General features: G+C 33.3%; 3 protein-coding genes across 4 annotated transcripts; all 3 read left to right on the top strand.

Moving 5' to 3' along the window:
• Positions 1–282: 282 nt before the first annotated feature.
• On the top strand, positions 283–11,934 carry LOC133699463 (cullin-4-like). Of its 2 annotated transcripts, XM_062122699.1 has the most exons (17): positions 287–734; positions 1,499–1,614; positions 1,740–2,086; positions 2,613–2,793; positions 2,939–3,061; positions 3,154–3,441; positions 7,112–7,237; positions 7,375–7,476; positions 7,565–7,618; positions 9,796–9,902; positions 10,006–10,066; positions 10,145–10,276; positions 10,403–10,540; positions 10,666–10,746; positions 10,905–10,985; positions 11,100–11,180; positions 11,621–11,934. In XM_062122699.1, exons 1-17 carry the CDS (start codon positions 425–427, stop codon positions 11,732–11,734), a joined length of 2,442 nt encoding a protein of 813 aa, XP_061978683.1. In that variant the 5' UTR covers positions 287–424; the 3' UTR covers positions 11,735–11,934. The 2 variants fall into 2 exon arrangements, 1 of the variants encoding a protein (XP_061978683.1); XR_009843278.1 differs by lacking the exons at positions 10,905–10,985; positions 11,100–11,180; positions 11,621–11,934 and having other exon boundaries at positions 283–734; positions 10,145–10,244; positions 10,358–10,540.
• A 26,710-nt stretch (positions 11,935–38,644) lies between these two features.
• On the top strand, positions 38,645–39,475 carry LOC133698494 (uncharacterized). Its single transcript, XM_062121439.1, has 3 exons — positions 38,645–38,819; positions 38,925–39,037; positions 39,133–39,475. Exons 1-3 carry the CDS (start codon positions 38,702–38,704, stop codon positions 39,220–39,222), a joined length of 321 nt encoding a protein of 106 aa, XP_061977423.1. The 5' UTR covers positions 38,645–38,701; the 3' UTR covers positions 39,223–39,475.
• A 10,137-nt stretch (positions 39,476–49,612) lies between these two features.
• Positions 49,613–56,489, top strand: LOC133699464 (probable inositol transporter 2). Its single transcript, XM_062122700.1, is given in 7 exon segments — positions 49,613–49,789; positions 53,021–53,135; positions 53,206–53,279; positions 54,345–54,680; positions 54,864–54,971; positions 55,062–55,661; positions 56,007–56,489. Coding segments are annotated over 7 exon segments (1,893 nt in total).
• The last annotated feature ends 570 nt before the right edge of the window (positions 56,490–57,059 follow it).

Genomic DNA, 57,059 nt, shown 5'->3' with positions numbered 1-57,059 from the left:
TTTTCAAATAAAAATATGATTTATTCAAGTTACTATTAAAAACTTTTCTTGATACTAATGAATTCATCTCAAGATATTTCCTGTTTAATAAAGATGATTTTGTAATGTAGCTTTAACATGCCTTTAAAATTTATTTATTTCTTTTTTCTGTCTTCTTTGCCCATTGTAATTTGCGCAAGTCCCATTTAACAATTTCTTTGAAAAATATTGCGTTTCTCATCAACAGTTACTTTATTTTCCAATCATGATATATTTCAAACTTTACTTGTCGCTGCGTTATTTGGCCATTTTCTATTTTCTTCTAAAATCTTTATTTACCTTTTCTATCTTCCCTTCTCTTTTCTATCTTCCCTTCTTTCTTTCTAGGTGATAGTATACAAAACGATGCCCTCTTGATAAACACAGAGATCACTTTATTTTGTTAATGTCTCTCCCCACCAAACGCTCAGCCACAGCCAGCGCCAGCACTAGTACAGCGAGCACTTCCGCCTCAAATAATTTCCTTCCAATGAAGAAGGCCAAGTCCCAGGCCGCCTCCGCCTGTTCTCCTCTCGACCACAACAAAAACGGCCTCTATCACTCTGACGATGTCGTCTTCGATCCTTCTTCCATGTCTCTCGACGACGATCTCAAGCTCGTCGACTACCGCACTCCTCCCGCCGCTGCTAATTTATCTCGCAAAAAAGCCACCCCTCCACAACCCGCTAAAAAGCTCGTAATTAAGCTCGTCAAGGGTAACAACTGCTCAATTCGCTTGCATGATTTAAGGGTTTTGCTTATATAAACCACTAAATTAATGTGGATAACATGTTGGTTGTGGAGAGTAGAATTTGTTTGGATATTGGGATCTCGGTACTGCATAGCTTAATTTGGTTGTTTGATTTCATTTTAGGAGTGAGCTAAGCAATTGTAAATAGAAAACCCTATGTTTTCTTTCTATTTTGGATCTGGGTAATTAATTGCAGTTCAATTAGCTTCTTTCGGAATTTGTTATTTGTACAAATTGCTGCTGCTAAGGATTTGCACCTTGGTTACATGAATTCTTTGTAACTTGGAATGATTCTATATTCTTTAAGGTTGGTTTTCTACATGTATACATGTTACGTCAAAAGCTTGGAAATATCTAGTATTGATTTTTTCATTCGATTATATGTCGGGGTAGCATCATTTCTTGTTCTCATTAACTAAGCTCTCCCTCTCAACACTTTTTCTTGAGCCCCCACTCATCTAGCTCAATTGTACGAGCTCATTATGAAAATAATTGTAGATTGAATGAATTTTAAGGAAATAATTTGTACACATTAATGCAATTCATGAATTGGCGTGTCATTCTTCTTTAATGAGCTATTTTCTTTTACTTCTGGTTTTTCTGTGATTATGAATGAATGGGGTTGGATTTAGTAGCAGTATTGAAATCTAGATTCTGGAATTACAAATCGTAATAAAATTTTGTGCCAGGTATGTTTCACCTTTAACTGATTTTATTTTTTTCGTGAAGCTAAACCAACTCTGCCTACAAATTTTGAGGAGGACACATGGGCAAAGTTGCAGTCAGCTATTAAGGCTATATTCTTGAAACAACCAGCTCCTTGTGACTTGGAGAAGCTTTATCAAGTATGTACTCCTATGTTTCTTTCTCCTTGTGTGATCCCTACCCTTGTTTCAACTCAATGTAGCAATTTGTCAATGCGAATGTGGTTTTTATTGGTTTTGGTATTAATCATCCTGTTTTTTTTTAGGCTGTCAATGATCTTTGTCTGCATAAGATGGGGGGAAATCTCTATCTGCGTATTGAAAAAGAGTGTGAAACACATATATCTGCAGCATTACAATCCTTAGTTGGTCAAAGCCCGGATTTGGTGGTCTTCTTAAAGCTTGTTGAGGAGTGCTGGCATGATCTCTGTGACCAGATGTTGATGATTCGTAGTATAGCCTTGTATCTGGACAGAACATATGTGAAACAAACTCCAAATGCACGTTCATTGTGGGACATGGGTTTGCAGCTTTTCCGAAAACATCTTTCTTTGTCTCCTGAAGTTGAGCACAAAACTGTCACCGGCCTCTTGCAAATGATTGAGAGGGAAAGGTACTTCTAAAAACTAAGATATTAGTCTTAACATATGTTTCTGGTTTCTAGTTTTCTGTCAATGGGTTCCACATGTCTGGGGAACTTTAATGTCCTGTATGTGTATGGGGTGCTTTAAATTTCTTTCAAAGCTAATTCTACAATTAACTGAGCTACTATTAAGAGTCAAGTTTGATGAACCATTGTCAACACATGTCTGGAATGCAGACTCCTTGCAATCTGTAAACTAAAGATATGCTTTCATTCTCCAATTGGATTATTAAATATGGAGTGACAAAAAATGAATTGTCAAAATAAGTGAAAACTAATCTGTAAATCAAATTGAAAGTAAAACATCCACTCTCTTTCCCATAGATTGGAATAAGGAAATTTTTTTTCTATTACGATATTGGAGGTCAATCATTGGAGTGGTCACAAATCTTGCAAATGAGAACTTTGTGACATTAGATTATTGGAGTGTTTTGAAGTATCATAATTTTTTTTCCTTCTTGGACACTTCATAGAGATCCTTTTCTTGTGATTGCAGATTAGGTGAAACAGTTAATAGGAAACCCCTTGGCCATCTTTTGAAGATGTTCACTTCACTAGGAATTTATGCAGAAAGTTTTGAAAGACCATTCCTTGAGTGCACATCTGAATTTTATGCTGCCGAAGGCATGACATACATGCAGCAATCAGATGTTCCGGATTACTTGAAGCATGTGGAGGTGCCTTTTGTTTCTCCTCTGATATTATTTGGGATTAAAGTAGTTATGAAAATCAATTTTAGTTTTAGCTACAGCTTTTATGTCATTTCTGTTACTTGATATTTGTTTACTGCTGGAAAATTTGATTTGTCACATATTCCTGCAGTCGAGATTGAATGAAGAACAAGATCGATGCAAGATTTACCTTGATTCAAGCACTAAAAAGCCACTAATAGCAACTGCAGAAAGGCAGCTACTTGAACGCCATATATCTGCTATTCTTGATAAGGTGCAAATGCCCTTTAGTTATAGATAGCCTCCTTCTAAAGAGCAATCTATTTGTGTTGCTTGAATAATTATTTGTCTCCCTGATCTGTCCAGGGGTTCATGATGCTTATGAATGGCCATCGGATTGAGGACCTTAAGAGGATCTACTCACTGTTCTTAAGGGTCAATGGCCTTGAATCATTAAGGCAGGCCCTTAGCATGTACATCCGAAGAACCGGGCAGGGCATTGTCATGGATGAAGAGAAAGACAAAGATATGGTTTCCTCCTTGTTAGAGTTTAAGGCTTGTCTTGATGCAATATGGGAAGAAAGCTTCTCCAAGAATGAAGGATTTTGCATCACCATAAAGGATGCATATGAGTATTTAATTAATCTTCGTCAGGTTAGTCTATCGCTCTGTTGGTTTGATCTTAATTGGTTGCAGTACTAGATCCTACTATTAACATGTAAAAGTAAGCTTATCACCTGTGTGCTGCATGGGATTACTTGAAAATCTTATTAAAAATTAAAAATATCCTTAAAAAAAGTAATTGAAATTTTCTAAAAGAAGAAAAAAATGAACTTCTTTTTTGCATCCAATTTACAGTAGATTTCAGATAATCAAACCCCACAAAAAGTTGGGTTCAAATCTATTCTAAGCTTTCACCATTGTCATGTTGGAAGAAAATGAAAGGACAAATAAAATAAAAGGTCAATGATGATGAATTAGGAAAGTAAGCAATAAACAAGTGAATGACAATGCATACCTTTTAGAAAGACCAAGTGGAGAAAAAAATATGAATGAAACTAGCCAGAAAATGGTAGGCTTGTTCATCTTTTTGTTACATGCATCCACTGATTATGCACTGAACTTTTTTGTTAAAAGCAATTATTAGATCTTAAAAGTTATGCAGGTAAGAGAGGTAAAATGAGAGCCATTGAACTTTTCCATGAATGTCCTAACTCTTTTGCTTAAAACACATGAAATGTAATAAAGGCAGGCTTAAACATATTTGTTAAGAAATGTCACCAAGTTTCTTATCTCTTAGTTTGCAGATTTTCTGAAACTAAGACAAAGCTTCTCTGGGCTTCAGACATATCTGAAGTATTTGAATGGTGGAATTTTCAATATTTACATACCTATCTGTAGTTAATGGTAGAATTTGCAATAAAAATGGAAATATTAAATTGATCAGAGTTGGATTAAGTTTTCTTTAAATTTAATTGTGCAGTTATTTGCACTTGCAGTGTCATTCACCAAAATGACACATCATGAATTGTCAGAATCAGACTAGTGTTCAATCAAAATTGATATTGGGATAATATGCTAGTCTTCTATCAAAGTGATGCATTAATAATATGCCTCTCCTTTCTGAAAATGTCCCCTGATATGATTTACCCTGTAATATCTTTCTTGAGATATCATAGGGTGAGATTCTCCTAGTATTTTGATGTAGCAGGGGGAGTAGTCTGTTCGATATTGCTCTCAGCTTCATTTAGCTGCTTTTGGTTCTTAACACAGTGTTTGGTTAGGGTGCTTGTCTTGGAAAAAAGAAAAGCACTAGCCTCTTTGTAAGGGCACCACTTTGTTTTTGGATCAAAGCAAGGTACCCCTTTGTTCAACCAAAAGCAAGGCAACCCACTGTTGGGTCTGTTGAGTAAAAATATAATATTTTTAATACATAGCAGTTACCAAAAATTGCCTTTTTTGGTGTCACTTTCATTTCACACCTCAGCACACTAGCCACACAGCACAACTCATCAATACCAAACAGGCCCTGCAAATGCTTATTTATTGGTTGAGAAATGTTGCACTAGCTTATTTATTGGTTGGCAAATGTTATTGATAGCACTAGGTAAGTTAACTGCTAAGGGCTCTTGGAGCGTTGTATACTTGAACAAAGCAAGGCACATGCCTACAATACCTAATGTATGATAATTTATCTTTTCCTTTTTTCTTCTCGGTTTCTTGGGAAAAAAAACATCACGAATCATTATATCCTTTGCTTACAAAATATACCAAGTAACTGTACTATTTATAAGAAAGTCGTTAAAAGTGTCATCTTTTTTTTGTCAAACCACTGTAGATCATAAATTAAATCACGTAAATTTTTAAATAACAATCACATGCCCTTGTAAAACTTTATATGAAAAAGAAACAGGTGGCATCTTCACCTAGCCATGTGTTTTGTTTTTCAATCTTTTTCTGTGCTTCTTGAGCGACCTTTGGAATCCTAGTTGAAGGCGCCTCACCTAGGGTTTGAGAAGTGTTTTGGCCTCCTAGCTTTGTGTCTAGCGAGCACCAAAGTTGCACTTTTAACAACACTAGGGCTAGGTTTTGGGAAAATAGAGAATTTCTAGGTTTTTATCTTTATGAAGGGCTTCGGAATGTAGTGATCAGGTTGTGGAAAAGCTATGGCATAGAGACTAAATTGGCTCTTGCATGAAGTAAATATCTACCAGTGTCAGAAATTCCTTTGAAGATGGTATGTATAATTAGGCAGTAATTTTATCAGTTTAGAGCAAGTTATAGTTGGCCACTTTGCCAAGTCTGGTAACTCATCGTATTGTTGTGCAAGTAGCAAGTCAAATTGTGCATGAGTCTTCGTACATGTATAATAGAAAATGTCCTTGTCTATTATGTGTTTCTACTGAGTGGGTTTCCCTGTACTCATTGTTCCTTATGGAAAAGTACGATGCATTGCTCTTCAACTGGAAGTCCTTTCAGCATTTCTCATTATGCATGAAAGAGCCAAAATTTTCTAGAAACTTTTCATGTACATTTTTTTTATCCTTTGGAAAGGCCTCCCCTGATGCATTGCTTCCTTATAGATGTTAGAGGATATGCATGGAGTATTATCTATCATTGAATTTGGATACACACTGAATATTTGGGTAGAAAAAAGAAAAAGAAAGAAAGAAAAACTAAATCATTTGGAGTGCTTGGTCCTTGTTATTGCTATCCTCTTCCTGTTACTATTAATGGAATTATTCTTTTCTTCTTGGAAGAAAGGGAGGTGGAGAGGAGGTTGAACTATCCATGTTCTTTACCGTGGGAAAGGTGGTATTCAATAATTGAAATTTGTTTTGAGTTCTACAATATACTTGTCCAATGATCAGCCAAGAAAATTGTATTGGAAGGATATTTGGTGGTTTTTCTGTCTAATAGTCACACAATAGCCATGGGGAAAAACATTCCCCAACTTTTTTTTTTTTAACTCAGCTTTTAGTTGTTTTTTTGTGAGAAAATATAAAGAATCATGACAAGGGCTGGGCTATTTTGACACCTATGTTGGCTGCAACCACATAACAAGGCTAAGCAGCTGCTAAGTTAATGACCAACTGAAAAAATCCCCCCTAGTATTAGATTGTAATGTTAAAACAATTTCACTGAATTTATGGAAAGAGATATTTAGGCAATAATAGTAGATCAGTTGTGGGAAAAGAGATATTTAGGCAATAATAGTAGATCAGTTGTGGGATGGTCATTTGTACTCGTGATCCTCACTGCTCTTTTCCTTTCTTGTTTTTCTTCTTCTTTGTTCCGTTTCCGTTCCTGGGATTTATATCTGGCATATTATTAGATGATTTGCATGTATGCATAAACACAAGCAATGGAATTTCATGCAACTTCTATTCTTTCTGTGCAAGGAGGTTGTACACTTTCATTATGCTCTTATGATGATTCATCATCTGAGATTGACATGATGCAATGTGGTGATTTCTTGTTGAAGATATAAATAACATAACCTCACACTCCACACCAAAAGAAATGTATATTATTCTTGATAGTGCTGTCTATATTGTTCTTTTTTTTTAAAACTGTGTTTATGCTTACAGTTGATTTCATCATGGGAATGTGTATCCTTGAGGGTTCCTCTATTTATTGGCAAAACTTTTTTGGCACATGCTTATTTATCTAATTGTTAATGTCAATCTCAGATGATGAAATTCCATAAATCGTTGTTTTTCAGAGTGCCATGAGTTTTTGATTACTCAGTTGTCAAAATTGATTCTATAGTGTTTTTTTCAACTTCTTGCCTAAATATCCAATTTCGTTCTCCATTTGATAGAACCATCCTGCTGAGCTGATAGCAAAATTTTTGGATGAGAAGCTTCGTGCTGGGAACAAGGGTACTTCTGAGGAGGAGTTGGAGGGTACACTTGAAAAAGTTTTGGTTTTATTCAGGTTTATTCAGGTAGTCTTGGTGTTAAAGAAAGTATTTTTTCTGCTAGCTCAACAGATTTTCCGTTTCTATCATATTTCTGGTCTTTTGGGAAACAAAATGATGTTAGACACGTCTATCTTTTTTTTTCTTTCTTTTTGTTTATGAAGGGTAAGGATGTGTTTGAAGCATTTTATAAGAAGGATCTTGCAAAAAGACTGCTGTTGGGAAAAAGTGCTTCTATTGATGCAGAGAAATCTATGATATCTAAGGTTAAGCATGACAATTTTTACGAGTACATGTTTCACCAGGTAATTTTTTTCTATCAATCAAATTAATATGTTTGCATTGTCATTGCAGCTGAAGACTGAATGTGGCAGCCAGTTTACAAACAAGCTTGAAGGAATGTTTAAGGTCTGAACTATTTATTTAAGTTCATTCTAGATTCTTGTTTGTTCTATTTTTCTCATTGAAACTTCTAAAAAGGATGGTAGTGATGCGAACCTCGTGATTACATGGTCACACAACCCACAATTAAGATTGAGATTTGATTTTGGAAAGCTGAAAGAGATCTGATAGGATTGTGATACAATGGAAACTTGTCCTACAACACTAGCACTATTGGAATGAAGTCGAATGACACCACGAAGCTAGTTAATTTTTGACAAGTCAGATTCAGTTCGTTCAAAAACCAAAGAATGTAAAAATCTTCCTCATATTAAAACTGAAAAGTTCAGAAGTATTATTTATTAAAAGTTTTTTCTTTCTTTCAAAATTTAGGCTTTACATGTGTTTAAATAGTTTTGAGAAATTAATCCTAATGAATCTACTCTTGTGGGCTGAATTGATCCACTTAAAAAACTGACTCAAAACTTTTACTAGCAAGCCCAAACCATGATCCAAACAAGTTTTGGATCTTAGCTGAAAACCAAAGTATTAATTAAGCTCAAACATAGAAATAATAATGAAAACAACAAGTCTGAATAGTAGCTTGTTGATGCTGTATATAATAGAAAGAAAAACAAGAAAAAATATCTTAATTCACTAGCTTAAGTAACTTTTGGCTGAGATCCACCTTCCTAGATACTCTAGGATTGCTTAGCCAGCTTTTAAAGTCCTTTTGATGCTAGGAAATCTGATCTGAATATGAATTTAATTGAAGTTTTCTTTCCTTGTTGGACTAGGATTTCCTTCAGAACATGGAATACATTCTTAGAAATTCCTCTTTGTAGTCGCCCATCACTTTCCTTCCTTGACTAGGAGAATCAAATCTTTAGCATTAAATAATCATTCCAAGTCTAGGATTCAAATCTGACAGCCTCCTTTAGTTTCCTTGCATGACTAGGAAACTTCCTCCTTTATTGCTAAATATTCTTCTAAATAATAGGGATAATAATAAACGAATTTTCCTTTCAATTTTAGAAGAATATTTTGTTGATCCTTGTAAGAATTTCAATATCTTAATTAGCCCAAGCCAACTTTGGACCCCATGTGGCCTAAACCTATACTCATAATATAACCAAAATCAAACCTAGTACAAGCTCCCAATAAGCCTACTTTGCTGTCCAAATCAGACCTATACATGGGCTGACTTGATTTGACCGAATGAACCATCAAAGAGATTGGACTAATGCCATCATCATGCATAAACCAAGGCTAGCTAAAACTATCCCATTCCAAAAACCTATCATGGCCGAATGGAACACAAGCTAAATTCCAAGAAAAAACATAATTTTGGCCGAATGGCCTCCTCATCAAACTCAAGCACAAAATCGAAGGCCCTTCATGAGAAATCCATGGCTGAACCGTATCAAGTAGTTTATTTTTAGCCAATGGAATTTGTGAAGCTGTCATGCCTCCAAGAATGCATACATGACGGGACACTAACAAGAGGTGGTAATAGAACTGGTGGCTAAGATTAACATGGAGCGAACTTTATATCCCTCTCTCCCGCTTTCAGTTTTGCCGCATTGCACTAGTAGTGTAAAATGTCAGAACATGTGCTACGTTTGCCTTTTTCACAAGCATACCCAATCCCTCTAACATATCATGCATGCACACCTAAAAATGGAATTAATAGAAGACAAACAGTAAATGTTACCTTTAATTCTAAACAATGAGTTTGGTCATCTTGTGACTGTAACACACATTTCTTGACTGTTGCACGTGTATATAATTTTGTTGAAATGGTGCTTGATTGGACTTCATGAGAGTGACACAGGGTCATGTTATTACTTCGAGGTAGTTGATACGAGTGTTAAGAAAGGTAAGAGTATGAACTTAAGAGTCAATTTAAATGTAATGTACTAGTATAATGAGAACATTTGTTTTCCTGAGAAAGAAAATTTCTCTTGCAGTTTGATGCTGGTTTCATACATGGATTTTTGTTTATTGAATTTGATTTGTTGGGGAGCAACTGCTGCTTTGAATTTCTTATATAGCCCATTAGAAGTGCGTTCTATGCTATTGTGGGCTATTAAATCCTAATGTCTTCTCTTTTATTAATTTAGTAATGTCATGTGGGTGGGTTACCTAATGATGAAAATGGCTGCATATTTACTACTTTCTTTTTCTTGGTGTTACTTTTTCAGGATATTGAACTGTCAAAGGAGATAAACGAGTCCTTTAAACAATCATCTCAGGCCAGGACTAAACTTCCATCAGGAATTGAAATGAGTGTACATGTCTTAACTACTGGGTAGGTTTAGACCCTAATAGCCTGTATTTGATTGAAATTTTTGTATATTTAGTCCCTTATTTCCAACAGAAGTTTAATTTATGTTTGGTTGGTTGCTCTGCAGGTACTGGCCCACATATCCACCCATGGATGTCAGGCTTCCTCATGAGCTGAACGTTTATCAGGTATTGCACAAGATACTGATTTTTTTCTTTCCGTTTCCACCTACTAAAATATTGAGTAAACAATTGCCTTATGTGTAGGATATATTCAAAGAATTCTACTTAAGCAAGTATAGTGGAAGACGCTTAATGTGGCAAAATTCATTGGGTCATTGTGTGTTGAAAGCTGAGTTTCCGAAAGGTAAAAAGGAGCTGGCAGTTTCTCTATTTCAGGTCGGTCTTGTTTAGTTTTCAATGCATTGCTCTTTTGATGTCTCTTACTGTCATTTGTTTTTATTGATGCGACCTGCACAGGTGGATTTGTTCTAATAGCTTACCATCCTGTCCCTTCTATTCCAGACTGTTGTTCTGATGCTGTTTAATGATGCCCAAAAGCTTAGTTTTCAAGATATCAAAGACTCTACTGGCATAGAAGACAAGGAACTTAGAAGGACTTTGCAGTCTCTGGCGTGTGGAAAAGTTCGTGTCCTGCTGAAGGTAGGTGATGATTATATGCATCATGATTTTTGTGTGTTTGAGTTCTTACTAATGCTTATAAAATTGTTAAATGTTGGGTTTTCCTTGTCTCTTCCCCTTATTATTATAGAATTTATGGTTTACAGCTGCCCAAAGGGAGGGATGTGGAGGATGATGATTCCTTTGTGTTCAATGAAGGATTTGCTGCTCCACTCTATCGAATAAAGGTATGTCTGTTTCATACCTATCTATAGTAATAATAGCATGTTGTCTGACTGGCATAAGCATGGCTAATGCCAAGAGTGACCTTGTGAAGCAAGTGCTGTGCTTTTCCTTTGTTAGCTGGATTTTGGATGTTTAAGATAACAGTTGTTTGGGGATGCAGGTAAATGCGATCCAGATGAAGGAAACTGTAGAAGAGAACACAAGCACCACTGAGAGAGTATTTCAGGATCGTCAATACCAGGTTAACCTTCACTCAAGTTCCATTTTTATTAAAACAGTTTCTTGTGATGGACATTTAACAAAGTTGTGAACTTGCTGCTTTTAATGTTTGTAATAATTACTTAATATATTCCAGGTTGATGCCGCGATTGTCCGGATAATGAAGACAAGGAAGGTGCTAAGTCACACACTTCTTATAACTGAACTATTCCAGCAGGTAAATTTCCTTCTTTTTTTTGTTGTTAATGTTGTCATTGTCGTTGTCGTCTTGAGTAGAGATAATGAAGCAAGGAAGTGCTAGGATGTAAGTTATAAGCATATCTTCTCAATTTTTTTTTGGGGGAGGGGGGCGGTGGTGACCCCTGACCACCCTCTAGATTCGTCACTGGTCTTGAGCATACGCATAAGATGTATGTGACCCCCTGATCACCCTTAGGATCTAAAGTCTCAGGTTACTATCACATTACACCAACGCATGGTAGAGGTGGGTACCAGTGATCTCATTTTAACTTTATAAAACATCACCTGAATGTACCTTGATTAGTCAGTTTGATAGATGAACTGGGTGAGAAAAATGGGATGCCCAATTCTGAAACTTCCTTGCAGTGAATGGATGGATATTAATATTGATGAAAAAAAATTGTATGTTGTGAACAGCTGAAGTTTCCTATAAAGCCAGCTGATTTGAAGAAAAGGATAGAAAGCCTTATCGACAGGGATTACCTTGAGCGAGACAAGAGCAATCCTCAGATATACAATTACTTGGCCTAACACACTGTCACACCAATTGTGTCCTTGTAAATGGCACAGGAAACTTCTGTTCTATCCAAGGGGCAGATGTTCAATCCTGGTCAGATTAATGTACAGTATGTTTATTTTTGCTGCAATCAATACTGTAATTGTAAAGCGTATTCTGCCCCCTCTTTCGACACTTCCCTGCTGCTATTTGATCTTTGAGTCACTTGAGACAAGGGCGGAAATTGATTCAAACAAAAAAAAAAATGGAAGGAAAATAAGCTCTGCCAGTGGGTTATAGAAGTTTGGAGAGGTAAGCAGACAGACTGGCATTTTCACCAGCCATAAGAATTGGAGCATTCACACCTCAAAATGCACGATTAATGTTCAAATAGAGGTCAGTTTTATTCGTATTTTACGGCCGTATTAACAGCTCCTGTGTCATTTGAACGCTTGGTTCTCATGCTGCCCTTTGTTTTGTTTTTTGGTGCCTTTTGTTTTATCATCTTACATCAATCTAGTCCCACTCGTACGACTCCATTATCAGTATAGTCCCCAAACCTTGTAGCACCATCAATTTTGCCCTAAATTTGGTTGATATTAGACTGTCATCCATCCACCGGTAACAAGTAACCTATTTTTTTCCCATTTGCGTATGATCTCTCTGTGCTCGTTGTTTCCTCCCAAAGAGCCTTCAAAGTAGGTTTCAGTCAAGTCATAATTCACAACCGCTGTGGTGCCAAAATATCAGTAGATTAAGTTTTTAGGCGTAAAAAATGAATCTAACTCCCCCTCGTTTAGGGTATGTTTGTTTTGAGCTAAAGCTACAAGTTAGGGCTTGGGGAGAATAACAAGAATCAATGAGTGAAAATAATGTTTGGATTTGAATGGAATGTTTTTAATAAATGGATGGTAAGGCCATGTTATTATGTTCGACATAAAATCGACAAGATTCAGATAAAACTAAGAGGTTTGGAGCTCTAACTACTAGTGACTTCTAAAGTTAAACCGACACAAGATAATTCTGTTGTTTTTGTCCTGGTTAATGTGAAATTAACGTTAAATCTCTTATGGAATGGCGCTAAGGAAAAGGAAAGGAGGGTTTAATAGTTAAATGCCAAATATTGTTGAGGTTGTGCAGAAGTCATATTCTCTAATTATGTTATGAAGTCGATCAAGAATCACGTGCAGAAGTCGTGCCAAGTGCCCTACACTCTTGTACTATCAAAAGCTCTTACATCAATCAATCAGATGTTTCGATTGCACTTGTCACTGCAGCCATTGATTTTCACTCCTCCTGTCCCCACCCAAGATTCAATGCTTCTCGCCGGAGAGAGAGCTCGTCGCCGGAGAGACAGCCATTGTCTTAGTGGCCCAGCCCAGTCAGCCATATAGGTTCCATCAACCACTACTGTCAGAGGCTAATTGCAAAATGAACTCCCGCTTTTGCTCCCATGGAACAATCAACTAGTCCCCTCTTTCCACCCGCGCTACGCTGCGGGTACTATTTTAAATAAATTTTTAATCGTAACAGAAAAAACAACAATGTTATGGATTATATATATATATATATATATATATATATATATATATATATATATGTGTGTGTGTGTAAAATCCACATTTAAATGTGTCTAGAGCTACAGTGAAATCATCTTTTTACCATTTATCCTTTAATGTATAAAGTTTTATTTAAGAGGTAGGATGATCTTCACACACGATCAACATATCATTCTTGATTTGTTTGAGGACAACATTGTCTTTGTTTTTATAACATTACAATTACCGTATTGCTTTTTGAGAGTAAGCAATTAGAATCTTTGGTCCATGGACCGTATGATAATTTTAATTTTATCATGAACAATTGAATCACGCATGTACCTTTATTATGCAAATTTGCTAGTCTTGGCTTCAGGGGCTTAATTGTCATTTTTTAATGGTTTTTTTTTGTTATTGTTATTTACTTCCAAAGGCATTTTTGTTTTTGTTTTATATATAATTTTATGAATAATTGAGTTACTCCATTCCCCTTGCCATTTAATTTTTTTTTAGCTTTGACTTCAAGGGCTTAGATGTAATTTCATAAATTTTTTTTATTATTATTGTTTAGTCATTGGAGCATTTTTGGTTTTATGCACATAAAAAAAGGTTGTTGAAGTGTACGTGGCATGTGTCATCACATTAGTCGCTCCGCTGTCTTTGGGTGGCATGTGCATCCGATGACGATGATTGAAATCAAACTTCCACCATATCATTTGATGTGTCTCAATGTCCTCTTCTTCTCTGGGTGTCACATGTATAATAGTGAGGTCTGATTTGACGCTAGTTGGCTTTTCTTTATTTTTCTTTCTTTTTCTTCGGATTGTATGCTGACCATGAAAAAAAATTATATTAGCCCTTCAATTTCTTTTGATTCAGTCTTTGTTTTGTTTTGTTTTTATTTTAATTGGTTTATTTATAATGTTTGTTTCTAATTGGATTTTATTTTTGATTTCATCTTCGTTGTTTGATTTTGTTAGTTTTTTTTTATATCAATTTTAGTTCTCACTCTTTTAATTGATTTTTTTTTTGTTTTCAATCATTTTATGTAAGAAAAAAAAGACTAGTTCTCCATTTTTACTTTGAAAAAATTAATTAAGTAATTTTAATAAATAAATAAATAAATAAATTTTAAAACCAGCATAGAAATGTATTAAATTTCTTTAAATACACAAAAAGAAAAAGAATGTATTCTTAGGTTCAAGTATAGGGTGATATGAAAATTATCTAAAATGGTGCCTCGAGTTAAATAAATAAAATTAATTTCTCCATTTTTTTTTATAGACACATTGAATTCACAAGCTTCCTTTCTTTCTTTATGTTAATGTAACATTAAGTATTAAGTAATGCTCTAAAACATATGGGGAAAGTAATGTAATTTTTTTTATATTTTGTTTTGTTTTTGTTTTGTTTTTTTTACATGTTTTATTTTTGTTTTTCCCTTTTTTTTGGGTTTTATGTGTTTTTTTTTCTAAGATTGTCTTCTTTATATATATATATATATATATATATATATATATATTCTTTTTGTATTTTTTAATTTTCTGGTAGTATTTTTTACCTAAAAAACATTAAATTGATGTTTTTTGAAGTATTTTTTATTATTATTTTGATGTATTAATATTAAAAATAAAAATAAATTATTTTAATATATTTTCAATTAATTTTTTTTAAAAAAAAACATCTTAAGCCAGATTAACAAACAAACACTAAGATGATCCTCACGATTTATCATTGCAAATATGCATATATTGTAGTTTATTGTTTGCTGCGTTTCCTCCAAATGATTGGTTTAGGTGGTTTTTTATTTATTTGTTATAAAGTGGCATTTATATCCCCGTCTAATTAATCTAAATCATAAAGGTATCATAACTTTAGTTTTAAAAGAAGATCAGTTTAGCTACGTGAGAGTAGAGTAAAAAAGACACAATATTTCCTATATATATATAACTTTATAAAAAATATTTAATAATAATAAGTGAGAGTTTTATAATTAGTTATCTAACTTTATTTATTTAACATTATGATTAGATTATTTATCTAACTTTATATATATAAGAAAATAATTTTATTTTTTAGTTGGAGAATAGAATGATCATCTAAGGGTATGCTTATCTAAAAAAAATATAGACTATTTAATAATATTGAGTAAAAGTTATATAATTAAGTGTTTTCATATGAAAAACATTATTATGTTTCTTGGTTAACAAATTTTATTCTAGGCTTCTTGGTAGATAAACATTATCTGGATTTCTTAATGAAGAATGCTAATATTTTCATCTGATCTATATAGGCCAATCAATGTGCCTTACAGATGGAACTCAAACACAATGAGACCTGAAGAACAACCATCTGCGAGACAATGGAACATGCCATCTTTTTCATGCAATCATGCTGACTCATATTACATGGAAGATGAATACATTAATGAGAATCTCAGAAACTCCTCCTGCTTTGAAGTTTCACGGCAGGTCTCATCCCCAGAAACAATTAGTGATCTTGAACCCCATTCATACCGATGCCTCAGAGTTTCTTTGGATGATTTAGAACTCAACTCCCGTCTCTTCACTATGTCATGAACCAGAGGCGGCAAAAGTTGGTGTGCAGTGTAATACAATGCTAGAAGAAGAAATGGAACAGGATGAAGATGAAGTAATGAGTTCTTACGTTATCGAGAACAATTCTAATCACCAAGAGGGAACTGGCGAAGCAGTTTCTATTAATGAAGCAATTGCATGGGCTAAGGAGAAATCCCAGTCACTATCTTTTTGGCAGACAGCATGAAAATGTTTTGGCAGTTTCTCTGAGATTTGATTGAGAATTCGTTATTATAATTTACACGTTCTTTCTCTTTGTCATCGAAATCATACAGAAAGGCCTAATATGCATGATTTTGTTGGGCATCTAATAGATGGACATGGAACAAGGCAATTGACTAAGGTAAACCACTTGTTTCCCCCCCAAAGCATTAACAAATGGATTGTGATAGAATGATGAAATATTTGTATAGCTCTTAGAATAGTGTATATATCAGTTCGACAAACTAGATATCGATCACTGCCGTCTTGCAACAGACTAGTCAGCTTTGGTATGTGCTGGATCGTTTGCTGTATTGTCAAAATTAAAGACATTTAGCATCGATGGCATTGTAGCTAGATCGTAGGTATATCATTAAACCTTCCAAGGTATTGTAGAACCAAGTTCCCCAATGTTCTAGTTCATCTCATAGTTTTAAACTTAGAGATTTCACATTCTAAGGATACCCTATTTTAACAATGAATCGAGAGAGACACTACTACTTCTGAATAATTCATTTGTGTTATTTTCCGAATATTAATATTGTTCTGATGAGGAGAGAAATCAAAATTTTAATGTGGGAATAAGTGTAATTCAGTGGTATATTTCCCCTTTTACTTTGCAGGAAGAAGAACTATATAAATCCAGAAGAGAAGAAGTAGAACAATCAGAAAATATTAAGCTCCTGAACTAACAATGTCTAATATTGTCAACAATAAACATTTACTTGAAAGAGTATAATAACATCCCAGCAGTGCAAAATTAACTAATTTGGGAATTAGTTATGAGATTTTTGATGGATGCTTCTGTTTCTTTTTCTATTATATATATACACAGATGGAGATGGAGCTATTGGATGAAGACATTAGGTTGTGGTCAGCTGGCAGGGAAACTAATATCCGTCTGCTGCTATCAACACTACATCCCGTAATAGACATATTCTCTAATTTAGCTGTTACGTACTTCATGTATATTTATTACAATGTTTTGACCTGGCTGGAACCGAGATCAGAAGAGGATACAGCAACCAAAAGTTTTTAAGACAATGGACTAGTTTATATATGTTGTTATTTCATGAATACTAGTTTCAAGAACACCGAAAATCTGAATATTATTCTTGTTTCTGAATTTGGTTACAGGATGCATGGGCTGCTTTCGTTTCCCAAGATTTTTTGTTTAACTAGAGACGATTCAGGATCCTTTTTATACTCATTTGAAAACCAACTAGAGAAGCTAGCTTGCTCGATCGGCTAGTTAATTTGAAGAATGCAGAAACATATCAAGAGTAGATGGGCACGACCCAGATTTCTGAACTGTGAAAACAAATCAATAACAGTTTATGTTCATTGTATGCAAGCTTTTCAAAGTTCCTAGATTAAGTTCACTAATGAGAGAACCAAAAAAGCTATGCTAAGCAACAAGGAGAAAGATGGATGATGTACTGATGCTTCTTTTTGTCTTTTTCTTAATTTTATTTTGTGGTGAATAATTAGTGACTGTATTTTGGTATTTTACTTTTTTACATGAAATTTTCGAGATCAAACCTCTCCCATGCAATCTGCCCACTCCACCCCAGTAAGCAGATCTTGTCATACCTTCAGAATTTGCATTGACTGATAGGCTGAATGAAAATTGTTGGTACATTTTAATTAATTAATAATCTGACTTCTATAATTAATATATAAAATATACATATAAATTAATATTTTAAATTAATTTACAATATTTATCGATAGAAAATAGACTCTAAGAGGTAAATTAAGAAAATAATTAATTTTTATTAAATGAAAATGGTTTTCTTATTGTTTTTCTAGCTACACAATATTTAAAAGTAGACAAATCTATTTTTTCAATATTTTTCAATAAGTTTTTTGATGAGAATCAGCTAACTATATCAAATGATCCATTATAATTGCTAATTGGATCAATTATAAAGTTAATGACTAAAAAGATTAAAGAGATATTCAATATGTTAATTTATAATATATGAGCTAAGGAAAGCTTCAAGACTTTTATAAGTGATGTTAAATCTTAATTAATTAGATTCATTCAAAGGTAGGGGCTAATACATGATCCTAAGACATTTGACAATTTGGATAGCAATAGGGAGCATGACAACTTGTGTTTAGGATATTTTACAAGGATACATAGAAAACAACTTCGGAGTTAATTATTTTGCAAAGTTTTCATATGTGCTAAGAAACCAAAGTCGACAACTTTTGTTAATTAGCAAAGAGACAAGTAAATAATTCTTTCTTTTATTTCAAGGATGTCTACGTTGGCTACACATCCTAATTCACTAAGGGATGCAAAAGTCGACTACATTTTCTATTTAAACAAGGCTAATTGTTTTGGCCTTATTTTAGGAATTTCAACAATTTCTACATTGATACTATAAAAGTAAAAGAAAGTAAAACTTGTTATTATTGAGTTTACTAAGTATTCTATTATTTGGTGGGATCAAATTGTTTTAGGTAAAGGAAGGAATAGAGAGAGACCTATAGATTTGAGATAAATTGAAAGCAATCATGAGAAAGAGATTTGTTCTTGGAAATTATTACAAAGAACTATTTCAAATATTATAGAGTTTGACTCAAAGGTCTAAGAGTATGGAGGATTACCATAAGAATATAGAGATTTTCATAATTAAAGCTAATGTTATGGAGGATATAGAGTCTACAATGGCAAGGTTTTTTAATGGTTTAAATAAAGAGATAACTAATATGGTTGATTTGCAACAACATATTGAAATAAATGATATGGTTCATATGGATACCAAAGTAAAGAGACAATTGAAAATAAAGGATAGTATATGCCAATAAGTAATTTAAGTTTTTTTTTTATTTAAAGGGTGAATTATAAAAAAGAAGAGGTTGCCCTATTAAAGTCGAATACCATGGGAAACTAAATTGAAAACCATAAAGAAATATTTAGTCACTATTGCCTAAGGTAAATCCAAAACTCTAACTAATCATAACTACGATATTAAATATTTTAGGTGTTTGGAGAATGGGCATATAGCTTCACAATGTTTTAAAAAAGGGGTTATGATTATGAGAGAGCATAGGAGATTAAATCCAAAAGTGATAAATTGGAACAGGATGAGATGCCACCACTTAAAGATGATGATGTGGAGCAACCAACCATCTTCCATACTAGATGCCAAATAAGTAACAAGGTATGTAGTATGATTATTGATAGTAATAGTTGTGTTATTATTGCTAGTGCTATTCTTGTTAGAAGATTGAATCTGAACAATATTGAGCATGAATAACCTTATAAACTTTAATGTTTAAATGAATATGATGAAATAAGAGTTGTTAAATAGGTTTTGATTTCTTTTTTGGTTGGAAAGTATAAGGATGAGGTAATGTGTGATGTAGTTACTATGAATGTTACTCATTTACTTATGGGGGTGTCCTTGGCAATTTGATAGGAAGGTCAGGCATGATAGATTTAAGAACATATATTGTCTTGAAAAGGATTGGAAAACTTTGAAACTTATACTATTGTTACCTAAACAAGTTTATGAAGATCAATCGAGATTGAAAAAATAAAGTCAAAAGTTCAAAGCAACCATGTGAGGATGTGAGGAAGAGTGAAAATAATAAGAGCCTTTTTATTTAAATAAAATCAGTGTGTTTACTTGAGAGCAACTTTTATCTCTTTGTTTATAAAAAAATTAAATCAAACTTATCAAAGTATAATTGACTTTGTGGTGTTCTTCCTATACTTGTGGTTATGGTTTCATATAATTAACAAATCCAAGTTCATTCCAATAATTTAGGTTCTTTGATTTAGGTAATCTTTCGATCAAGGTTATTTTCACAATCTGATTTTTAGCTTTCCGGGTTTTTCATCTACTTTGTTGTTGGTTCAAGTGTCTTTACTCTATGGGTTCGCATCAGTTGATATCAAAACAAAACTCTAAAATCAAGTTATATCCCTTTATCTTTTAGTTTCCGTGTTATTTCATCGTTGTTGTAATTCCATACAAACTTAAGGCATAGTATAAAAAAGAGAATATTATTTGCAATATGATTGTTTATACTTAAAAAAAAAGAGGGATAAAAAACTAGGGTAAGCCACAAATTAAGGTTTTCATCAAATCTAAAAAATTTGATTCTTGTGATATGTTAGTGTCATATCTTGATTTTAGGTTATTTAGGTATGTTTTGTTGGGTTATTTTTGAAAAAGTTCTAAAAGCATTTTGCATCAATATTCTATTTCTTAATAGTTTTGGCTAATTTGTTTTTAAATAAGAAATGAATTGATTATATATCAATAAAACTTATGTGTGAAAGTTTGCTTATACTCTTGATTTTTCATAGAATTACCCTGATTTATCGAAGAATTAACCAAGTTCTGTGACATCTTTTATACTTTTATTTGTGTTTCGAATATAGGCATTAGGTTAGGGTTAGTTACTTATATACATATAGATTGACATCCACTCTCTCTTTCCTCTCTCTTTCTCTCTCTCTCTCACACGCGCGCGCGCGCGCGCACACACACCTATATATATATATATAATTGCCAATAAAAGGCAAATTGTTTTTTTCTCGAGTTTATGTATGTAGCAGGGCACTCAACATAATGACATTAATGCATAATAAATGTAGAAATAGAAATTTCATCTGTTTGAAAAAGATTAAAATATATATATATAGTAAGGAAAAAACATATTAACATACCTCAGGAAACTTGTATCACTAGTCTAAGTATAATAACATCAAATAATAAAGAATCATGCTTGTTATTTATTGTCCTAAGTGTATCTTGTTTGTAGAAATGATTCTTTTGAAAATTAACATATAGTTTTCTTTTGAGAGTCCCTTTTTCTATTTATCTTTTCTCCATACCTTTTTCTTATTTTGTTTTCTTTGTAATGCATGTTATTGTTAACAAATATATTTATAAGGATGAAGAATTACAACCTTTAGCTATTATTGTCAGGATAGATATAACTCTTTATCTTTTTCCTTTATATTACCTTAGTAATATAAATAATATCAATATGAATTGGGTTAACCCATCATGGGTGACCCAAATTCATTTTTTCCTTCATCTCTCACTTACACATGATAGGGTTAACTCGCTCATTAATTATGCAACATTCGTACTTAACAAATAGGTTGTTTGATTAGAAACACTTTGAGAGCTTAATTTTTATACATATGTTAGGAATATATTGCTTTTTCAATAATAGAATATAAAGTAAATACAATATACAACACCCTAAATCATTTATCATATTTTTATCTCTCATGATCTCATACATTATACTTCTTGCATTCATAATTATATCTTATTACATAAACATAATTAGTCAACTAATGAATACAAGTTATTGATTCCCTTGACTTCTACTTATCTTGTTTTTCTAGTAATATCCTTGTAGATCGAATTATTCATAATAATCTGACAATATACTGAGATAGCAAACATCAAATCTAAGTTTTAAGAAACAAATAAGAGTTATAAGGGCACAAGCAAAGATTACTAATATATAAATGAATTGTATCATGATGATGTTAATTTTTGCACCATATATGAGGCCTGTGAAGTTTTGGCTAAAGAGAAGTTTTTTAGGCATCGTGGATTTTTGTTTAAGGAAAATAAACTATGTGTGCCTAATTGTTTTATACGTGAATTGCTTATAAGGGAAGCTTATGGAGGGTGATTAATAGGGCATTTTGGAATTGCTAAAACTTTAGATGTATTGTATGAATATTTTTTTAATCTAATATGAAAAGAGATTTGCAAAGAATATATGATAAATGCATTACATGTAAGCAAGCTAAGTCTAGGGTCATGCATAATGGTTTACATACACCTTTACCTATACCTAAGGAACGTTGGGTTAATATTTCTATGAATTTTGTTTTAGGGTTGCCTAGGTTAAAGAATGGTAAGGATTCAATTTTTGTAGTTGTTTATAGGTTTTCTAATATGGTTCATCTTATATCTTGTAATAAACTCAATGATAAATAAAACATAACGAATCTTTTCTTTAAGGAAATTGTTCGACTATATAGTGTTCCTAGAAGCATTATGTCAGATTGAGATGTTAAATTTTTAAGTTACTTTTGGAAGGTATTATAAAGAAAAATGGGTACTAAGTTGTTGTTTTCTACCACTTATCATCCACAAACTGATAGACAAATTGAAGTAATGAATAAGACTTTAACTCAATTATAAAGATTTGTTATCTAAAAGAACTCAAAAAATTAGGAATTGTCTGTCATTTATTGAATTGGCATATAATCATAGTCTGCATTCTATTATTGAATTTTCATCATTTAAGATTATTTATGGCTTTAATCCTTTAACACCATTAAATTTGATTTATTTACCTGTTGATGAAAGGGTTTGTCTTAATGGTAATAGAAAAGCATAAGTGGTGAAAGATTTGCATGCTAAGGTACGACAACACATAGAGAAGAAGAATGAACAATATGCATATAAAACCAATAAAGAAAGGAAATTGGTGAGAATTGAACCAGGAATTGAACCAGAAGATCAATTATAATGCTTATGAAATGGATCTTTTAAGTGGATATGTAGCTAGTGCTACTTTAATATATTCAATCTATCTATGATTGATATAGGTGATTATTCGAATCTTTTTAAAGATAGAGGGGATGATGCAATTCAACCCACACTAAAGGATCTATTATTAGTTCTAGTAGACTCAATCAATAGGGCTAGGGTAAAGAATTTCAAGGAAGCATTTAATGAGATTTTGCAAGACACATAAGCCAAGGTGAACTACAAAAGAGCAATAACCTAACAAGAACAAGCCTTAATAAATTTGATTCAAATTCAAGATGGGATTGAGGACTATGGATTTCAGCAAGAAAGTAATTCAGTAACACTGAGATTGTTTTGTCAAGTATTTTGTGTTTCCTAATCCAAAAAGGAAATCATGAATTATTTGGACAAAGAATGTAACATCTTAGAATTTTCCACAATCACATATGTGAAAATTCAGGTAATTTTTTTTTAATAGTTTTCACATAAAAGTCTATCAAAATTTTGGCAGAGTCTTCCTTATACTAGGAGGTCTCAAATTATCAACATATAACCTGTTATAACATACATAACTCAAATATCCCATTTCTAGGAGGTTTCAAATTATCAACATATAACCTGTTATAACATACATAACTCAAATATCCCATTTCTCATAACTCAATCACGACCAAATCATTCTAGATCTTAATCCCACAACATCATCATTATCACAACCATAATATTTATAACATACATCGAACAATAAATATCATTATAGAAGAATAAATGAGATAAACACGCATATATGAAACATGATTATATGAATTTCAGAGTTAAGTTCATCTATTCAAGTGTAAACATAAGTTAAACAAATTAAGTTATATAAATGTTTTAATATTACAAAATATAAGGATATACTCCTTAGAACTATATAACAAAAAGTGAACAAAAGCTAAGATTTACTCCTGTCGTGAATGCGATGGTCTTGAAACAAAATGCATATTATTGAAACATGAATATCACAATAAGTATAGTAACACAAATATCTAATAATTTAAAAAGGCAAACTTGTATTCATATTTTATACACTTCTCCCTTTTTGTTTTCATTGGAACTCTTTCTCATTCAACTACTAAAACTATTTCATCTTCCATCAAGATTCCATAAAATCAACCACAACTATTTCCGTCTAACACGTTGCTGATACCAATTTCATCGGTGTCATCATCACCCCGTAGATGTCGATGCATAACGATCCCTTCACTCGGGACCCTAATATACATTAAATGTATGTTCGTCGATGCTTGGTGATCCCTTACCTGGGATCCTAACATATATACTAAATATATGTTAGTTCATGCCCTATAGGCATCGATGCATGGTGATCCCCTTACCCATATCCTAATATACATTAAATGTATACTAGCCGATACATGGTGATCCCCTTAACCGAGATCCTAACATACACTAAATGTATGTCAATCCATGCCCCATAGGCATCAATGCATGGTGATCCCCTTACCCATGATCCTAACATACACTAAATATATGTTAGCTGATACATAGTGATCCCCTTACCCGAGATCCTAACATACACTAAATGTATGCTAGTCCATGCCCCATAGGCATCGAAGCATGCTGATCCCCTTACCCGGGATCCTAACATACACTAAATGTATACTAGTCCATGCCATATATCACAATTCTCACATTTTCTATGTCAATGATACTTCCATCACTTGACAATTCACACGAAAGACTATTCACCTTGAACATATATACATTTGGGATATTATCGGAAATAACAACATCATTAGGTAAACTTACATTCTTTCATATAATATCCAACATTCAATAATTCATATTTCACATTAATAACATATTAAATCATGGAATTTAACTAGAAAGCATATGTGCAGATCACCTACTACATTAGAAGCTCCTACTCGTGCTCCCCTATTGCTGCTGCTGTTGGTGCTGCATCACACCTGTTGTCCTTCCTGAAATCACAGGTATATCTCATAAATTATCCTCATTCAAGGATACATTTCATAATAACCATATTAACAACCAATATAGATCTTTCTTTTAATTATTCATTTATTTATATTTTACGTTTTTCTTATTTCACCTATTAATATTGTCATTCTTTGTTCGACTATAGTTATCATTACAAATTTCCATTTTGAACATGTCTCCTTTCTTTTGGAAGCCAAGATGTAATATCACATGTTCCCTGAAGGGAAAGGACCCAATTTTCACCCTTAACATGTCTAGATAGTCGTTTTAGAGACTTTCCAAACCTGCCAGCAGAGGATGTATTTTGACCTCTCCTCAGATTTCTGACTATATCTGGAGTTTTAGGACTCTGTTTGAAGCACAGTTTATCTTGTTGGAAAGTTAAAACACGGGGATACAAGTCCTTTGAAGGGACGAGAACCAAGTTCTACCCCCAAGACACACAAAATTACTCATCAACGAATCAGACATACTGCCATATAAGGTCTATCATGACCCAATCTTGGTTGGTGACCCATAACTAGAGTTCCATAGCTCCAAATTGAGTAAGACTAATTTCTTTAGTTAGTAAACATTAAAAATTACAATTCCTATGCAGGAACTAGATCCTAATTCCCTCATCCTTCTACTCAAATTCTCTCTGAAAGTCAGGAGATGAATCTGTCTAGATTTGTCAACCTTTCCATTTAAACACAACATCCACAATTCAACTTTCCCTCTTTTATCTCAACCCCTAGCCATATCACATACATATAAAAGTGTCAAAAATATCTTTTAAGAGCTAATTTACTCTATTTATTTCAATCTTCCCTCTTAACATAAAAAATCAAACACAATTAAACACAAGTCATCAAGCTAAATATGTCAAAATTAACATCCTTCTCCTTTGATGTATAATTGGCCGAAAGTATGGCCTTAAGGAACCAAGAGTTCTCTCATTCCTTTCATGCTAATTTCTTCGATTCACACACACTTTCACATAAAAAACAAATTATAATAAATTCAATAAGAAAACCATAATTTCCCCCTTTCCTTCTTTGCTCTTCATATGGCCCGGCTATGACTATAATTTGCCCCCCACCCCCTGGTGGCCGACTATGTACTAGAATTGCACCCACCCATGTGGTCAGCTTTTATATCAATCCAAGTTGTCCTTAGAATTTAGGATAACAAGCATAGTAACCTTATACAATTATTTTTTCCCGGCGACACTCATTACACAAACCGTCATGTTTAATCCTGTTTCCACTCTCAAATTTCTCATAATTTACTATTGTAAATCAACATACAACATAAACAAATAAAATTTCAAAATGTATTAAATTCTTCAAAATATTAAGAGATGAGGTGGTAAACACCTACCTGTTTCTCCTAGTGGTCCCGTTTTGCTAGCGTAGGGTCCTACAGTCGATGCTTCTCTTGCTCCACACAAGACCATCATTTAATATCATTCATTCCCTTTTCAATGTTTTCTTATCAACTAGCAAGCATCATTATATGATTTCATGCAAAATTTTCACATCTATATTAGATCATTATTTCATATTTACATAACCACCCGATAACTCGAATAATGCAAACTTTTCCAAGCTAATTTCTTAACCCAAACTAGTTTTTATCATGTTTAAAAAAATACAAAAATGAATATCGTAACTAGTTTATTATTATCCATCAGAGTTTGGCCAAAATATCAAAATCCTTCAACAATTATTTTGTTTAATTAATATCTATAATGCTAGGATTTAGATGTAGACTTTAATACTTGGGGTATAAAATTACACTGTAAAGTATACCCTCAAGTATTAAAGATACAAAGTGCAAAGTAAATGCGTTGTTAAAATTTAGACCTTAAAATGATTAGGATTTAAGTCGATAAGGTAGAGACTTCCTCACAAAGAGAAAATCTACTTTGAATCTTAGATGAGACCAACAAATATAAACTTGACATAGAAAAAAAAATCAAACAACAATGCAACTTACCTCATGTAGGGTTCATTGGGGTGATGTGTCTTCTCCTTGTACAACCAATCCCTTACATGGACTCTCGCAGACTATAGGTTTCCTAGTAACCTTAAATAGTAGGCGGTGATTTCTGAACCTTATAATTATAATTTTATGATTATATTCAAAACCTCTCTTCACACACATCTCAAAAAGCGAACCTGCCGCCATCGCACGACACCGTATGCGCTCCGTGACACCCTCAACTTAGTAAAACCTGTAGTTTTTTATATATATATATATAAAGAGGAGAGGGTAATTTACTAATTTGGTCTGAGAAAATTCCACATTGTCTGTCATTTATGCAGTAATTATAACAGTTAGAGTGTCCTTGGCTTTTCATATTATTTATAATGTTAAGAGTATTTTCAGATTATTTTAATTGTAAATTGAAACTAAATTTGTTTTCGATAATATTAAGATGCATCTCCACATTGATAAATTTTTCTACATGTTAACCTTAAGATTTAAACTTCTTTTTAAAAAAAGAAAAAAAAAGAAAAGAAAAGGCAATGCTCTGGATATCATTTTCATAATATGATTCGGTTTCTCGAGGCTCGGGAGACAGGGACTGCCCAACCCCCTTCATAATTGTCAATTCCGCATAGTAATGCCAGCAGCTATTAAAATAATAAATTTTATTACCGTATTCAAATTTAATGGTATAAATAAACTTTCGCATCTGATGTCTGAAATACAAAAATGTGCATGTGATGCTGTGCTTCAACATATCGGTTTTGGTATGCATTGCAGGCCAGCAAGTTAGATTACAAATGCAAGATGAGGAGCCACCACCAAAAGAGGTCTAAAGTGCAGTGGCTAATTAAGAGAAAAGAAAATCTAGTCCACCAGCTACCATGGTATGTGTACAAACATGGCTGCAAGAACACATCTGATATGATTAGTGAAGTGACCTAAATTACAAGTATTTTGACGTAAATTGAGATGGTGGCATTACAGGCGGTGGTGTTAGCGACACTTCAATTTGGGTGGAAGATTCTAATAGGATAATGCAAGATGGTTGAGCAGGCAACTAGCCATGATAGGAAATGAAAGGGGCATGGTTTGCTTTATGAATTAAATGGAGAGTGTGGATCTAACACTTTCTGGGGTCATTTTCATATTATAGGTGTTTCTTGATCCTGAAAAGGACGATTGGACCCACCCCAGCTGATAGGGGGGGCTTATGACATATTTTAGGGTTTGATAATAGTATCGATTTTTAATAAAGAAAACCTTATAGTTAGGCAATTGAATCCTTATCATTGGGTATATTAGCACCAAAGGTCCACCATCTATAATCAACCTAATTTTCTATTGATTCTGAGTTTTCAAAATAAAGGGACACATGTAAGTTTCTTAATGGTTTCAGTTTTAAAAAATAAAATTATTTTAAAATATATTAAAAATTAAAAACATTGTTAAAAAATCTTGGTCAAATCTTTATGTATCTATTGCTAGATATTATTTATTCCATTTTTTATTTGCATTAGAAAATATTTTAATTTGTTTTGAAAAGTAAAAAAATAGAGTACACCTTTTTTGTTGGTTTTTTTTCATTCATGCCAGATTCTTTTTAAGTTTTTATATTATTTTCAAAATCCAAAGAAAAACATTAGAAAAAAAAATTATGTAAAAATTATAAACCTCAACCACATAAAATCAAGACTTTCAAGTCTTGAACTTGCAAGTTAAGCCGGGTTGATTGGATCAATAACATATGTTTTTGTCTTAATATTTTTTTAAAAAATATATGTCGTCACAAAAATATTTTTAGTGAAAATATGATTTTATCAGTAGTCCGGGTTGTCTCTAAACCCTTTAAGTTGACCAAGTTACATTAGGTTAATCCCCACATGATTTAAATCTTTTTCTACTAAAAAAGATGTTAGTGACACCTAGATAATTTTTTACATTAAAAAAATTGATCTACCCCGCAATATAGTGTGAACAATCATCTAGTATAAACTAAAAGAGCAAGCAGTTTTACTGTGGTGAATTCACGGTTCATTTTCTCACATTTCACCATAGATTTCAATAGTAAATTTTTTGAAAATTCTAAATTTGATTCTTGAACTTTTTTTTTATGCACAATTGAATCCTTTTAAGCTCAGATTAGAGCCCAATTGCATATTTTTTTAGAGTAAGGGTTGAATTAAATGATAGGGGATTGAAGTGAAAAACACAAGTAAAATAGGTGGTGACTCTACAATTTATTTGCAAGGTCCATTTTATTTCCCCATTATTTTAAGCTATAAGGTAATCGGTCTCTATAATTTTTAAAAATTACATTTTGTTACCGATATTCATTTTCCTCTTCGTTTAGTCCTTTTTTTATGGAGGAGAGAGGGGGCCGCTAAATTTCAACTTAGAGAGAGAAAGTTGTTGTTGCGGAAAATTTTGGTCATCAAAATAATTAATTTTTGTGTCAAATGGTTTCATATTATGAGGAGAGTTAAGATTATGTGTTTTTGTACCTTGAAAACACCTAAAAACACATTTCGGTTGATTTTGTATTTTGGGGATTTTTTTGTTTTGTTTTTAGAGGCCATGAATTGATTTAACAAGGTTCATGTGGTGTTTCCTAGGTGTTTTAAGTCAAAAAGAGGTTGAAAACAGGTTTTTAGATTAAAAAAAAATTGAACCCTGTTTTTCCAACCATACTAGTGGCCAGACTTTGGTGAATTACAAATGATACATCTGTTTTTGGTCAAAACATTTGAGATTAACTAAAAATTTAAAGGCCCGTATGGGGCTTTTTATAGGTGGGCCAACGCTAGGCCTAACAGCACCTTCCCTCATTTATTTATTTTTAGGATTTAATTTTTTAATTAATACTTTTTTATATGTCTTTTGTAAAATAACTTCTATATTTTATGTTTTAATTAATACTTCTTTCTCTATGATTTTGTTTTGTCTTATTTAGCCTTTTTAAAATAACAATCATTGTTTAATTATGTTGGGTATGTTTAATTTTTAAAGGTTAGAATAATTCATTTATAATGTTTTTTTATATATTTTTTATATAATTTCAATATGTATTTTTTTATAATATTTTTAATATATACAATCTTGCATAATTTGTTTTTCTTTTATTTTATTCAATAAATTTTATGTGTGTCGATTTCTATTACAAATTGATTTTAATAAATAAAATCATTAAACACAACCAGGTAAAAGATTTGTGTTGTGATACTAAATATCTTAATCTACATTGATTTATCAAAAAAATTGAATTGTGTTTTTATTTATTGTTCATGACGTTTTTGTAAAATTTATTTACAAGATGGTTTGTGATTTATTTGATTGGTTGTGTGCATAATTTTTTATTTATATTTACTGTTTTTTTCATGTAAAAAAAAAGTTGAACAAATCTACATGTTCAAATTTTTATCATTGATTGGTGTTTTCAATTTGATTTTTATTCTTAATATTTCTTATTTTTTTATTAATTATTTTATAAAAAATTTATTATCTATAATTTCATCCTTTAATTTAAGTTGATTGTATATTGTTTTTATAAAACCAGCTTATTTAATTAATCAGACTATAATCTAATTTATTTGATTTATTTTTTTTCAAAATAAAATTATAACTTCCAAATATTTTAATAAAAAAAATAATATAGACCCGCAGTCGCGCCAGCCTATACTAAAAAATTTAAGCTTCCTTACCCGCCATAGCTAATAACACGTTGCTTTCTGTACTTGCCGTCCGGCCTATTGTCTTCATGGATTCAACTCAATCACATAAACTGTCGGCCGATGCCCCATGTGAGAAAAATAAAGCGAAAAGCACCAAAAGGTCTGCAATGGACTGCCAAAAGGTCGATGCGGAATTGAACAATCAAGTGTTAGGACTTAGGAGTGGTCCTTCAACTGTTCATGCCCTGGATAAGAGGCAAATGTGTTAAGAGGCAGAGAGGAGGTGGGGTGTGAGTTCGTCTCAGCCACGTCAAATCAACTGTGAGCGCAGGGCTAGTTCATTGTCATGTGGGATCATCCAAATTCATTTAAGCCTCAACATCACCCTGCTAACATTTTTGTTATGGCTATACAATGAAATTCTAGCACCAACCTCCAAGCTAATTGCACTTTTGAAGAGCAAAGAGCACATGTCCTTCCCAATACTCCACAGTTAATGCTGCCAAGTATCATGAAAGTTAAAGACTATTTGGGATTGACCTTCATCTAAGTTCATGACAATGAGATAAAAGAGTTTTTATAAATTTGCTAGCTTTTATAGAAGGTTTGTAGAGAGTTTTAATATTATTACAGCATCTTTAACTGAAATTGTGAGAAAGTCTGCTAGATTTAAATGAATTGATGAATATGATAAAACTTTTAATTTATTGAAAGATAAACTTTATTTAACATTTATTTTAGCTTTGCCAGACTTTATAAAAGCTTTTGAAGTTGAATGTGATGCTTCAAGTATATGTATAGAAGTTGTCTTAATGTAGAATAGGAGGCTCATTGCATATTTCAGCGAGCAACTTAATGGGGCAACCTTGAATTACCCTATATATGACAAAGAGCTTTATGCACTGGTAAAAACTTTAGAGACGTGGCAGCATTACCTGTGGCCCAAGGAGTTTGTGATACATTTAGATCATGAATCGTTGAAGCACTTAAAAGAGCAAGGTAAGTTGAATAGAAGACATGCCAAATGAGTTGAATTTATTGAAACCTTTCTGTATGTAATCAAGTATAAGCAAGGAAAAGAAAACATTGTGGTTGATGCACTTTCACGTATATGTTCTTTTATCTATTTTAGATGCTAGATTTCTAGGATTTCAACAAATAAAAGAATTGTACAAGGATGATAGTGATTTTGCTAATGTTTATAATGCTTGTGAAACTTCAGTTTTTGGAAAGTTCTATAGACTTGATGGGTATTTGTTTAAAGAGAATTGTTTGTGTGTTCCATTAAGTTCTATGTGTGAATTGCTTGTATGTGAAGCACATGGAGGCGGGTTGATAGGGCATTTTGGTGTTGTTAAGACTTTGAATTTGTTGCATGAGCATTTTTTTTTTGCCTAAAATGAAAAAGAATGTGTAACGCATATGTGATAAATGCATAACTTATAGGAAAGAAAAGTCTAGTACTCAACTATATGGCTTGTATACCTATTTGCTTGTACCTAAGGAACCATGGATAGACATTTTAATGGACTTTATCTTAGGTTTGCCTAGGTCAAAACGGGGTAGAAATTCAATATTTGAAGTTGTTGATAGGTTTTCAAAGATCGCACACTTTATTCCATGTCATAAAACTAATGATACAACTAACATTGTTGATTTGTTCTTTAGGGAAATAGTATAGTTTCATGGGGTCCCTAAAAGCATTGTTTCTGATAGAGATGTAAGTTCCTTAGCTATTTCTAGAAGGCGTTATAAGTGAAATTGGGTACTAACCTATTGTTTTCAACTACTTGTCACCTCCAAATAAATGGACAAACCGAAGTAGTTAATAAGACCTTACCATAACTTTTACGTGTTGTCATTCAAAAAAACTTAATTGTGTATGGATTTAAAGCTTTAACTCCCATGGATTTAACCCTTTAACTCCCATGGATTTGATTTCTTTGCCTATTGATGAAATGGTTAGTTTGGATGGTAATTGTAAAGCACAAGTGGTGAAGACACTCAATAAGAGTGCACAACAACAGGTTGAGAAGAAGAACCATGTGTACACAACTAAAGCCAATAAAGGGAGCAAACATTTTGTCTTTCAGCCCAGCGAATGAGTTTGGGTGCATATTTACAAGGAGAGATTTCCAGCCTATAGAAAATCTAAGCTACACCCACGAGGAGATGAACCATTTCAGATCCTTGAGAGGATCAATGATAGTACTTACAAAGTTTATTTGCCAAGTGAGTATAGTGTTAGTGTTACCTTTGATGTTTCTGATCTTACTATGTTTGATGCAGGTGATAATTCAAGGTTGAATCCTTTTGAAGAGATAGGGGATGATGAGGATCAGCCCAACACCAAGTTTAATCATGCCAAAGACCCATTGGAGGTGCCAAGTAATCCAATTACAAGAGCTAGGGCAAAGAAGCTTAAAGAGGCATTGAATAGGCTTGTTCAGAACATATAAAGAAAGATGGACCTAGAGGAGCTTGGGACACCTAGAGAGCATGAAGGACAACCTCTACCTCATCTAATCAAAGTCCAAAAAGAGTCCAATTCGTGTGTATCAAGGGGGTGATGCAAGGTTGTTAAAATCGCGAGTTGACTCTTAAAATCTTATGATTTTACAAGTCAACATGTATATAATGTGTCAAATCAGGTTAAAAATTGAAATTGGTCAAACTCGATCAAAATCAGTAAAATTGGACTGATTTTACGAGTTGACTGATTTCAAGTTTTAACCTGCAAAAGTTAAAAAATTTACTGTCTCCCTGTCCGAGTCCTCTGACACTCCACTACATAGTTCCCACTCCACAGTCTCCCCTTTCCCCGTTGCTCAAATCTCAAATTTTCAATCTTAGCAGACTAACACCAGCATTAGAGGATCTTGGGTATAGGAAAGCCTTATACTGTATTTTAGGTCAGGAAGGCATGATCGGAGGATCAAAACCATGGGAAGATAAAGGTAGATGGTGAGGAATCAAATGAGTAAAATAAAAGATAGGAATACTTATATAGAGAGAAATACTATGTTTTAGACTACATTTGTTAACTACAAAGAGAGACGACAAAGACTCAGAGAGAACTTGAAATACATGTCTTTCTTGGTGGGATATTTAGACATTATTTCTAGGACTTTTTACTAACATAAAAATGTGGAAGGTGAGGTGACATGAGATTAAATTGATGTCATTTTGTACATTTTTGTTCTTCTTGTCACGGGTTCACTGTATTGGTCTCTGTTAATTTTTTTTTGAAGTTGGTGATATACCTTAGAATGTTGTGTCATCTCACTAATTGCCTGCAATGTATTTCAAGACCTGTCATTTAGAAAATATTCTAAAACTCTATCAATAAAACATAGTTGTTCAATCTTATTTTTTTCCTTTTCGTATTTTTAAGTTATTTAAACCATATATGAATTTTCATTGCGTGTGGGTTTTCATTTCCAATAATATTGATGTCTAGATACAAATTATATTTGTGTCACACTCCTATCAAACCTTATTTACTTGACTTTTCCAGAAAATTAGTATTTTTGCATATGAGTTGCTTCACCGCGTGTTTAAGAGGTTCGCATCAACAAACAATATCAGCAACAACAAAAATGATTTGGGAATCAAGTTCAACAGTTAAACATACGACCATTTTACAAAATGCTCTCTCATCTTTCCCTGTTTATATCCATCCATGCCTGATCATTCTAGTTTATTTAGTGGACTAAAATATTTACAGTCTTTGGTGTAGATTTCCTCAAGCTGTTGCACAATGAATTTCGAGTCAGCAAAATAGGGCTCTTTCTTCCCCGAAGAGGCAAGAAGTTAGCAAGTTTCCTGTTAACATCGTTAATTGCCCAAATCTAGCCCAAGCAGACAGTTGAGACTCTTTCTCCTAATTAAGCGAGTACCTAGAAAGTTACAAGGATTACCTTTTCTATCAAACACATCAACTGACAGATGGCATCAACTGGCTGCTTCTTGTTATGCCCAGAAAAGTGCAGAATTGGAAGCCATCGTTCACAACAAAAAACATATCTTAAGAGATATCTGATTTTTCCACGAAAGGTGCGACACATACCAAATTATGGACCTACCACAAGATTATCTCCTGAAACTATCTTGCAAACATCAACCATTGGCAAATAATACCAGAAGTTTACTGGCGGCACAAACTGATAAATTTAATTTCACTTGATCTGTTTGATTAGACTCATGATTCAATTCCAGCCTATATATTTCAGTTCTAAAGCTCAACCATAGCACGAGTTCATACTCATCCACAGCCAAGCCTCCTTTCAACAAGCACTTCATCCTTCATCTTATAGCTTCTCTTTCTCTTGTAGCTCTTGAAACTCCCAAGAAAAAATATTTGAAAAGAATGGCAAATTCACGCATAGCAAAGTTCATCACAGAGGCTGCACCACCACAATACATTAATGTCATTAGACACAGAGCATCGAAGCTGCTGGATACAATTAGCGAAGAGGACAGAGATGTAGCTGCAAGTGATTCTTCTCCCATGTCACCAAATTCTTCCACCATTGTTACTACTAGTGCTACATATGTTGCTGCTGCTAATTCCACGTACTTTCCCAAAGGGATTCAAAGATCTTTTTCAACCTTTGAAAACTGAAAACACTTTCGAGAACTGTTTCATTACTTGTGAAAATATCGTGTTTTTTTTATTCTCTCCTTTATTTTGTTTTCTAGTTAATGAAACTGGGGATGGGATTGCTGCTATATATATTGTCCAAGATATTATAAGTTGTATTAGGCAACAGAGTGCCAGGAGGGTGTTGTAATTTCCATGTTGTACAAAGCTGTTAGTTGATGCTTGATATCGCTAGAAGTTTTTTTTTTTTTCTCTCTGTTAAGAATATATTTATCTTTTTGACTGTGGATTATGTGTATTGCAGAGGGTGCAGTATAGGAATCGAGAATCTCTGTAGATGGTTTAGAATTACAACAGGTCATGGAATACATTAAAAAGGATCTGAATACAACTAGTTAGGAACCAATACTTAGTTGAGTTGAATTGTTGAATCTCCATATATGAAGCTAAAAATTACTTCCAGACCATGGAGAGAAGAGGTGTCAACGAGAAAAGAAGACAGGGAAACTGCAAAATTGAATCTGTATGTATGGACTTCTCGTCATAAATTTGAATGTCAAAAGAGTTGGTGTATAGACGCTTTATGATTCAGAAAATTGAACTGACCTATGTACACGCAAACTTGGATAATACTTGATTATTCCTACATTAAATTCTTCTCTCCTCTCCTCAGTCTAGAAAATTTGAGACCAATTTTACGTTTTCTTGATGTTTCTTTCAGTTTCTCCAGTGCTGCATGTAAAAAGAAATCAAAAGCTCAGTGTTCTTTATACAACATGTCAAGACATTCTATTAAATATTCAAAGAATTTCATAGTCTCCCCGACTAGAGATGACACTAGCAACTTTTGAACAGGATCTCATCACAAAGATCTTTGTCGCCATATCCCATCTTTACGACCTCTTCCTTCCTCTACGGTAATAGTGAACAGAAATTGCAGAAGATTCTTAGAAAACCACTCCAAAATCATCATGAGTCCAATATCTTTGATACTTGCTACTAAAAGCTATCAAGACCAAAAGCAAATAATCATGACTGTCAAATATCTTTGATATTTATGATTTGGATAATTACTTTAAGATTGAGCTGTTATAAATTAGAAGTCGTTTAAATATTCAGTCTCTAACAATAATTTATACGAAGATTTTCTAAAAATCATTTTATTTTAATAATGTTCTCTACTTATTTTTTCACTATCTGCATGAAATAAGATATATAGCTTTTTATTTATAGTGAAACTTAAAAACCCAATAAATAAAAAATTATTAATTTGTCCTTTAAATAATATCATATATATTATTTTAGGCTAATTTTAGAAATTTATTTAATCAAGTTCCTACTTGATTTTTCTATGCCTAGCATTGTAATTCCCTGTATAAATTGCACTCTAGTCCTAAATTTCTAAAACTTATTTATAATCAAGTCATCCTTTATTGATTATCTCATTTTAATTTTCAACCAATGGTTCTTATATATATGACTCATTAGATTCCCTAATAAGTTGGCCCAAATATAAATCATAATTCTAAATAAAAAAAGATTAAATTAATTAATTTATTATCAATTCAACAATTGATTGATTTATATATGAAGATCAAGTACAACTTTTATCAACCTATTATGATCTTTCAAATATTAGAAAAATCATAAGTAGTTTGACTTAACCTTTCAGTGACTAGATTCTTAGTGTAATCATTATTCTTTCATCGATAATGTTTCGATTTAAACATTATAGCATAAAGTGTGTCTACTATATCAAATCATGTTTGAAACTCTTTTCAAGTCTCATTACACCTTACACAAGGTTTACAATCAATACTATTTGAGAACATATGAAACATTTTCTCTAATTCATCATGGGTGATAAATCCTTTCTTGATTACTTAAATACCTTCATATAGTTCATATTATATTCAATATATGCTTATTTATCACCCTTGATGAGGACAACGTGTAGCAGGATGCAAATATAATACTTTTCATATAAGATGACTTAATAACATCAAGTTTAAGGATCACTTACACAATTATCACATGAACTTTTTCATAGACACAAGTGATCTCTATGGGATTTTAATGTAAGTTAGTCTAGTGAACATGTCATCTGACAAACACCTACATAATAGTTCTAGATATCTCTCATATCTCAATTTATAAGAAAAACTGTTTCTTTTCATAAAGAAAATAATATGATATGTATCAGTCTTAACAACTTTAATTAATTATCTAGTCCTAATAGATTATTTACTAAGAAGATTTAGGAACAATTCTTTGATGCAATAGAAATTCTATAATTATAACAACTTTATAATTTCTTTTGCAAATCATTTTTATCTCACGGATTTTATCTTTACTCTAAAGTACTCATTAATCAAATATTTGATGAATATTAAAGATAAATTAATATTTATTAATAAATTAATATATATATATATATATATGAACAAAATCGATATCATGCATAACTAATTAATTAACTATAAGACATATACTTATATAATTCTCAATCTATTTTTTTTTTAATATATGCATCAAATTTTAAGTTCAAGTTTTTTTCTTTTTTTGCCTACATTTTTTCCCTCATGGTCACACAAATTTTGCTTCAATTTGATGCATAGGTTACTAATCTAATTGAACTCTATCCAAAAACATTTTTGGAAAGTATCTAAATTAATTATTTTGTTTTATTTGTTATTAGAATTGATTTGGGTCATTAATTTTTTTTAAAATAATACCCTCTCTTGAATAGCACCACGCCACTTTTTCAAGAATCAATCACATGAAAAATAAAGTAGGGAACTTACAAAACAAGAATAAGTGGAGGGAGAAGAAGAAAAATCCTAATCCATGGCATCCTGATTTCGTAGTCAAATTTATAATACATATATTATTATCCGTCTTATGAATCTTTTTCTTCATCCTTAAAAAGAAAGGCTCATAAGTATTACCAAAAATACTACATAACTATACAATCTTGATATTATCATTACAAATTATTATGTATTAATTTTACAAAGAAAAATAAAAACTCTCATGTTTTTGGTTTATATTTTCATTCATAGTGTACTGATTTTTATAGAAAATGATATCATTCTATAGAGAAGCTAATGGTTTCTGTTCAGGTTTTTTTTTTTAACAAATATCATTAATTAAAAAAATAAATCTTAAAATTAATGTAAAAATTAGTTTGGATGTGAAATTTTTAAAATCCTTTTTTTTTTTAATGAATGTTGGTGTCCGGGCTAGCTTGCATGTACCTCAATTAATCTCACGGACCCTGAAGTTAACGACCATATAAACCTTTAGTAACCATCATATTTATTAGGGGAGATAATTTTCGGTTCGATTTGGTTTTTATAAAAAAAAAGGTAATCAAACCGAAATTTTTTATTTTTTAAAAAAAAACCAAAATCTGTTCAAATCGACCGGTTCGGTTCGGTTTTTAGAATAAAAACCGGTTCAAACTAGTTTGGCTTGGTTTTTTCGGTTTGGCTTGGTTTTTTTTCCGGTTTAGCTCGTTTTTTTTTTGTTTTTTTTTGTTTGGGTTCGGTTCTGTTCGGTTTTTTTACTTTTAGTCTTATAAAACCAAAACCAAACTAAACTGGTCAGTTTTTTTAAAATTTTAATCGGTTTTTTTTCACGATTTGATTTTTTCAATTATTTTTTTCTAATTTCCTTAATTTTTTAATTTTTTTACTTTCCCTCTAAAATAACAAGCTGAAATTTTTAAAATCTTGATAAGACGACAGATGTTTGCGCTTTTCACTTTGGATCAAAGTCGTCTACGCTCACAAGATGTGCTGTGCTGCTTTATAATAATAAAAAAAAAAAATTTATCTATCAAAGACAGAGAGAGAGGGAGAGAGAGATAGAGTCGGGGTCCAATGGACGAAGAAGGAGAAAAACAAACTGTACCTCCTCTTCCTCCTTCCGCGGCCGCTGAAGAAACTAGGGCTCCGGAACTACAATCCGATCCTCCAACTCCATTCGATCCTAGTCGAAGTAAATTCCCTTTCTCTTCTCTTCTCTTCTATTGTATTGTCTTGTTTTTAAGGTTTTCTTTTTTGTCTATCTATCTGCCTGACTGATTAATTCACCTTGAGATAGTGATTGGTATTATTAAGAGGAAGGGGTTGATCAAAGAGCTGGCAGCGGTGTACCACGCTGAGTGCCTTTTTTATTGTCAGCAACTTTTGGATCTACAGAAAAATTGCCAAGAGGTCACTCCTTCCCTCCATCTAACTATTTTATTTTCTTATACTTGCTCAATTCAGTTCTTATCACTTAAGTGTTTGTCAAAAAAACTTACTTGCAGCCATTTGTTGAATTAAGAGCTGCTACTGCTGCTGATGATTCAAGAAAAGAAACAATGAGGCCCCCCAAACGCCTCAAGAAGTCCCGCTGATAAAATCATACTGTTTTGTTTTAATAGATCAACATTCTCTTGCTTGTTTTGTCTTTTGATGGATTACTCTAGGTTGGAAAGGTCACTGTCACTTTGTTTTCACCAAAACCATGTTCTCCACTTATTCAGTGTAGCTCCTGCTTGCAATGCCCTGTGTCCTCTGCCTGCAAGTCCACTATCTTGTAGAAAAAAAAAAACTCTTGTGGCTTCATTGTTTCTCTTCAAGTTTCACCTATTTTCAATGTTTCGATTATTTCCTATTTATCTTTTAGCTGCATCACTCGAGCTTGTCTGCCTAAAAACTGGGTTCTTGCACTTGTTACTGAGATCCAACCATCTCATACTACAAGTACATATGCTACTGCAATTGGTGCTGTGCTGTACATACAACTTTTTCAGTTTAACCGGCACCACTTTGGGTTCAGTCAATCACAAGTGAGGCACATGTATCTTTATAACCTGTACTGTTTGGTGGGAAAGTAGTGTAAATCTTTAACAAATGTTTTTCGTGCTGTGATCAATATGTTGTTATTGTCATCATAATACCCAACAAATACATTGGCTCTGATATATCCATTGCTCAGGACAAGAATGGTGCTATGCTAGTCTAGCATCTTAGATAATTTTGTTGCTGTAACCTTTTCTTATTTTGTGGGTTTTATGAATGATTAGTTACTTAATGGTAGAGCAGTGTTATTGTTGACTGATTTGTGGTTCCAATCGGTGCTTGGACTGGTGTTCTTTGATGCGAATTTGCAAACTCAGACTTGGTGTAAGTAAGGCATGTGTTGGTCACAGTTTTCTTGCCATGCTATTTCTGGCTATTCGTCAGTGTTAATGCAAGGAAACTGAAGGGCCAATTCTATACATATGAGAATCGTTCGGGCATCAGTAGCTTTTCTATTTTTATCTTCCTTTTTGAAATGTCAAACCGTTCAGTCAACAAGCCATCTTCTTATAATCAATGAATGGAGTTTTTGTCTTGATGATGATTTCTTTAAGAATCCATGATCAATTAGTTATCGAAAAAATGCATGACTGAGTAACTGTAAAAAAATGGATGCCTATGAGGAGTTGAGAACAAATATAAAATGATGTGGTTAAAGAAAATACACTAAAAATGAATGAATCCTCGTTAAATCAGTTATATATTTTATCTATTTTTGCGATGAAGGGGTGAAAATGGCTTGGCAAAAAGCCATGAAAAGTGTAAAGAAAAGCTGTGAGTTGCAGATGGCAAGGAGACAAGCTACTCCTCCCCTAAAAAAATAACAAAAACCCTTTACCTAAAAAGAAAATTTTAAAGAAATTAGGGTAAAAAGATAATTTACCTTGGAAGATTTCTCTCTAGGCTCCTCCAAAGTTCTATATATACCTAAAGAAGGATCACAAATAAATTAAAGATACCATAGCTTTCTGGACACAAATAAGCACATATGCATACACTAAATGCAAAAAAGACAACAAGATCTCAAAATTGCATAAAAATGGATGAAATACTTGCAGCATCAAGCAAAGAACTTTCCTGGTTACCATTCTCAAGCATAGAAGGCCTAGACAAAAGATCCTTCACCATACTCTTCATCAAACAATCCTTGACTTGTAGGCACTGAATTATTGGGAAAAATCTCATTAATTAACAACCATTGCTAGCAAATAAATTATTCCAAGTTCATCTAATTTAATGGAAACTGTAACCATGGTTGGCTAGCAACAATTGTCTTGTTCAAGAGAAAGCATTATTCTCAAGTTTATGCACTCCAAATAAAGAAAATTTAATGGAAGGAGATTATATGGGTCAGGGAATAATCTAGGTAAACCCTGGAAGATAAATAAAAAATGATTGTTAGATGGGAGGAGGTATAATGTAAATTTTTTTTGTATAATGTATCTCAATAAAAATCTAAAAATATCTTGAAGAAAAACCATAAAAATGATCAGACAACTAAGCCAACGAGATGGGGCCCGCATGCTTGGCATAATAAAAAGCCCCACTCACGTGGACCTAAAATGTCAAACTTGATATACATGGGCTTGCAAGACCAGATCCTCACAACTAGTTTTCTTGTTATTTTAGTGAGACGTATACAATATTTTATCTACCTTTTAAAAAAAAAATAAGTATAGATGATGCATCGCTTGACTATTCAGATTTTGATTATAAAAAAAGTGTTCAAAATTTGAGTTGGGGTTTCTTGGATTAAAAGAAGCTATTTTTTACTCATTTTCATCTAAAAAACACTTAATAAATATTTTTGAAACCTCAATAAACTAATTTCTCAACTCAAAACAACTCTAAATAAGATAAAAAGACATAAAAATAAATCATAAAAAAATCTCTTTACAATCATGATTTACTTTTATGGGAAATTCGGAAGCTAAAAGACATTTAAATAGCACTCTTCTTGTCAAAAGGAACACGTTGACCATAAATTTGGTTTTTTTTGTTCACAGAATCTAGTCAACTGACTATTTTTTCTTTCCTTCGTCATATTTTAATGATTATTTCTTTTTTTTCTCAAACTCATGAATTGAAATATAAACAAAATAAAATTTTTGGACCACGATGTAAAAGTTTCATATTATAGACCCAAATTGAAAAGGAATAGATTTTGGAGGCAAGAATTTTTAAAAAGGAGCCTTATGAATAGTTTAAAAAAGCCTATATTTTTATCTCATTGACAAATTTGGTCCTCACATTTTAAATTTTTTGTAAGCAATAAAATTGGTTTTTTTTTTGTTTTTTGCAAAATGGAATATCAACCCAATATCATGATATTTTTTTTACATGCAATAACCTTATAAAAAAAATTATTAAGTCTAATTCTCAATTAACACAATATAGAAAGATGAATTATTTTATATAAAAAATATTATATAACCAGAAAAAAAGTACTTTAAAAACAAAATAAAAGGAGAGAAAACACTACTCACATGCGAGAGGAGGAGGTATAGTATATTTTTCCCATCTCATTTAGATTTCCTTGTGATTGTAATTGTAATTGTTGATCCTACATATAAATGTAAATTATAAGAGAAATTAAGGAACACTGATGAACAAAGTTCTCACTGATGATTAAATCATTACTTTTTAACAAATGAAAACATCTCAAATATATATGATTGACTAGAAGATTTATTCATTTATTTTACCTAAAACTTTATAGATATAAAAATCCCATGTTTTTCCATTAATATATTATGACTTTAATGATATTCGAATATATCTGAACCAAATTTTAAATATATTTTTGTGCTAAGTATTGAAACAACTAAATAAATGCGTATATCTTAACAATATTTTTATTTTGTAGAACTTATCTATTGTTATTCAAGATTATTTATCAAAAATGTTCTTATTAGACTAAAATATTTTATTTAATTATATATGTTCTTTAAAATAAAGTGGAAGGATAATCCGATGATTTGGTTGTAGTTATCCAAAATCCGAATTGCAGCTATTAATTTTTTATTTGAATATGATAAACGTTACACCAAAAATGATAACCATGAATATGCATTATTATTCTTACTCTTTTACTTATTATTTATGTTAAAAACTTAACAATGAATTATAATTTAATCCCTGTATATTTTTTTACTTAAGCTATGTGTTAGTTCTTCTGATTTTAAAAATTATAAATTAACCATTTTATCATAGTCAATTATCAATTCATTTTTAGATTTTTAAATGCACTTTTGGTTTCTCTTTTGTATGAGGTGAGGATTTTAGAGATTTAAGTAGTAATAATAAATAATTTAGAAAAATAATAATTGTTGTTGTTACCCATTGTTTACCAAAAAAAATACAAAAATAAAATCCAAAATACAAGTGGTTACACATAAATAAATCTTAGAAGATTGCCCAAGTTGGTGGAGAATGACCAAAATGAAAAGTGGAAAATTTAGAGGACCAGAATGTACAAAGATTAACAAAATTAGTTGTCCAATTCTGATTGACAAAAGACTCATTCGGTGAAATTTTTTTTATTTAGGGTAAATAAATAAAAATTTGGAGGAGAAAGAAATCAAAGAGGATTTTAGAAGGCTTAATTGAGGAATTAATTATAAGAAAAATCAGTTTTTTGGAGTCAATTTGGATGTTAATTGAAAACATTGAAGTTTTAGGGATTGAAATTGAACTTTGAAAAGTTTAATTGGTCAAATAAAGGGCTTAATTGTAAAAAAAATAAAGTTTAATAACTAATTAGGGGTTTGATTGAAGAAATTCAAAATCAATGATCAAATCATAAAGGTGCGAGACTTCAAGGGCTGAAATTCACTAAATCAGAGGCCAAATTAAAAAAATTAAAAGTTTAATGATCAATTAAGAGTCCAAATACACAATTCAAATACCAAGGACCAAGATGAAAGTGACGCTAAACTTTTGGTTTAATAATTGAGTTTAGCAGGGGTGAAATTTCATGAAATTAAGAGTTTAGGAAGCAATTACGGGTGCAATTAAAATCAATTGGAAGAATAGGAACAAAAATGAAATCTGTCAAATCCCAAATTAAAAATCCTAATTTCTAGAGATTTAACCTAGATTACGCGTTGTTCACCCATTATTCATCTCTTTTCTTGGCAATTTTAAATGATTGAGTTGGCACATTCCAAAAGCTCGTTATAGAGTTCTAAACTTTCAAATGACACGGGATTTTTTTGCAAATGGAAGAAGAACATCCCCTCTACAATCTCATTTCCATGAAATTGGACGTTTACATCCCAATTATTCCATAAAAGTCTCCAACATCTTACCCCTAATTAGCTATCATTGCATTTCAGATTTTAGGTTGATCAAGTTGGCACCTTTAAGCGAATAAATATGGAGCTACAAAACTCTGAATAGAGCAAGGATAGATTCAAATGAAAGGTGTGCATCTCCTCTACCAGGTTCAAGTGGTCTTCGATAATGTTTACATTGAAGTTTCTCTAGCAAAACCTCGAAAGTTGTCAACCCAATCAATCTTTACTGAGATATCAATTTGTGCAAAACCACCTATCATTTTCATATGTTCACACTTAGAAACTCTCATAGGTTTCTTATCAAGGGCTATAAATATTTCATCCAAGATCAGAAGGTGAGAAATACATATCTTTGTCTACAAGAAAAAGAAAACCACCTAAGCAAAACCACCATCCTCAAAAACCATTGAACGATAAAGGTTCCAGTTGTCAATATTTGTCTAGAGCTCTCTTATTTTGATCAAAGGATTGAGTTTTCATTAATCTTTGAGGGAATCCACAAAAAATCTAGAAAAAACCCTATAAATACACCTAGAAATCAAAGAAAAAAAGAGAGGGGGAAGAAAGAAAAACATGAGGATATACTTTGTGAAAAACGAACCTAGTGTAAATGTTCAAAGACCAAACATAGAATGTTTAACAAGCTTTAGAAAGAATAGAAAGTGGAAGAGAAAGAAGGAAGAAAAATAGAAGGGAAGTAGCAACCTCTAGCCAACAAACTTAGAGAAGTTATAACCATGTGAAAACTCAAGGGTGGAGTCCATGTGACCTGCTCATTCATGCTTTTTCAATGTATAATATCATTTTTGAATTTTTTTGGTATTATTTTGTATTTTAACATTTATGTGGATTAATGAATGAAAATGTTGTTTTGATTGATTAATCTTGTTTTAAAGTTGTTAATATTATTGGGATATTTAAAAGGTGTTTATGTGTTTGGTTTTGATAAAGTATAGTAGTTTTGAAATCTGTTGAAGGTAATGGTAAGTGTTTGATGGCTTTTTCATAGTTGTTAATACATGTTCTTGATTGTTAAGTTTAGTATGGGTCTTAAGTGTTTAAAAAGCCAGTTTTGGATTGAGTTTTGATGTTTTTATTGACTGATAATAGGGTTGCAGTTTTAGAAGTTGAAATCTTATACATGTTCTTAATGATTCTAGGTTATTTGTTAGTGTGTTTTATTCAAACCTATTTGTTTATGATAATGTGGCTTGTTGGGGCTAAGAGAGTTTGGTTTAGAGACCTAAAATGTATTTTCTAAGCAACATGGGTTCATGTTTTTCATGTTCATTCGAAAAACATTGCCTTGAGTGCTAGTTTTATGTTTCATTTTGATTTGATTTTGGTTTCTGCAAATTTGTATATCATTATTAGTAAATAATCTAGGGTTTTCATGCATCAATAATATCTTTTTATGGGTTTTAATCTTAAGATTATGGTTTTGAATCAAAACCATTTTAACCAAAATCATGATTTTTTATCTACGCTTGATTGCGAACAAAACCTTGCTTTTTATTACTTTGAATCTGGTCTGGTTTGATATTTACGTTGCTGAGTTTGAGTTTGAATGTTTTTCATGTTCTTCATTTTCCTTGGTGCTTGATCTGGTTTTGTTAGAAAATTTTATGTTATTTGTGTTTTTTTTAGGTTTGATTTGGTTTCGGTTTAATCTCCATTATGGTTTAGTTTTTGTAGGGAATTCCGACCGGTGATGTACTGATATTTGCTCATAGGAGGTAAAGCACACTGACAGAATATTTAACGTGGTTCGGCAAACTGCCTACATCCACGAGAGAAGCCATTGCATTATATAGGGAGAGAATAAGATTTACAACAATAGAGGAGGAGGAATCATCCCCTCTTTGACAACTCTCAACCTCACTCTATTTCTCTCTTTTCAGTGCTGCAATGGCAGCTACTGCTGGCTGCCTTGGCAGCCCACTCTCTCCTACATTTCTCACATCTTTGGCTCTACACACTCTCTCAACTCTCTCATTTTGCTCTCTAAAGTATGCCTCTATTTATAGGCATCCATGGTGCTGCTCCACTTGTTCTTTTGTCAATAATGGTGGCTGTCAAACTTACCAAACTTTGACATTAGACAATGGTTGTTGGCTGCCACCAACAACCCACCATTGCAGCCATCTTCTTTGACAATGGCTGCCACATAATTGGCAATATTCCAACAATCACCCCCTTTGCCATTTATGTGGGCAATTGTTCTCTTGCTTCTTCAGCACACGCTTGCATCCTGCAGCTCTTCCAAGCTTACCATTCCGAGAGCATCTTTGGCCAAGTTTCCAAGTACTTGCCAAACCTTTCAATCACCAGAGTCATCCAAGCACCCCTTTGCTCACTCCAAAAGATCACTTCAACCAGATGATCTACCACATCACATCTGAAGAGTGTTAACTCTTGTCTCTGAAACAACATCCCCCTTCAAGCATATCAACCATGCTTGGCCCGGAATGATTTATCAAGCCTTACATCAAGGCTTACAACACCCCCTCAAACGGATATTTCCAAGTGCGACAGTCATTGAGTATTTCAATGTGATCACGAGCTCACCACTCTTCCAAGAGTCTACTCATCCTAGAGTTGCGTCTGCCCTCTGTTCCACCGTAGGAACCACGCCTTACTTCTCCGTGAGTCTTCCGCTCTTAGTCTCAAGAGTCTAGGTAGCTCTTCACCTTTAACCATGGGGACAGCCCATTAAAGGTTGATCCATTTCTATCTTCATACTCTGAGTATTACAGTGTCATTACTGAGCTCACCACCTTGATAAGAGTCAACTTGTTCCTGGAACCTGCGCATGCCCTTTGCTCCTTCATAGCAATCGCGTCTTAATGCTCCACAAGTCATCCACTTATTGTCCAAGGCAAATGTCTTCTAGCTCATTGATCTTTAGCATGGGGGCAATATCCATGAAAGTCAATCCTGTATTTGTCTCTATACTCATCATAGCCTCTTCATTGGCTATACACTTGTCCACTTATACCAGCCATCACATTGGCTCTGGGGCATTCTGTAATTGGGCTCCTATCATGGCCCTCACACCTTCTCCTGAGGTGTCTCCGCTTGTCGTCATGAGACGGTCTGAATTTGGACTCATATCATGGTCCTCACACCTTCTCCTGAGGTGTCTCCGCCTGTCGTCATGAGACGGTCTGAACTTGGACTCATATCATGGTCCTTACACCTTCTCCTGAGGTGTCTTCGCCTGTCGTCATGAGACGGTCTGAACATGGACTCATATCATGGTCCTCACACCTTCCATCCGAGGTGTCTCCGCCTGTCGTCATGAGGCGGTTTGTACTTGGGCTTTTTTCATGGCCCACACACCTTCTTGCCTGAGGTGTCTCCGCCTGTCATCATGAGACAGTCTGAACATGGACTCATATCATGGTCCTCACACCTTCTTGCCTGAGGTGTCTCCACTCGTCATCATGCGGCAATTTGTAATTGGGCTCGTTTTATGGCCCACACACCTTCTTGCCTGAGGTGTCTCCGCTCGTTGTCATGCGACGGCTTATACTTGGGCTCATATTTGTGGCCCACACACCTTCTTGCCTGAGGTGTCTCCGCTCATCGTCATGTGGCGGTCTGTATTTGGGCTCGTTTCATGGCCCACACACCTTCTGCCTGAGGCGTCTCCATCCGTCATGAAGCGATCACATCCTCCTTCATCGGGGATGTCTCCAGTGACTTTAAGATTCTCTACCACCATGTGGACTTGGGAGAGATCACTGCCACTGATCACATAGAAAGAGAGAGTTGTGGTGCACTCTTCGCAATCCTCCATCTTATTTTCTATGTTTGGAGCTTCTATGCCTTTCTGCTTGATAGCTCCACCCACACCAACTCTCTTTGGTGTCTTCGCCTTTCATCGGCGGTCGTACCCCCTTAATTAGGTGCTTCTGCAACAACTCGTCTTTCCATCCTTGCATGCATTGGAAAGGTCCTCGCTTGTTGCCTTTATCAAGAGCACAAGAGACTTCCTGTTGTACAAGTTTTTCACACAGTCTCTGCTCTGAGCTTCATCTGGGAACTCTTCTTCTCCTTGTATCTGTTGTCTCGTTACAGTACCTCGTTGGATCCTTCGAGTACTCCTGCACAATCTCCGTGTGCTTTCGTGCAATTTCGGTTCTCCAGATTTCTCCCTATTCTTTGCTTTTATGTTTGACAGCAGCTCATCCTGTCACAACATTTTTCCAAGTCAAAATAGGGTGCCAATCTTTATCCCTTGTTGTATTTCTCTTCCATTATCAGGGTCTTCATTAATTCTCCCTTCGAGAAATTACAGTCACCGAATCTAACTTCTTTGGAGAAATCACCACTCCATCAGATCCTTGAACATACGGAACCCAACTGTTCCTGTGTGTCGTCATCTTGCTAGTATTCAACAGTTTCATTACAAACTATTACATATACAAAAATAGTACTGTGTGGATGATCCTTCAACTAAGCAAGTTCCCAGGAAAGATTTGGAGGGGTCACACTGGTCCCGCTTAAAACCCAATCTCCTAGACATAACTTCTTAGAACGTATCTATCCACCGTACTGCCTTTTCGTATATACAACCATTTGCTAGCTTTGTTGCGGCTTTCCTTTACAAGTGATCTGGGGTATCCTGGTTTTATACCTGATTTCTCAACATCTGGCGAGACTACCGGTTCTTAGATTCGTCAAGATTGGTCTTCATCAATTTCCACTCTCCACCTCAAATTGTCCACATGATCGGGTGTCCAGAGTATCCCAATTTTGTCTTCCTTCAAGGCAATTAAACTCTCCCCACTTAGCAGTTCAGCACATGTAATTGGGCAAACATGTGCACTTTCTCCTTCTTCATCTCCATCGACCACCATGATGACCTTCAGATGCCTCTTCATCGGGCAATCTCTTTCAATAATTCACCACCACCATTTTCGGTCTCAATCTCAATGATCGGACCATACCATTGCATCCGGAACGATCAAATTAGCTGGAAACAAGTTTGAAATCATCCAAATCGCACTTCAGATGGCTAAGATTTGATCAAAACAATTCTGGCCTGATTAACGGCCCAGATTCAATCTCAGATCGGGTTGCATGTAGACTCTGCTGCACAGAATCTTCTCCCTCGGCTCGCGGCTCGGCTCGGCTCAAAAACGGCTCGGCTTACGGCTGATGACGTGGCAGGTGGGTCCATTATGCTGACGTGGCAGCTGACTAGGCACTGACATGGCATGCCTACTGTGCATGATGATGTCACAACTACGTCATGCTGACGTCATCTATATCCGGGTCAGTCACATGGGTCGGGTCATCTGGTATTCGGGTCGGGTCAACCCATCCGGGTGAAGAAGACGCGTGGCACGCGTGGGGCGCATCTGCCGGAGAGTGATGGAGAGTGCGGCCATGTCTAACGTCCGATTTTGACGCCGTTTTCACCAGTGGCTTCATCTTTTCCTCCTTTATACGATGGTATGGTCGAAACACAATTTTGACAACTTTCATTTTTGAGCAAAAATCAAACACCACTTCAAACCATATGCTCTGATACCAATTGTAGGGAATTCCAACCAGTGATGTACTGATATTTGCTCATAGGAGGTAAAGCACACTGACACAATATTTAACGTGGTTCGGCAAACTGCCTACATCCATGGGAGAAGCCATTGCATTATATAGGGAGAGAACAAGATTTACAACAATAGAGGAGGAATCATCCCCTCTTTGGCAACTCTCAACCTCACTCTATTTCTCTCTTTTCAGTGCTGCAATGGCAGCTACTGCTGGCTGCCTTGGCAACCCACTCTCTCCTACATTTCTCACATCTTTGGCTTTACACACTCTCTCAACTCTCTCATTTTGCTCTCTAATGTATGCCTCTATTTATAGGCATCCATGGTGCTGCTCCACTTGTTCTTTTGTCAATAATGGTGGCTGCCAAACTTACCAAACTTTGACATTAGACAATGGTTGTTGGCTGCCACCAACAACCCACCATTGCAGCCATCTTCTTTGACAATGGCAGCCACATAATTGGCAATATTCCAACAGTTTTTGGTTAAACCTTGGTTTTGAGTTTGAATGTTTTTCATATTCTTCATTTTCCTTGGTGCTTGATCTGGTTTTGTTAGGAAATTTTAAGTTATTTGTGTTTTTTTAGGTTTGATTTGGTTTCGGTTTAATCTCCATTATGGTTTAGTTTTTTGTTAAACCTTGGTTTTGGTTCGGTTCATGATTGAACCTTGACACAGCACCTACATGGACCCTTCCCATAAGAATTTGTCCAAGTACACAAGCTCATAATAATAAATTCAAAATGCTAAATTTAGTTATGGGAGTAAATCATTATTCCAAGTCATAGACATTTTATCAATTAAAAACTCATCAAAACCCTTAAACAATATCTAGATTACACAATACAGTAAGATATGCTAGAGATATTAATGTCTTTCTTGACAACAATCAATCTTTTACTTTTAAAATTTATGATAAAACTAGTATATTCAGATTTCTAATAATCCTAAAACCAAATAAATACATGTTAAATGAATCCTTTATCCGAATATTCCGCCACGCCGAGCGTACAAATGCCAAAATTGCTACGTAAGACTAACACAATGATTAAGTACAGACTTAATTAATTAATTATTTTCCTGAAAATAGAAGGATCAAGTAACAGAGAACACCAAACCCATAATAGCAAATCACAAAAGATGCCACCAAATCTTGTCAATAGATAATGAATGACTACACTAATGATTTATTGATGAAAGTGGCTTGTCAATTTAAGAAGTAGCTCGTTTTTTTCTAGAAGAGTAGACACGCGCTTATTGATGAGATGAGGAGGAAGAATTATTGTCTCTATGGCCTTAATATTTCAAAACTAAAGGCTATTCATTCATAAGAATAATAATGAGCAATACATTAAGCGTTGAAAAATTATTATGGAACATGGATTTATTGTATTATAAATTATATTGTAAACATAAAACGTTTATTTTAATGATACTGTAGCATCTAAGGGCGTTATCATTGTTATTTTTTAGTTAAAAAATATTACTAGAAGCGTTGTCTTTTCTGGTTTTTATGCCAAAAATTACTTGGTCTGACTTAGCAACTAGACTCATTGCTATTAGTTCTGGTTTAGAAATCGGATCCAAATCGCTTTGAAAAAGTATCGGGTTTGGTTTGACAGCCAGATTCAATATTATTGGGTCTGACTTGGAAGCTAGACCCAAACCACTTCAATACAAATACGAATGCTCTTTCAACAGTGGCATATGTCCCTAAAATTTTGAATTTTTCAAGAAAGTGACTACATGTATCGTATAAAGAAAAGGAAGTGATTAATGAAGAATAGTGGGAGAAGATTATTGGGCATGGCTTGACAGCCAGACCCAAGGCTCAACAGTCTTTTTTTTGTTTAAGATATTTGTAATCTCATTCTTTTAATTCAAATTAATATTTTATGATGTTTTTGTATTATTTTGATGTGATGATATAAAAAATAAAAAAATGTTATCTCAATATATTTTTTTAAAAATAATTGTTACGTAATAATATAATAACTACAATATTGATCCACACTCCGCAGCGGGACAATAAAATTTTGTTTTTCAAATGTAAAAATACTTGAGTTGGGTTAAAAGTACGGAATGTATTTGCACTATCATCATCTTCAAATAAAATATTTTCTACAATAGCATCATAAATAATATATAATAGAGCAACGCCCAATACATTGATAACTAATTTCTTTTCCTTTAATTTTTTTCCTTTTAAGATATTTCCAACTTTATTTTTTTCCTCTTTGAATTTTTTTCTTTTCCCTTATTTAATTGTTTTTGCATTTCAAAAATGCTTTCAAAAAAATTTGAATTTTTTTTTCTTTATTTCAAATTAATATTTTTTGATATTTTTGTATTATTTTGATGTGATGATATAAAAAATAAAAAATATTATCTCAATATATTTTTTTAAAAATAATTTTTACGTAATAATATAATAACTGGCATATTGGACCGCGTTCCGCGGCGGATCAATAACAAATTTTTTTTAACTGTAAAAATGCTTGAGTTGGGTTAAAAGCACGGAATATATTTACACCGCCTCCATCTCGAAATATAAAGTATTTTCTACAGTAGCACCATGAATAATGTATAACAGAGTAGTGCCCAATACACTGGCAACCAATTTCTTTTTCTTAAATTTTTTTCCTGTTAAGATATGTCCAATTTTATTTTTATTCCTCTTTAATTTTTTTTTTCTTTTCTCTTATTTAATTTTTTTCATATTGTAAAGAGAAAATAAATTGATGAGACTTTTTTTATATTGTATAAAAGTTGGGTGATGATAATTATTTTCATTTAAGATTCAGTTGACTTTTTTTTATTAAAGCATGTTTATTTTTGCGTTTCAAAAATGCTTTTAAAAAAATTTTAAATTTTTTTTCTTTATTTTAAATTAATTTTTTTGATATTTTTATATATTTTGATGTGATGATATAAAAAATAAAAAAAAATATTTTTTTAAAATAACAATTATGTTGGGTGTGACTTTCAAGCGAGACCCAAATCACTTACAAAAGTTGATGGGTCTGTCTTGACTGAAGTTGATGGGTCTGGCTTGACAGTCAGACCCACAACACTATTAGATATAGCTTGAAAGTCAATCTCAAATCGCTTCAACACTAATATGAATGCTTCTTTGGCAATGACATGTTCCCAAAACTTTAAATTTTTCAAAAAAAGTGACTACATGTCTTATATAAAGAAGAGGCAGTGATCAGCGACAAATAGTGAGAGAAGATTATTGGCTCTGACTTTACAATTAAACGCAATATATTTTTAATATTTTTATATTATTTTAATATGAATATAAATATAAAAGGTTAATTTAAAAATATTAAATCTAACTTTACAGCCAGATCCAAGACATTGGATTTTGCTCGGCCGGCAGACTCAAAAATATTGAACATGAATTATACACGTTAAACCTAATAGCCGTTGCGAAGCACGCTTTACATATTGAAACTGAAAATTATTATTAATTTGATGTGAAGCATAAAAATACTAATTTTGCTTTTAGAGACTGCTTCTCTTCAGCGTGGAAGAACCCATAGGTTCTCCGCCTTGCTTTCTCTGCTGGGATTGGTGGCCTTCTCTTTGGATATGACACAGGCAATTACTCTTTCTTTCTCATGCAGATAATTTCTGACATTAGAAAACAATTAATTTTGTTGGCGTGCCGGAGTTATATCCGGTGCTCTACTTTACATTAGAGATGACTTCAGGTCTGTTGACAGGGAGTCTCTGTTACACGTACTCATCTTTCTAATTAATTATTTTAACACTACTATATTAAAACAATTCAAAAATAAATTTTTTAAAACAATTTAATATCTGGACAGTTTAGTTACATAACAAAATCATGTCTTATATTTAAAATATATTTATATCTGGATAGTTTCGTTATGCAACAATTTGTGAAGAAAGAGAAAAAAAAATAAAGATATTTAAAGACACATCAAAATTAATCATATTATCAATATCGTTGAAAAAATATCAATAAATAAATCTGAAAACACTAAAAAAAATCACAAACATTAAACAAAATGGGCCACACAAACCGTTTAAAGATGGCAGGGCTCACTTGTCTTTAAACTGCTCATATGATCCACTCTAGTTATTGTTGGTGACCTTACTTGATGTCGTTAGAGTCATCTTGTCGATATCTTTACAACAATATTGATAATGTTATTATTAAAGTTTTGGTGTGCCTCCAAGACTTTTTCTTTCTTTTCTTTACTAATTAAATCTTATATCTTTTAAATTATAAAATTTAAAAGAATTATAGATAACTCGAAAATCACAAAAATTATCTGTAAATTTTTAAATTATATTAATTTTTTAAAATATTTGTTACATTATATTATTTTATCATTTATTTTTCATGCTACAGTCCAAAAATACTTCAAAAACTTATTAATGGGGTGGCTTTTAAGAAAGTGACTATCAATGCCCCTCCTACCTCGTTAATTCACCCTTCCTTTCTTTCTAACTAATGGAAGTTTTGCTCTTTTCATTCATTTGTACCCATGATTTATCATTCTTAAGCTAATTTCTGGCAGATATCTGTTTCCAGTAACTTAGCAACAACCCTATATACCGAGGTCTGAAGAATGTTTTAACAACTTGGAGATTCTTTACTTTGACGAAACAATAAAACCCATAATCAACCGTACTCAAAATTCGAGTTAATTAGATTATATCGAGTTAATTCTAATATGAATGTTTTAAAAAAATTCTACTAGAAATAACAGTAGCAACACACTTGGACCAATTATATATGGCGCATCCTGCCTGTAAATTATGACCCATAAATAGGAGAGCATTCTGAGTATGGCAGTTGCCGGAGCAATCATAGGAGCAGCAATTGGTGGATGGGCGAATGACCGATATGGGAGGAGAAGTGCAATCCTCATAGCAGATTTCCTATTCTTCACTGGAGCTGTTATCATGGCTTCTGCTCCTGGCCCAGCTCTTCTCATCATTGGTAGAGTTTTTGTTGGACTCGGTGTTGGAATGGCATCTATGACTGCCCCTCTCTACATTTAGGAGGCTTCTCCTGAAAAAATCCGAGGTGCCCTTGTCAGTACCAATGGATTTCTCATTACTGGCGGCCAGTTCCCCTCTTATCTCATCAACTTGGCCTTTACCAAGGTAAAGCTAAAACTGAAGCTCTGTGAATTTGCCCATTACCATGCAAGCTTATTTGAAGATGGTTTTATACCCAAGTTTGTAAGAGAGATTTTTCACTAGACAGGTTTATTTGATACTTACTTGTACATCACATGTTCTGTTTGGTAAATATGACAATGCTATAACTTGCCATGTGTTTTCTAGGCACCAGGAACGTGGCGGTGGATGCTTGGGATTGCAGGAGTTCCAGCTCTGCTGCAGTTCAGCCTAATGCTTCTTCTTCCAGAGTCCCCCCGCTGGCTATTTCACAAGGTTCTCCTCTTATTTTTCTCTAACATTTGCTTTCCTAATTCTTCGTAAGAAATTCTATTTTTCCTACCTCTAAGATTTTACATACTGCAGGGAAGAGAAGAAGAAGCCAAAGCCATCCTCAGGAAAATATATCCAGCTGATGACGTTGAAACAGAAATCCAGGATCTAAAGGAATCAATTGACAAAGAAATTCTGGAAGAAGGGGGTTCTGAGAAGATCAATCTCATCAAACTATTGCAAACCAAAACAGTGAGAAGAGGACTCATTGCGGGCGTTGGCTTTCAGGTTTTCCAGCAGTTTGTGGGCATTAATACAGTCATGTATTACAGTCCTGCCATAGTTCAGTTGGCTGGTTTTACTTCTAACCAAACTGCACTCCTCCTCTCACTTGTCACTACTGGGTTCAATGCCTTAGGCTCTATTGTGAGCATATACTTCATTGACAGGACAGGAAGGAAGAAACTCCTAATCATCAGTTTGTTTGGTGTCGTAATCTCTCTTGGACTTCTATCAGGAATTTTCCGTGAGACTACAACTCACTCACCGATCGTTATAGCAACTGAATCAAGCTTTGCTGCCTACACCTGCCAAGATTACAGTTCAGTCACAAATGCTGCTGGTTGGGACTACATGAAGTGTTTGAAGGCTTCACATCCAGATTGTGGGTTCTGTTCTTCAGCTTCTGATAAGGTACATTACACCTACCACTATATTAATCCTACCCATAGCATGGTTCTCATTAACCAGTAACCAGCTACACTGCAATAAAATCTCAATTCTAAAATACGGGATGTTCAAAAGCTAACAAAACGTTCAACAATTTGGACCTCCTTGATATTGAATCGCTAAGCTCACTAATAAAATGAAGCGACCGACATGAAACACGGTATCCTTCCCGCTACTGAAGAATGAGAAACAACTAGTGTCTGAGACATGGAAACAAAGAGAAATACTTTTGTCTCAACTAATTCAAAACCCTCCTTCTAAGAAATCCTGCCAGAGTAATCTATGATGATCATTGTTCTTCTATTGCAGCTACTGCCAGGATCATGTTTGATCTCAAATAGCACAGTGAAGGATCTTTGCCATAAGAGCCATAGGGAATGGTACACAAGAGGATGTCCAAGCAAATACGGATGGGTTGCACTAATTGGCCTGACACTCTACATCATTTTCTTCTCTCCAGGAATGGGTACTGTCCCATGGATTGTCAATTCTGAGATCTACCCTTTGAGGTTTAGACGGGTCTGTGGAGGAATAGCTGCCACTGCAAACTGGATCTCAAACCTCATCGTTGCCCAGTCCTTCCTGTCCTTAACACAAGCAATTGGGACATCCTGGACAGTCCTAATTTTCGGGATCATTTCTGTTGTGGCTTTGATCTTCGTCCTAATCTATGTGCCAGAAACAAAGGGGCTTCCAATCGAGGAAGTTGAGAAGATGTTGGAGCTTAGAACCCAGCACTACAAGTTCTGGGAGAAGAGTTCTGGCCCATTAGACAAGAGCCAAGAAATGTGAGGAGTGGAAGGATGACATCCGTTTGAAATTCGAATTAGGGCTTTCTTAGGGTATGCCTTGTTTACAATCTAGCAAGGCATATAACGTTTCTTACCAGTTGATGCCTTCATGAAAAAGGGGACAGTCCTCAATTTGTGTCAATAGTTCGAATGCTAATCAAGTCTTACTTCACACATTCTCTTTTCTTTTCACAAGGTTAAATGCCGCAGTCGATAAAATTCTATTGACAACATAAACACTCAAAATTACAGGATAGCTTATAATTTTTTTTTATTCTTTTCTTTTATAATATGATAGAAAATAATAATTATTCAAATATATCGATGACATCCGTAAAGCATACCGCATTTATTTCTTTTTATTATTTCTTATAAATGAAAATAAATTAAGGAGAAATCCTACCTGCTTGGCATACTGATCATGAATCACTCATGTCTTGAGATCTAACAGAAGCAATAACTCTTGTTATTAACCAAAATATTTCATTATCACATTTTATACCAACTCTTAGAATCGTCTAACACACTACTTAATTATTTCCATATAATTATCATATTTTTACACTAAATA

Source organism: Populus nigra, chromosome 7 (genome assembly GCF_951802175.1).
Source record: "Populus nigra chromosome 7, ddPopNigr1.1, whole genome shotgun sequence".
Classification (NCBI taxonomy): domain Eukaryota; kingdom Viridiplantae; phylum Streptophyta; class Magnoliopsida; order Malpighiales; family Salicaceae; genus Populus; species Populus nigra.
Note: the sequence above shows the minus strand (reverse complement) of the source record. Positions and strands in the feature narration are given on the sequence as shown.

Coding starts and splice junctions, on each gene's coding strand:
- LOC133698494 (XM_062121439.1), top strand. CDS start 38,702: ATGGACGAAGAAGGAGAAAAACAAACTGTACCTCCTCTTCCTCCTTCC. Junction 38,820..38,924: donor TCCATTCGATCCTAGTCGAA/GTAAATTCCCTT, acceptor ACCTTGAGATAG/TGATTGGTATTATTAAGAGG. Junction 39,038..39,132: donor TACAGAAAAATTGCCAAGAG/GTCACTCCTTCC, acceptor ACTTACTTGCAG/CCATTTGTTGAATTAAGAGC.
- LOC133699463 (XM_062122699.1), top strand. CDS start 425: ATGTCTCTCCCCACCAAACGCTCAGCCACAGCCAGCGCCAGCACTAGT. Junction 7,238..7,374: donor TTTTATTCAGGTTTATTCAG/GTAGTCTTGGTG, acceptor TTGTTTATGAAG/GGTAAGGATGTGTTTGAAGC. Junction 9,903..10,005: donor GTACATGTCTTAACTACTGG/GTAGGTTTAGAC, acceptor GTTGCTCTGCAG/GTACTGGCCCACATATCCAC.